Source organism: Oreochromis niloticus, linkage group LG16 (assembly GCF_001858045.2).
Source record: "Oreochromis niloticus isolate F11D_XX linkage group LG16, O_niloticus_UMD_NMBU, whole genome shotgun sequence".
In the NCBI taxonomy this organism is placed as follows: Eukaryota; Metazoa; Chordata; class Actinopteri; order Cichliformes; family Cichlidae; genus Oreochromis; species Oreochromis niloticus.
The window spans coordinates 18,167,662-18,224,204 of NC_031987.2; the positions used below are offsets into that span (position 1 = coordinate 18,167,662).

Genomic DNA, 56,543 nt, shown 5'->3' on the forward strand with positions numbered 1-56,543 from the left:
TAACACTTCCAGATCAGGCCCATCACTTAAACTAGTATCAACTTTTATTCCATGACACTAAATGTACATTCTCTTAATAATTTCTAACTAATGGCTTGATTACAGAGTGAAAACATCCCAACTTAAAGCAGTGTTATTATCCATTATCTCCCGCTTATCCGTTTCAGGACCTGGAGTGTATCCTGGCGGTAATCAGGCAGAGGCTTACATTCATGCCTACCGCCAATTTAGAATCACCAGTTAATCTAGCGTCCATGTCTTTGGACAGATGGAGGAAGTTAGAGTACCCAGAGAGCATCCGCCATAACAAACATGCAAACTCCACACAGAAATGCTCCAGCCAGGGTTCAAACCTGGGCTCTTCCTGCTGTGAAACAACAGTGCTAACCACTGCACCATGTTGCATTTAAATTACTTATTAACTGTAGAGCAGTTTTAAATAAAAGAAGGAGCACCATATAAAGCTTTTATTGAGTGTGATTTATTAGAAGGCATTCACAAAGCATGTTATCAAGAATAGATGAGGTAAATTTGGAATAATAAAACATACCTGTCCTATCATTTCATTTAGTGACAACAGAAATACATTTGCAGTGACAGCTTTATGTGGGACTTATTGCTTTTTATAGATTACTATTAACAGAGTAATAGGATAGGCTGTGTAATGCTTTATATGCCAGATATGACGGTGAGTGAAGAACAAATGAGATTAAATGAAGAAAAAACAATAAAATGAACTCAACATAAAGATTTCATCTGCATCTTTACATCCTTTATAAAATAAATCAGTTGTAGTTTGTTTGAATACATTATTAGTGTGCATATTGATTTGAAAGCATCTTTAGCTCGAGCAGGCTGCAGGAAAACATTTAGGAATAGATCATTTTCCACCGCTTTCTTGAGTTACTTGCGGGTTGTTCCAGTTCTTCCTGGTTTGAATAAAAGAAGAGGCTGAATCTATGGGTGATTGGTTTAAACACAGAGGTCATCCAAATGGACTAAACCATCTGCTGCAACAGCATGGGGGAGAATTATGTTTTTGTTGCTGTTTTTATTTGATATAACCATTGTCCCCACTTTGCCTTTAAAATGTTTTCTCCACTAGGATACAAAAATATTTGGTTAGGACAGCATTATTTTTGAGTAGGTTTGTTTAGTTGAACCATTTATTTCTTAAATAAGTACAGAAATAAATAACTATTTTCATGGTTATGTATGCTGATATTATTATTAATCTTTTTGGGGTATAATGCAACCCACATTTTGAAAGTCATACTTGTGCCTGGATCTTAATTGTCCTTAGAATGGACATTTTTAACATTACTACCAAGAAAGCTCTGATTCCCTTTAATAATGTGTTTATCTGAAATATAGCAGTAAAGTGTGAGCTATAATGTAACCAATCACATTAAAGCATCTGCTAAAAAACATAGAAAATGTTAGTGCTTAAAAAAGAAAAAGACACAACCGATTTAGAAAAAGTGTGGGAAGTGTGGACATGAACTCAAGCATAAAGACATGCTGGGCAGTCGTCAGATTTGAGGTCCACTTTGAAAGAAAATTCCAAGGTAAATGCAGATGTGGCCTAGCTGTGACAGAGTAAACCTTTCTGGTAGTTTTACAGCAAGACACACATGATGAGAATGAGACGAGATGTGACACTGGTTCAGTCAGAAAGACACTGATGCTTGATAATGGCAAACGATGTTACTGTGGGCTGTCAGCAATCTTTTGCCTCTTTGCAGTTCAGCTTACACTCTAAAAAAATGTATTTCTTCAACATTAAGCAGTATTTAAATTTAAAATTCCCAACTGGGGCAAGAAACATCATAGACAAACCTCTCCGGAACAGTGTGCTGCTCACTCCAATACAACCAGATTGATTCTGAATGTGACAAGCAAGTCATCTTTAATGCATTCTTCCATTTGACAGGCTGCATGCTAATCATTTTAATATTTGTGCAAGCGCATCGAGTCTTGTATTCTGCCAGTGAGCTTTTAACTGTATACCTTTACACACACTACTAAATGGCACATGTCATAATGACACTATCTCTGCCACAGAAGTTTTCTCACTGAGAGAATACTGAGAATACTCAGTAGAGCACTCATCAGTTTTCTCCATAAATATCTTTTTTTGTCTTCTTTTTTTTTTAAGGCAGTGAAAAGGAAAACTTGATTGAAACCAGTTAAGCAACTGAAATTGCATTCAGTCTTCAATTTATTCTTGCATCACTTTGACAGCAGCACAACCAGTGTGACAACTCTCGGCGAGACAAGCCTACAAGCCAGAAATAGATAAATTATGAGTTTGTGTCAACATGGAGCAGACATTGGCCAGGAAAAACGTACGTGTGCATGAGCTGTTTGATGCTCGGGTGACTGCACAGAAACTGGAACTCAGGGGAGTTCCCGACATGTAGATCTAAGTAAAACACGATGGATGCACTGTTGCTTAAAAAGTAATTGCTTAAGAAACTGAGCAGAGCATTCGATAAGATGTGTACATCCTGTAGAAACATTGTGGCATTTTATTGTTTCTTTTAATCTCTTTAAATGTGTAGACATGGAGTGACTGTGGAGGATGGATGAGGGTCTAGACTGGGGATCAGTGGGTTTTCAGTGCTCAGTGATGGAGAAAGGCTCTGTGGCTGTCAGTGTGCTCCTACTGATGAAGGAACGCTGTGATTGACAGATGAGTCTTAGTGAAGACCACCACTGCTCTCTTCACTCAGCTTGAGGGATAACACACCCTATAAGGAGGTGCATACTTATGAGAATTTAGGCTTTTTATTGGCTTGTGATTCATATGAATCCATAGCTGTAATACCTAGAGAAGAGTAAACATTGTTTCATGTGACCGAGTTGCAGACAAACTGTTTGTACTGTATAATCTAAATGAGTTTATCATTCTCTTGTGTGCAATGTAGGAGCCTCAAAATAGCTTCATTTCGCTATGAGAGAGAGCTTATGATAATTGTGTTGGGTGTTTTGGCACTAGAGAATTCTCAAATCCTTGCTTGTCTTCAAGAATCCCCTCATTAAATCCTTTGCATTCTTCCTCCGGCATGTTGTCTCTCCAAAATAGCTCCAGCCACAAGTTACCTCTCCGTATCCCCTGCTAGGCCCCGAGATCAGCTCCATGAGTTGAATTATAGAGCAGAAAAGTCATTAAGTGGGATAAAGATACAAAGAATCGATGAGGCAATGGATACTCCGAAGCTCCCAATTGTCTTCAGTCCAGTGCACATGAGCATCAGGGTGGTGTAAAGCCTGCTTGTTGTTTCCAGGTGAGCTCTCCAGTCAGTCTACAACTCCTCAGTTACTGAGGAGGATCAATGATGACCACCTACCCAGACTACACAGAACCTCAGCCATGTTCTTCCTAAATAAATAGTTGTATGGACAATAGTAAATGTAAACAACGCATTAGGTTTGGCTGCAATTCTATAGGAGAGAGAATATAAATTTGAAGCCCCTTCATTTAATTTCATAGTTATAAATTGTGCAGCAAATCCTTATGGACATCACAATAAAGCTGATGATGTAAAACCTCTAATTCCCCAAAGAATAACAGGCAGCAGCAACCAGTCTTTGTTGTTGTGGGTGGGAAGCTTTAAAATAGCGCCTGTCCTGAGCCTGTAATTTTAATAGCTATGTGAAAACTGCTGGATAAATGAGACCGACAGGCATTTCTTGTCTAAAGGATTGTCCTGTTTTATTCACAGAGAGAGGCCCACATCTCTCTCTCTCTGTCTCACACACACTCTCTCGCCTCAGTGACAAGCAGATCTGACTTGTTCTCCTTTAATTATGTGACCCACCTGGGCTGAAGTCTTTCCTTATGGAAACTAATGGCCAATTGAAGCTCTGGTTTGGTGTCGTTACACAGACATGCCAAGTGCAGCTGTCTCAAAGATGGGAAATAAAGGGCTTGAGTGCAAAGAGGATTTTGGCTCTTACCAGAGAGAAATGTATTCATTAGAGAAAATACCCGGTTTTATAGGTGTTATTTTTGCCTTGAACCAGACACGCTCACAAGTGGAGTTATCCACATAAATGGTTGACACAAGACAAGGCAAACTTTGTTTTTTTGTTTTTTTACTTGAAAGTATTTATGAAAACACAGTACATGTGCCAGTTGTTCAATAATTCATGCAATCATTCAGTATTTATAATACTTTAGAACAAGCCATACACAAGACCTCTGTTGATACATCAACGTTAAATCTTCAGACTATGGCAAGCCATGCCTTCCTGAGCATAAGATACAAAGTGACACTTTTATGACAGCATTAAAGGGGTTGGGGGGTGGGATGAGGGGGTGACGGCTTGACCTCAAGCTGAGAAGGGCCAAGATGATCTGTTAACTGGTTAGTAGCCAAGTGTCGGGCTAAAGTGCAATAAGCGTGTGATGTGCTGGCAGTAATCCTACAACAGGAGTCCTGCACTTGGCTTGAAGTGAATGAAATATTTTCTTTTCTCACTAAGTTTAGCTGCTTCCTCCTCACCACATGCCTGTGCGTTCATGTGGAATGAGTCATTCATGCCTGTGGTCCATAAAGCCTCACAGCCCACTCAAATCCTCAAACTGCCAGGTCCCTATCCAATCTCTGCATCACCACCAGCAGCTTATATACATATATATTGAACAATTATCACCCAAATCTGTGTGGCGGCCTTCTAAACCTCAGTTCCTCCACCCTCAGGCTACAGCCACCCTGTAGTAGCCTTTATTTCCTGCTGTCTCCGTCTGTGTTTGTCAGTCAGCGCTCTTCGGTCTCGCTCTGGGAGGCCAACCTTTCAGCATTTCCAATGATGTGCCTTGGAAATCTGTTTCCAGGGCAACCGGGGTACCAAATACTCTCCCAGCAGCATCTCGCTGGTGCGTCCTCCTTTGTTTACACTCTTGATATCTGTGAGGATGTAGGTTGCTCTAAACACATTTTGGGTGGGAACAAAAAAAAAAGCACTGCAAATATATAGACAGGAACGGAGTGAGAGTCACACAGTCAGTTTTATGTTATACACCCACAATATGTAATATGATAATGACTGCCCTGAAGAATAGATCTGCTTTGTAATAAATCACATCCTAAGTAGATGTCGATTTAACTAGAAGCCCACACCACCGTTCAGCTTAAACGCCGTGCATCATCTCTAGAAAACACAAGAAATGTTCTAAAACCAGTTGATCCTTACGCGCAGCTGCGCGCTCCCAGAGTTCCCCCATTAAGCCGATCTCGTGAGGTAAATGCTATCATTTAAAAGCGTCGTCATTTAAAGACAATGGAGACAATGTCTGAGTGTCTTTCAAGTGATTACCTTCCTCGTTTATTTGACTTATTGAAAACCAACTCACGTCCGCCACTTTTAAGCCTTGCGCTTGCGCGTAACTCAACCGGGAGCTGTCCAAGTGCTGAAATGAGAAAAAGGCGTTCCTCTCTCATTCCTTGACGTTCCCCCCACCTGAGAAAGATCTCACTTCATGAGTAACAACGCAAGCCAACGGGCTGTTCTCCTCAAAGCCCGCTCTTACATCTCAGCCAACGCCACCGAAGCGGAGTTTCCAGCTGATGCGTCTTGGAGTTTCACCTTCTCGACGTCTGGCCGCTGGACTGATGTTTCTTCACACCTACGCGTCGACAAATCTGTTTTCGGGAGTTTCATGAAACTGCGTTGAGGAATGTCTCCTGTATATTTCTGTGACAAAAGAAGACCCAAACGCCCACGACTTAGTCCGGAAAAAAGCGGGGTCCCTCTCTGGATTATGTGTTTGACTAATGTAAACATATGGAAGAAATAGAAAAGTGAGCACATGGGGAAACCACCAGGAATGAATCGCTCCCTTATTAAGGTTTTAGCAGCTTTATTCACATATCTGATGGAGACATACAACTTCAGGTAGGCGAATCTAATTATCAAACACATTTGATTCAATATCCGTGAAACACTTTGTCTCTTCCAAGTAAAGTTTGAAATTTAGATGTTAGAAGTTTTCGATGTGTTAGTTAATGAAACGTCATGAAAGCAGCGACAGTGAAGAAATTTCTGAACAAAGTTGGCAATTGAATATGATGTGCTTTTATTTTCAAAACTCTTTCTTGATTAAGATTTTAATCATCGATTGTTTTGATGATTCTCTAATCAAAATATTACTAATACAAATAATATTCGTATTGGGAAATTTGGTTTGTACTTAAATGGTGACAGAGACGTTTACGCGTGTGATGGTATTTTCCCTTCCCCTCTGGCAACTAAACATTGCGTTAAAACATGGCTACAGCGTGGTGTGGTATCTGTGCGTGAATCTTTATCAACAGAATAATCCTTTCCTAGAGGAGAAGCCCACGACGTCGAAATCCCATCCGATACGTTTGTGCGCATTAACGCATTTTTTCTGGTTTCGCTCTGCGTGCCCACCACTGCGAGGCAGCTGCTAGGGGAAAGATAAGGTTTAACTCCCGATTCTGAGCTCTGACTTGTGTGATCCAGTGATTTTTCTCACCATGTGTGCGTTCCAGAGTTGTGGACGCCAAGGAGCACGATTCCAGATCATCCTCCAACCTGTCTCCATCAGACTTTCTGGACTCACTCATGGGTCGCACGTCTGGGTATGATGCGCGAATAAGACCGAATTTTAAAGGTTTGTTTGTCACGATCTTTATGTTTTAACATAATCTCCACACGCCCCACAAATTCCTAGAAACACAGCAAAGTTGGGCATCTTTACTTATATGATTCACTAAAATGAATCAGAACACACAATCACTTCAGTCATCAGTAACATGATTGTTCCGGCTTGAATGAAACCACAAATTAATGCCTCATTATAACATCGCGTGCATGTTTTCATTTCCTGAAAATGTGTCAAGCAGAATCCCCATCAGGATAACATCATTTAAAACTGGGGGGAAAATGGAGTCTTGTAAATATCTCCGTCACAAAGAAACAGATTGGTTCTTGCAGTAGACAAGGATGCCACCATGACAGGCCAAATGATGGATGGTGCCCCCGTGGCAAGGCTGCAGGCTACTGACTTCCTCTGTTGTTGTTGCTGCTGTGATGCTGAGGACAGACACAGCATCACAGTACTGGAACAGAGCTGAGTGAGAAGAGGCTAGCCCAGCGGGGTTCAGGCCCACTCCAGGCTGGGTCAGGTGGACTGGGACTTGTTGGGTAGCTGAAGCAGTCAGACAGTACAGCACAGGAGCTAATCAGACTCAGAGACACATGGCCCAGATCTTTCCTTCCCATTTGAGGGAAAGGGAAAAAATGTTTATTGCTGAGATGGACTCAAGATAAGAGGAAGATAGCCTGCTTAATACCAGCTGGCATCTTTTTCTTTTTTTTGCAGAAGGATGATGCATCACTTCTAGCCTTCCAAAAGAAAAAAAAAAGCCTGATTTTATGTTTCTGGTTATTCTTTATTCTGATGGCACACACACACACACACACACACACACACACACACACACACACACACACAGTTCTGAATGCACACGCATACATTTTCTGGCAAGAACCCCCCCCCCCCCCCCCCCCCCAACATTTGCATGAGCTCACTTCATCGTAAATAGATGATTTTGCTTCTGAACCTGCTAGTCACACTTTGAAGAGTGTTGAACTCATTTTCTGAAGGTTGCCCTAGATTTCCTTTGCGTGAGTTTTGTCGTCAGCAGCAGGTACTGCCGTATTTTTCTGCTTCCACTGTTAAATGTAGCAAGCTAACGACAAACTGAGGCAAATATTAATACCAAGCTCCATGCAATATTGATGAAGAAAACACAGGGGAAGGGCACTAGGAAGGGCTTACAGCTCCACTTATCAGAGAGAAAGAGAGAGAGAGAGAGCGAAAAAAGATTTGCTTTGACTTTAAATGGCACATAACCTGCCAAGCCTCGCAAAGAGATTTCAGCTCAGCCTCTTCTATACAGAAAAAGATGACACTATTCATCAAAGCATGCTGGGCACTTCTTACTCACAGTGTTGGAGAGAAACTGCTCAGATTTGATACAAAGAAGAAGAGATTATTGTAGAACTGCAACCAGAGAGTGTTTTCACTTTAAAAATACTCTAGATGACTTTCCCAGTTGATTAGAAATTAATTGTTTAGTAAAAAGAAAGGGAATGTCAGTGACTATCCCAGCTTTATCATCCAAATCAAAATTTGTTGTATAATCACATTTCTAAAGCCAAAACCAGTTATTATGCGATTTTGTTTATACTGAAACAACTCTTAGTTATTAGAGTACTTAACATTACATTTTGTGGGGATTTCTAATTGATTATTCAGCCAAAGGTGTTTTTTTGTTTGTGTGCATGCTCCTATCTGCATGTGCATGTCTCCTCTTGTGATGTGTAAACACAAGAAAAGTGTGTTTACAGCACGCCAACCTTGAAAGATCGCCTACATTACCCTACAAGACATCACTGCATCATTATAACATTGAGCTGACACAGTGGTGCCTTTACTAATTAATAGATTTTTCCTGCCCCGAAGCTCCCTCAAAAACAAAAGTTCAAAACACCGCTTGTTTTGTGAATGCATATTTTACGTTATGTTATCATCCCCACCTGAAACCCAGTCATCCTTGATGATACGTATGGTTTAAGGCTTTTTCCTGTCATGTCATTGTCATTCCATTTCACAGGTCCCCCTGTAAACGTTACATGCAATATTTTTATCAACAGTTTCGGCTCTGTCACAGAGACAACTATGGTGAGTTCCTCTGGTATTTGGTTGATTTTTGTCCTGTTCAATGTGTCAATATGTTATCTATTCCTCAACCTGCAGGTCCACCAGTTAATGTTACCTGCAACATATTTATCAACAGCTTTGGTTCTATAGCAGAAACTACAATGGTGAGTTGAGTGTTGTATTTGGACATGTTTTAAAGCCCTGACCTCTCCTATGGAGTTACGACTGAATCATCCTGTTTTTACTTAGCCTTGCTGACCTTTTTTAAAACATCCTTCCATGCCATGTCTTCCTATTCATTAAAGAAGATTTAGTTCTTTGCCATCAAGAAGTTTATTGGCGGGCTATACAGTCAAATATTGGTTTCTGCTCCCATGAGTCTGGTTTTACTATTTCATACAACAAATCCCGACAAGTCACTTAAGCAGAGCCAATAATTGACAGTGGGGGGCTGGGGCTTTCAAACAAACTGATGTGCAATACATGAGGTGTGAAGGCATCCAGCTCCTGAAGGGTAAAAATATAAAACCTGCGGGGCTGCACTGAAACTAATCAGGATCAAAGAATTCGTAATGAGTGATAATAACTACTTAGATCATAAATGGAAAATGTTAATTTGCGCAGGAGGTGGAACATGTAAGATTGCCAGGGAATTACACAGTATTAAGACAGGCATGCAGATATTTGGAACCGCCAATATGCTGATAAAATGTCAAGCAACATAAGGGCTTCTCATCATCATGACATATCAATTACATTGAGCTTTGTGACACTCAGTCTACTGCTAACTGTGCTGTCAGATGCCTCCTCTTCAGGCTCTGCATCTGATAAACACCTCATTTAGCTTCTCTTGCATAATTTTGAAAAAGAAACGTTATGGTGAGGTCGCTTGTGAATGCAGCTTGCAACAATACGTAGTCATGAAAGTTGTCATGAGTACACATGTATGATAAATTAAGATTAATTTTGATGGTATTGCTGAATGATATAATTTTTGCAAAATGTGCATTGGAACAAATTTGTCACTCATTTTCCTTTTATTACTTTTCACGGATTATTACTGATGTTACAGGATTGGTTTCGATCCTTCTGCTTTGCAATAAAAGTTTTTAAAAAAGATCATCAAAACACACTGAAAGCACCAAAAACATTCATTACTGTCTGGTCTAAAGATGCATTTCATTTATTATTTGTGTTTTAGAAAAGTAAATACAAAATTTCCTGTATTTACCTTGTCAAAAAGAAGATTATGTAATATTAAAAACTGATACCAGTGATTGACATTCCTCCATCAGCATGCATTCTCATAACCCGAATCGCTGCGCTGCAAAATATGCAAAGCCGCTTGTCGTCTCCGCAGGATTACAGAGTGAACATCTTCCTGCGGCAGAAGTGGAATGACCCTCGGCTGGCGTACAGTAAATACCCAGATTCCTCCCTTGACCTGGACCCATCTATGCTGGACTCCATATGGAAGCCTGACCTCTTCTTCGCCAACGAGAAAGGAGCCAACTTCCATGACGTCACCACAGACAACAAGCTGCTGAGGATCTTCAAAGATGGGACTGTCCTCTACAGCATCAGGTGTAGTACTTCACAGGTTTTTAAAGACAATTTTAAAAGACTGAAGAACTGCGCTAGAGCATCATTATTTGAAAATGTTTTAATAATTATTATTTCTGTGATATTGGGACAAAACAAGGTGTTTTAGTTTCTGGACATTTTTTCACCACCAATGTTCTCTAAAGGGACAAAACGAGAAAAATAACTGGTAGATCAGGAAACGGCAATAATAACTTGCCTTTTACACAGTTTGATATTAATGTAGCTGAAGCAGAAATCTCTGCTGAATGCACAGATTACCGCAGGACATGTTCACTTACTGCCTTTCTTACACTTTCTCTTAAACATCAAAGACTGTCAATCTGCAGCATGCAATTTGAAACAGATTTTTATCTCATTGTGATCATTTCTTTGAAACTGTATAATTTTCTGAACTGCAGCACATTCCCATGTGCAATACGACTGCAAGAGGACAAGTAAATCTCAGGGGCGCTGGTTAGAATCTAAAGTAAACTTAGAGCTGAGAAGGAAAGGGGTATTTTTCTCCATGCTGGTCTTCTATTAAATATGAAAAGATGTTTTAAAACTTTGCATACCACCACAAGTACAGGCAAATAAAACAACAACAAAAAAACATGTAAAATGTGCTGTATTTTATTACGATACAAAAGCCACATGCAACATCCAATTTTCTCTGCAGCGATGCGATATAAAGCAGATCAATTCTGAGTCCATTTAGAAGGCGGCTCAACTCTGAGTGGTGCTCAGGTGTAAAGGTATCGCGGGCCAAGAAGAAAAATGAAAGGTGGTTAGCTGCAGTCTCCATTCATGAGAGAAATGACAGAGTGAGCAGACTGTGGACCACAATGCATCACAGAAACAATAAGTTGCAGTAATGAAAGTGTAATAGGAACCTGCTGAAGGGTATCCTACATGATATGTTGGAGGTTATGACACAGGAGAAAGAGCAGCCAATACCTGATACAACTAAAAAAAAAAGTACCAACTGTAATCTAATTTTTCAATATTTTTTTTAATACGCATGTCGAGCTGCTAGTTTGAGTGTTAATAAGTTTTCTTTTGACATCAAATAACATTGTTGTTTGTTGCATTTTGCATTGTGACCTTGTGTCATGTTACAGGTTGACTCTCATTCTATCGTGCCCGATGGATCTGAAAAACTTTCCAATGGATGTCCAAACTTGTACGATGCAACTGGAAAGTTGTAAGTGCCGATCTTTTTATTTTCCAGATTTTTGCTAAAATGAGAATCTACGTACTAAATTCACCCGTTCTTTTCTGGCTCTAGTTGGATACACCATGAATGACTTGGTGTTTGAGTGGCTGGAGAACGGTGCAGTACAGGTGTCGGAGGGACTCACCCTGCCTCAGTTTATCATGAGGGATGAGAAAGAGTTGGGCTACTGTACCAAACACTACAACACTGGTCAGCATTTATGTCTATGTTTCAAACAGCTAACATTTCTCCCAGGTGGATAGCTGAATTGCATTTTTAAATATGTTTTCTTGTTGATGAACAGGGAAATTTACCTGTATTGAAGTTAAATTCCACCTGGAGCGCCAAATGGGCTACTACCTGATCCAGATGTACATTCCTTCTCTCCTCATTGTCATCCTCTCGTGGGTGTCTTTTTGGATTAATATGGATGCTGCTCCAGCCAGAGTGGCGCTGGGAATCACCACTGTGCTTACCATGACCACCCAAAGCTCTGGGTCCAGGGCTTCTCTTCCAAAGGTAAAACCTTTGTTTGTTTTCTTTCAGCACTATGATAAGCACAAGCCTCATATGTGGCAAGAACATATGAAGGTTTTGTTAGATATTTCTCATACGTGTCTCACGTTGAACCATGTTCCCACAGATGTCTTTGCTGTTTATAGTAATTTGTACATCTCACCTGATCTGGTCTAAAAAGACTTGTGATTAGCCAAAGTGTTTCATGTCATATCACAGGGTAAATTTTCTAAAGCAAGAACAGAGAGCACACAGGAAGTAACCTAAAAGATTAATATTTCTTTTAAAAGTGAAAGTTTGTTATGGATGTGCAAGTTAAATATATGTCTGCTGGCAAGATTGTCTCCAGGTGCTCCGACTTCTTCCCACAGTCCAAAGACATGCTTGTTAAGTTAATTGGATGTATGTCTCTCTGGGTGAGCCATGTGATAGACACAGATCTGTCCAGGTTTACCCTCCCTCTGACTCTATGACAGCCTGGACAGGCTTCAGCCGCTCAGCTAGGAGAGTGGAGGATGGACAATGCAGTCAGTATGAAGTCAAATAACAGTTTAAATATTAAATATCAAATGTTGTTAGTTAAGACTCATCGCTGGTACATAAATCCACCTCTGAGTTTTTACATTTTTTGTAAGTTTACATCCATTATGTAATTATATTGCTTGAATGGTTGTCATAAATATTTATCATTTGAATTAATGCAATCAAGGAAAAAAGAGATTTTATAACCATAACTGTAATTGGCATTTGAATAAATTCTGTCTGACACTGCTAGAAAGCATTCATAGTTTATTAAAAAGATAGTAGGTCCCTGCAGTTTTAATGTAGCTGTAGGCACCTAGAATCCCAGCTGTACCTTGAAACAAAAGCAACCAGTGGATCAAACAGATTTTACTATTTCTTCTTTAGGCAGTCAGTGCAATGAGCTGAAAATGGGTGCTGCTCCTTTAGTGCGAGACTCAGGCATCAACATTTCACACAGAGGATGGATTTATAACTCAAAAATAAACACTGAACCAATTGAGAGAACAAACAAAGCAAATCAAAGCGTTCTTCACAGTGGACTGTTTAAACTACAGCTCAGAGCTGATGTGAAAGCCACTGTAATACATCAGAGGATAAGATACTCTATTTTTGTGTTTTTGTAGAAGCACAGCTGGGCCTGATTTCTACAGTTCACAATATTTAACATTTTTGTCATAAACTGTGGTCATTTCAAGGAGTAAAAAAAAAAATTGTATCAAGTGTTAAAGGTACTGCAGAAACAGCATGAGTCAGATGATGATCAATCACACATCGGTCTGCACATGAGCACTAAAGGCCTCAGCCTCGTCAGAGATTCTCATATGAAAGACACGTATGCTGATAAATATTTAAAGGCAAGCCTTTGACAGCCTCAGCACACGGACAACAATTCAATATGCCTTAAGTGCCCTCTAGAACCAGAGATGTTTCTCCACATGCTAATCAGCTGTCATGAAAGGATGGAGTCACACTGATGAGCAGAAAAAGGTTTCAGCCTCATCTTCACTTTCTCAAAAGAACCAGATCAAAGTCAGGGAACTACAGGTACAAAGTAATGCCACAGTTCTCTTTCTTTTAGCGGTTGAGACAGTAATTATTTCCTACTGTTAAAGCCACGCAATCACTGACACTGCTGGCAGCTCTGACACACTTGTTAGCAAACATTATCTGTAATTACAGCTATTTAGAGGTCACAATTAACTGAAGGAGCAAAATAAAAGGAAAAACACAGAAAGTGGCTGTGGAATAATTGATAGATAAAACAACACATAGGACTCAAGTTTAATATTAATAAAAGAGAAATACAAAAATTAAACAGCGTTCTCAGCTAAAGGCTACATTCATACTTTATTTTAACTGTTAGCCAATTCTGTCAGCTTGAAGGATCTAACAAAAAAAAACATCTGTTTTCTCTCCCAGGTCTCCTATGTGAAAGCCATTGATATCTGGATGGCTGTGTGTCTGCTCTTTGTATTTGCTGCATTGCTCGAATATGCTGGGGTTAATTTTGTCTCCAGGCAACAGAAAGAGTTCCTTCGCCTGAGGCGAAGACAAAGGAGGAATCACAAGGTAGGCTTTCGAAGTCTTCACATGGTTGCTCTATGCACTTCAAACTTTTTAGCCACATTAGCAGCGTGTCTCTGGGAACCCAGTGACAGGTGGGGCCCACAAGCCATTGAACTCCTAGTGCCATTCCCAAGCTGGGATAAATAGGAAGGGTTGTGTTAGGAAAGGCATCTGAAGTAAAACCTTTGCCAAATCAAACATGCTGATTACCATAGCTAAGATGGTTTGGACGTGGGCAGAGGAGGGATAGTGGATATATTGGGCAAAGGGTGTTGAATATGGGGCTGTCAGGCAGGAGGAAAAAATGATGACTACAGGGAAGGCTGATGGATGTAGTGAAAGGGGACATGCAGAGGGCTGGTGTGAGAGGTGCCAGTGATATGTTTAGATTAAGGTGGATGATCTGCTGTGGCAACCCCTAAAAGAAGAAACCAGAACAAGAACAAGAAGATGAAGAAGAAGTAGTATGTCTCTGAGGATGAGCATCAATAATACCTCTTTGGTCTGAAATGAAATTTCTCATTAACTATTAGATGGATTGCCTTAAATTTTGTAAAACATTTGTATGGCTCAGAGCATGAATCACAGTAGATCAGGTATGTAGAGTCTCACACCCTTTTTTTTGTTTAAGATGCCAAAAGTCAAAATGTTCACTCATATTTCAAAATTAGAATTTGGTGTAAAGCTCATGAGTCCAGAAAGATGCAGCCTAACTATAATGTGCTCGAACCAAGGGCAGACTCCAAAGCAGGAATCAGACAGAGCTCTGGATAAAAGTCTATAAATCTTGTTTTAATGGGCGGAGCATGGGTCATACACAGGCATGAGAAAGGGGGCAGGCAGTAGGCTCAGTCGGAAAAATAGTCCCCCCAAAAAATCAGTCAAACTCAAGGGATTTAACACTCATGGGGATCGGCAGGCAGGAGGCATGAGGTCATACAAAGTCAGTCAATAAAATACTGGTTTTATTTGGACTGTATGACAAAAAGGGAAAAAACTTCAAAAGGAAAGGGGAAATGATTTTTCAGAGTCTATGTAGGTCATCACACTGTTGACTTTGGCGACCGTGATACTGGCCTTTGTGATATTCAGATGTGATGGATGGATTTCTACCAAATTTCATCCAAAGATCTGGATGAATTGTCAGTGTGAGTCAGTTTTAGTTTAAAATCACAAAAAGCACATATTCTAACTACAAGTATGTGGCAATTACCATCTTTCAGCTGTTGATTTGGATGACAGTCTTTTAAATGGAGAAAAAGGAAGTCTCATGTGCAACCCAGGAGGAACTGCCATAGTTCCTCCAGAATAAAAGAATACAACATAATAATGGTCTTGTTTTGTTATCTCAGTACCTGCAAAACTGCTGACTTCCCATTAGCTCTAACTCTATTTGCTGTCATAGCCATAGAAACTTGTCAGGGGCGCTGAACACATGCACCTTTATTACTGTTTGTCTGAATTAAGATTCACCCCCCTGTGACCCTGTATTGAATAAGCAGAAGAAAATAAATGGATGGATGATTTAAGATTCATCTCCCGAAGCAATCTCTGTAAATGGTTTTTCGCCACTGTGCATCAGGTTATCTTGGGAGTTTATTTTAAATTAATTTGAAAGTGCAATATCTCATGATTAATGTTCATATTCATGTGAGTTTGTTGAAAAACCTTCAGTCATTACAAAGTAAAGCCTAACATCTGAGCTGCAGGCTTTTAAAAAGGTCTAGCAAACTCATCCACATGTGCATGTGACTTTTCAGGATGATGATCTGCGTGAAGGCCGCTTTAATTTTGCCGGCTACAACATGAGCCAATGTCTGCCAACAAAGGATGGCTCAGCTGTTAAAAATGCTGTTCCAGCTCCCAACCCTCAACAACCAGCCTCAAAGGACATAGACACCATGAGGAAAAAGTTTGTGGACAGAGCCAAGAGGATCGACACGATCTCACGGGCCGCCTTTCCTCTGGCTTTCCTCATCTTCAATGTCTTCTACTGGGTTACCTACAAGATCATCCGGCATGAGGACATCCATAAAAAGTAAAGACTTTGCCGTCGGCTGAGAACATATTTTACATTTCTCAGATTGAGAAATGCTTAGAAAGCACAGGGAGATGAGAGGGTAAACTGTGCATTGAGAGGCACCATTGTGGTAATGGTGGTGTTCTTTCAGGGATAACGTACAATATTTATGAATCGTACAGTAATGTTCATGATTTGATAATGTGAACAGTTGTTCAGACACAGATGCTTTATTTGTTCTTGTACTGCTGCAAAATATTTTCTGAAGATTATAGAGAAAAGGTCTTAGCTCAAGACTCACTAACATGCTGGAGAAGATGGACCAAAATGATTTTGAATTGATTCAGCCTTGAGGTCTACAACCAAGAAACAGAGGAACATTCCATGAATCCGTAACTCTAAGGTAGCTCTGTCAAGCCCTCAAGAAGTTTTGCAAATTTTCTTACCGAGGTAGCATAGGACTGTTTTATAATGTACTTCTGTCATAGAACTTCCACCCTATTTATACAAAACATAGCTCTCACATAGCATTACATAACTTTTGGGGCCAGGGACCTCTAAAAAACATGTTTCAAGAAACCCTTAACAATTGTAACACCAAATTAGCTGATGTGGGTCTTAGAATCGCTGGATGACGTTGAATAACTCAGTTTCTTAATGCTTGTCTGCTACTTAGATGGCTAACAAGCCAAGCTAAACAGCACCCCGTCCAGACTTTTTTTTCCTTTTTTTGCACAGTTGTCACACTTACATGTTTCAGATCAATTTTATTATTAGACAAAGACAATATGAATAAATACACAATGTATTTTTCAAATGGTGATTTCATTTATTAAGGAAAAATAGTTACTCAAAACTTTGCGATTATAGCCAAAACCTGATGACTTGTTGTTCCAGCCTTGGCAGTAAGAACTGCAGTCAAGAGTTTGAGATAATTATTTGAGCCGTTCAGATTTTAGACATGCTGGTGTGTTTCAAATCATTGTTCTGCTGCATAACCTGCTGAAAATGATGGCTGGACATTCTCCTTTAGGAATTTCTGGTACAGTGCAAATTTCATGGTTCCATTAATTACAATGACTCGTCCAGATCCTAAAACAGCAAAGGAGCCTCAGACCATGATACTACCACCACCATGCTTGACTGTTGGGATAATGTTCTTTTTATGAAATGCTGTGTTAGTTTTATGTCAATATGTAACACAACAAAAAAACCCTTCAATGAGTCAATAACTTGGTTTCTCATCTGTTTCTTTACATTGTGGCATGAATGTCACAATGTAAAGAACTTCACCTGGTCAGGCGAAGTTGACTGGTTTATGGGATTTATTGATTCTGCAGGTCTCACAGTAATCAGGCCTGAGTGTAGCCAACTAAACTGAACTTAAGTCATTACATCTCTTATATTAGTCCATGTTTTATCCTTTGAATCCCCTCTTGCATTTACCATTAAATTGGGAAAGGAGACACAACAGTGTCAGAATGAGGCTCTCTGTGTTGTTTAACAAGGGGGACAATTACTTTTTCACACGGGGACAAGTACGTTTGGTGAGCTTTTTTTCCCTTAACAAATGAAACAATTATTTAAAAATAAAATTTTGTATTTGCTCAGGTTATTTTTTTCTAATACTAACATTTATTTGATGATCTGAAATATTCAAGCGTGACAAATATGCAAATAAAGAAATAAATAAGGAGTAAGAAATCAGAAAGGGGACTTTTTCACCGCACTGTAAGTGGTTTCACATAAGATTGATATCATCTGTCATAATCATGCCAGAGTTTCTACTGACCCAAATATAACACGGGGTGCACCCAATTTAGTGCTGCAAATGATTCCAATCCCTTTTAAATGATAGAAAACAATCTATCTGTCTTTAGCTCATAATTTCGCCCTTGTGGATCCCCTGGCTTTACTTTGAGAACCACTGTTTCGAACTATACGAGCAGAGCACTAAACTAAGCAGCAGTAAATGTCTCAGGCATGGGTATGAATAAGTCAGATGAAAATCTGGAATCAGGAATTGGGTTCTGCATTTTTACTAAATCCTGAGGCCTTAGATGTCAACGATTTGGTCGGATAAAGTGCTACGCTTCTCTGTTTTCCCCTTTTGGGTTGGTCTATCACAGCTGAACGCAGCCTTTGAGCTTTTCTACCGGTGGCCAGACATCCAAAGGTACTTAAAAATGTTTCCTTTTTCTCTAAGTGAATTATAAATATTCGGAAATGATGTCACCTTTTTGTTGATGTCTTTAACTTTGCTTTTCATTCTTGTGCAGTTTATTTAGCAAAATATCATATATCTCACATGAAAAAGGTATAATGGCTTATTTTGAGGGGGTGTATAGGTAAGCCCACAAACTGTGAACATGCACTATGTTGCTTAATGTTATCACACGGCCGTATTCACGTGAATTATTTTAAATTCCAGGGTTAATACCCCCAGGTATGTAAGGTATAGTTCTAGAATTTGAGCTATGTTTTTGTAGATTTAGTCAAATAAAATATTTATTGTAATGGGAAAAGGTTATGTTTGTTATAAAATAATATCTTTCTGTATTCTTCCGCTGTGGACTGTTTCCCTTCACTTGTTTGTTGCTGGCTGATGATATTTGTTTGTAGATGGACTGAAAAGTGAAGGACAGATCTGCATAACAGTAATGGTACAAAGCAGCTAATGACCCTTGCACTCCTTATATACTGTGGTGACAAACTCTTTTCTTGAATGCTATTCATGAAAAAAGGTTATTTATTGGTCTGTACATCAATAAAATTGACTGTGCACCATATTTACTTTATTTCTGCGTCTCCTGTCATTTATAAAGAAGTGACCAGTCCTCTGAATTGACATTTTCATCCATTTGTTGATGAGATTATAGTCTACATTGCTTTCTTCTACAATAATAAAAGATGGATGCCTTTAAAAACAAAACAAAACAAAAACCCGGCACAAACACATGAAAATACTTTTTTGTGCTCGGTTGCAGATCAAAGAAAATGAAAAACACTGCCACTTCTCTTTGCCAAGCTGATAACTCAGGGTGGTGACACATGGCATGGATCACTGGGTGGCCTAAGGTGACATAGATATGATCTGACAGTAGGTTTCCATTAATGCATGATAATGGACTTCACACTGTAGTACAGAGATTCCATCAGCTGGTGCGTGCCTACTAGCTGAAGGGAAAATATTGGCATGGCTCCAGAGGCATAAAACGGCAATTATATACCTAAATGTATTTATTGTTTACAAACAAATATGTCCGTTAGATGGTTTACACCTGTTGTTACAGCATTTGTGCTCAAACAAATGCAACCGCTACCCTAGTCCTATATGTACAGATGGATATACAGTCGTGAAGGTTTTGTGTATCAGGACAAAAAACATGAAAAAAAACCCCCCAACTATCTTGTATTTCCCAGGTTTAAAATGATTAAAACACCACCTCAGATGAACACTGTGATTATTTATTTTAAAAAACTGAGAGAAAATGGAGAAGCACTGGGGTTCAGTGGGTTATAGAACCCTTTTCAGCAGCAACTCAAAGTATTAATTTGGGGAAATTTTGGTTTACTCTACAAAATTGCTTCAATTCATTGAGGTTTGTGGCCACTAAATTATGCACTACTCTCCTAATGTGCTGCCACAGCATTTCAATAAGGCTGAGGTCTGGGCTTAGACTGAGCCATTGTGACACATTGATTCTTTTTCGTTTAGGCATTCTTTTGTTGGTTTGCCGACATGCTCAGGATTATTCTCCTGTTGTATGACCCAGCTTCAGCCAAGCTGTACCTGTCAGACAGATGGCCTCATTTTGACTCTGGAATACTTTGCTACACAGAGGAATTCATACTGGACACACTGATCCAGATCCTGTGGCTGCAAACCAGCCGAAATTATCACTTTTCCACCACTGTGCTTTACAGCTGGTACGAGGTGTTTCTGCTGATATGCTGTGTTTGGTTTTCACCAAACTTGGCACTGTGCATTATTGTCTGAGATGTAGCTCTTGTGTTTGTTGCAATCTCTCTCAGCATTGTATGATCTGACCTTGCAGTTTGCTGGGATGTTCACTCCTGCGATGATTGGCAACTTTCCACTTTCGCACAATAGAATAACAGACTTTAAATTGTTTAGAAAATGCCTTATAAGCCTCCTCTGATTGATGGGCAGCAACAATTCTTTCTCTAGGTTCATTGCTCATGTTCCTCTTCATTGGCATTGGTATCTTTCCTCCTTGTTAACACACATCTCAATGCTCCAGACCAGCAAACTGCCAAAACATCTGCTTTTATAGATGCTCCCACTTACTGATGATCAGTCAAGTGCATTTGATTAGCAACACCTGGCTGCTACTTACCCTCTTTAATCCTATGGGAACAGTAAGTATGTACTTAATTTTTCACACACAATTTCTGGATTTTGGTTTAAATTTTATTAAATAAAAAAGGACACAGTATAATATGACATGTTGTTATTTATCTGATGTTGTGTTTTCTTGATTTTTAAAAAATTATGCTCTGTTCTATAAAACCTTACAACTAAAAATGTGTGCACACTCTTTTTCACAAGAGTATACTAATATTTTAGGTGCCTAATAATGTTAGTCATTGCCATTCTGTTGATAGCTCTACATCCATTCAACCCTGTTTTTTATTTAGTGCGGCCTACATGGGCTGTGGTGGTTTGATTGAGATGGTCACATGAATCATCCAACTGCTTTTTAGTGCTTAAAACATAGGGATTATAAACTAATCAGCGATACTAATCCGCACTTGGAAACACCATCCATTACACTGCCAGAGCTCTACACCACTGCCCAGTGTTACTGCTGTTTGAATATGCAAGGATGAAACAGCCCTCGTGCGATCAAGTTCAGTAGAACGATTTACGAAAGGAAAATTATTTGCAGCTTATAATTTATAAGAGGAAACAACTTTCCATCATCCGCAAGGTTTACTGGGGCTGGTTTGTGAGGTCTGAGAGAGGCAAGAAATGAAGGTTGCCATAGTAACTGCACTGGTGTTGATAGGGCCACTTAGAGGAAAGCAGGAAATTAATGAACTTAAGAACACTTGTGCCTGGTTTCACCAATGGTGCCTCTTAAGCCTGGATATAAATACTGCATTAAATCAAAAACACAATTTCTACTATATTCTGGTAAGGCGGAATAGTCTAAGGGATTCTTCAGAGGATTGTGCTTACATGATGCTCAGATTACACTTAAACTACAAACAGGGACGGTTTTTGTGAAGACTTTGTTACATATGTGGTGCCCACTATTTTAAATGCGAAATTGGATCAATGGGAGATGTGACAAACTGCTATTGATCTGTAGCCTTTTCTCTCCGGTGTGTATGAACTCACACTGCAAACTGTTTCTAAAAAAAATGACATGACATCAACTATATTCCTTTCAACTGCTTATCTTAGGGAAACATAGTATTGAACAAAAAGCTAACAACAAGTGGCCAAATGATGTTCCTATGATGTAAATTCAGTATTATTCCAATCTTTAGCATCATTTAATGTTTTTAAGCAGAAAGAGATATAAGAAAGAGAACAAAAGGAAAATCTACAGCATTGTGACTATGTTTATTTGATCAGTTTTATTACTGTAATCTGGCCATGATAGTCACCCCTGACAGACCATTCTGAAGCATGAAAAACCGTATAAAGACTGTAATATTAGGCCTAAGGGCTTAACAACAATGGGCCTGCTGTGTCAGCAATTTGTATGCAAAAGGTGCAACCTCAACAAATACTGTTAACTGCAACTGGTTTTAGAAATCTCTAATTATGTACATTATATGTGGTGAGATGTTCCAAAAAAGACTGTTTCTAGGTTAAATATTTTAAATATGGAAACAATAAATGCAAATGTTGCTTACTCAGGAGGATTCTCCCTCTTTGAAATTGAGTGTGATCTCACATGGGAGCTCACTGGATACAGAATGATATAGCCTGTGTGTGTGTATTGTGTGTGCACGATGCATTATGTTGTAGATAATCAATTCCCTTCCATACTGTTTGGCTGATCAAGTGAGTTCCAGAATCTACCAGAGAAAAAGCCCTGTGACCCCGGATCAATAAGTCGACTGGAAACAAAATCAGTGCCTTCGTCTCAGAGCACCAGTACAAGCATGGTTAAAAGCATCATTCATCATGGGGATCACGTCAGCTGTAATTCAGATGTAAACAAATGGGATATCCTTATTTGCTATATATAGTTGTGGCAGATATAAACTCACCTGAGCTTAATAATGCTTTCCAGTGCAACTGTATCTTTATATTATTGCTTATTATTGTCCACAAAAATACTTTCAAAATTAAGATTTAAAAAAAATGTGCTGACTTTCAGCACAGAGTGTAAAACATTTAAATAGGATTACAAAGATTAGATATGGAATCAAGCATGAAAATTATTCTAATTAGATAGCAAAATTATGGCATTTCAATTCCAAGTAACGTTCAAAAAAAAGAAAGAAAGAAAAAGCAGAATTTTCTTAATTTATTTTGGTAGAAATTGGCTTCCACGCTAAAATCGCTGTAGGTGGGAGGCGTCGGCACAGGTGTCAGATAATGTAGGAATCTGTTCATTATCAGTTTGTCTGCAAATCGCCTCAAGATGGGTCGCATACATTTTGTTTTCCTCTTGCCTGATAAGTTTGATAACGGCAGAAAATTTTCTGATTAATGTGAGGAGGAGGAGGAGGCCAGAAACCCTGCAGAGGTCCTGTACCACTCACAGTAAATGGAATTTAACAGGAAATAATGGGACGACAAACCATGTTTTTTATTTGTGTGGCAGCACTCAGGGCTCTAAGGGAATACCAATACAATTGAATTTTCCTTTCCACATGTGGATCCGTTTCCCTCCAGCCATTTACTGGTGTTATTTACTGTAGAGGATTCAAAGTTTTTCTTCGGGGCTAGAAGTGACAGAGGTGTTTATATCACAGACCAAAGGGGATGGGCTTTCTTCTGTATGTGAGAGACTACGTGCTGGTGTGTATGATCAGCCTGCATAGCAGCTGAAGTTGAAGGATTATTTTGTATCATAAAATAACAAAATAAAGGATTTCCTGCGTCTGTAACATTTCATTAGCTCACAGCAGTCTTACCATCAAATGGTAGGACATAAGGAATTACTCATAATCTGAATCTTTTAAATGTGATACATTATGCTTGTCCTTATTTTCTGTATACTGTGCTTACAGTGGTTAAACCTTTTTAAAAAGCTAAACGCTCAGACTCTTTTTTTTTCTCTCTCTCCCTGTATGATGTTAAAGACAGAGGGAAGTTCTTAATATTATAATTTAAGGCACAAGCTCACATAATGGCTTGAAGGGGAGAGTTGCCTTATAAAGAAATGTCCAGTATAAGACAAACAAGCATTATTGTGAACTGCGAATCCTGCCAATCTCGTCTGGTTACGAAAATGTTCCCAATAGGTCCACTTTAAGTAATTATGTTCCCATTCTGTGACAATGAATCCTGCGGTGGCATTTAACACAATGAAGCAGAGAAAATAAAGGTGTGGAAAAAAAGTACTACATACAGATGGAGTAGCTCCCAGAACAAACTAAATTAAATTCCACTGGGAGGAAATAACCTCTTGCCCTCCCTTTTAGCCAACGCTACTATTCAAGCTGTCACAAACCTTAAGTATTGAGCAAAGCAGAGGCCGTTTTAAGTACGATTTGATGTTTACTTGGATGAATGGCATCGTAACTACAGCACTGACAGGCCGTGCAGCATCGCAGCAGAAACATCTTCCAAGGACTTCTTTTTCTTTACATCCTTACGCATCAAAAATAACCGAACCATGAGGGGAAAGTACCACTAAAAGCTTTCAGTCAACTATGTGAGGAGAACCAGTGAGGAGAACCAGTGAGGAGAAGCATAAAGCGTCGCAAAACCATCATGTGGTGTCTTTATTCATAACACAAACAGTTTCTGACTCCTGGATGAAAGTGATCTCTGTCTAGCATGTGGCTGCAGGCAGCAACAGACATAAAAGGGCATTTTTGAACACATTAGTCTAAAAGGACATGAACAGAAGAATAAATTAAACAGAGGGCAGCATCATAAAGGTGTCATTTTAAGAATCCCACATGGTCCAATTGAAATGGGCTGAGGCTTTTATCAATAGACACTGGAAAAGTATAAATACAAAGAGGTTGTGCAGAGGGGCTAGGTTCTCATTTGTGGTGAAATGTATCTTTTTAGTCATTACACCAGACACAATAAAGAAATAAAGAGCAACTTAGAGGTGGGATTTTTAACCATGAAAACCACTGGAGCACATTAGTGGAGAAAACTGAATGTCTAAGAGTGCTGCCAAATCCCCATTAAGTTGGACTTTAGACATGCTTTGGATCAGCCTACGATACTGCCCCACATCCACCAGGGGGCTCAACTTCATATTGCTCCTCTCCAAGTCCTTCTGGCACATCTCTCTACACTTCTGGAGCCCCTCTACAGAACCTGCATCAGGGGTTTCTTTATTTCCAAAGCACTTCTCCTTTAGCCTCTCTTCATCTTCTTCGCAGAGTAGTAATGAGGCACACTCTCTGAGAGACACCAGCTCTTTTTCCAGCGCTAAGGCAAACATTTTAGATGCACCCTGACCTCCAGCGCTTTTGAGAGGCTGGATGGAACAAGACTCGGGGAGGTACGCCAACAGAGACTCCAAGAACTGGAACATCTGTAACTGGCTGCATGTGAACAAAAAAAAAAAGTGGCATTTTGCAAGTTATTACATAATTCATGTCACAATACATTTAAAGAAGTTAAGTTTGTTGAAATCTTTTTTTTGTCATTTGTCAGCTGATTCACAACCAGCTGCCAGTTCAGAGTTTATTTTGAGGATTTGTAAGTGCTCTGCTCTCCAGAGAATCTTAATCTCTTTGATATTCAGTGGTATATCATGCTGACATACATCTTAGTCAACTTCAAAGCTATTTCAGCTTTGAATCTGTTAATATAAATTGAGCAGTGGAGGCTTCTACTCGTAGAACTATGCTTTCTTTTTCTTTAAATAAAATTTAATACATCACGACAATCCCCAGTAGAAGTGGCTCAGTGCACTGAGCAGTGATATTACAGGTTGTAATATCTAGCTTTGGATAACTAGAAAAGAAAATATAAGGAATAGCAGAATAGAAAGACTAAATGTAATAGCATAGGACAGATCCTTGTGGGTAACAGAGATGTTTTTCGGTTAGATCCCCATGTAATTTCTTCTTGTTTGTTTTATTTGGTCCATGCGGTACCCTTAAATTCTAAGATTTACAAGAAATACTCCTTTCAATCTCCAAACTGATAATTCAATTATAACTATACATCTCAGAAGTCAGAAATACAGCCTTACTGGTATCAGCCATCAGAAATTTATTTACCTGGAATGGACATGCAGCTCTCCCTGGAAAGGGGTTATCTGATGCCAGTTCAGCAGCATGAGAGCAGATGGTCCTGAAGAATTTAATAGTAGATACTGAGGGCTCACTTCTATCTTCTTACAACCCACTCTTTTTTGAATCCAACCATTTATGTCACCTAAGCTATATTCAGGAGAGTCTATATGGAAGACCCAGTGATCCAGCACAGCTAAAAGACTCAGGAAGTCCTCTCTAACCTCATCTGGACAAAATAAGAAAAGAATTGTTAAAATCTACATGTCAGGAGTAAAATCACAAGTCGTACACTTTTGTGCTTTTACCTGTTATGAGTTGGGGGGTTTTAAGCAGCTCGGTGTGCAAATCGTTCTGAATGTCTAAAGCAACTTGGCCACAGTGCAACACAACTGGTCTTTGGTTGCTCATGAGGGAAAAAGCATCTGGTGTCTGGATGTAATGGAGCATGACATGGCACTTGACACGGCCAGAGTTCAACAGAGGTGTCAGCTTGGTCACCGCAGTCACAGCCACTCTGCATGCGTTGAGATCATTGGTGCTGTTGGCGTTGTGCTGCTTGCTTTTTTTGGCTGGGGGCTCTGGGAATGTGGAGGCAGAGAAGGAAGAGGAGGAGGATGATGATGGCGAGTAGCAGGGCGCAGGGAGCCAGAACATTTGGCTCTGGGTCTGGACAACTGCGGGCCTTGAGCACTGGCCCGTGTCTGTCAGGATGGATAAGCTCACATTGGTCACTGGTCTGGAACAAAAATAGCACATCACTAACAATCAGATATCACACAGATAGTGGCTATTCAGAGTGGAAATTGATATAACAGTAAAGACGATGTGTGCATGCGTGCGTGTGTGTGTGAATTGAATGTGCGACTGCTTGTGAATTGATTATTTCCAGGCAGTGAAATTACATCAGCTGTACAAGTACACCAATCAAAACAGCAATGTGTGGGGCTTAAATGGCACCTGAGACAGTCATGAAAGTAGTTTTCCTTCACATGTTCTCAAATGAAAAATCGGTAACAGGTGGATGGAGGAATCTGATAGCTTTTTGTTCCCACATAAGGAGGTTGGAAAGATATTAAAAACTTGTTGCCATGGTGACCACCTAGTCACCCTGCATCTGCCTTGTAGTGAGGGGCAATCAAAGAGGCAAAAAAAAAGATCTCTATCCAGTTAGTGCTGATAGAAATTATGTTTCGAGTTTCTTACTGATTTAATCGTGCGCAAAGTAATGTGATTTATTCCACATTATTTCACAGCAAACAGCAACTGTTTAAGTTCAGATAAATCTAATCAGACAGCAATGATACCCTCTGACAGCTGGACTGTGGTTCTTATCACTTGATTAAAGCACTGAATGCCATGTTGTTTGTTATTGCCTCTGTCTTCACCCTACACTCATGGATCCACTCAACCACACGAACACAATATGAGTGACAAGGTATCAAGCAGATTGAAATTTCAGAGGTGTCACTACTAAATGTTTAGATAATGTGTGTTTCAAAACCTTGGACCTTTGTCCATAAAATAATTTTTAAAAATGTAACAAAGAAATCATGTTTACGCTGATCTGTCAGTAGTTAGTATCACTCCCACAACCATTCGGCCCTCAGTGGTGCGATGCCACAGCTTGTCAATTCGAGGTTTTGAAGACGCCGCTGGAATGTCGTGAATCTTGTCATCCAAGGCCTCATTCTTTGACTCATCATCAGAGTCCCACAGAGCAATAAGCCCTTCCTAGACAGAAAGTGCAAAGACTATAATCAGCAATGACAAGTGTGTGACAGCATTGACAGCAATAGCACTTTATGTCAGACGTTTCAATTTGAACAACAGGCATTTAGGCACAGACACAGTGGACTTTATGAATGTTATTGAAAAAGCAGACTTCAGATGCAATGATGCAGGTAAAAGAAAAAAAAAAGGATGTAAAGTATTTGAAAATTTTCTTTTAAAAAACATTTGTTTTGGGGAATACACTGCATTTGTTGTGGGTGTTTGTTCGATTTGAGAGGCCAACAGTTTGCTCACTTCAGCTTCCTGGAGCTCATATTAAAATGCAAGTCTCACATTTCACTGCTAAACAGGTAACATCCAGATAGAGACAAACGGAAAATGTATTATACTAGTTATACAGGCTCCTGTTCTTAAGTTAGCTAAAGCTGGGCATACACTGTCTGATTTTTGGCCCATTTTGAGACGATTTTTCAGTCATGAGACCGTTTTGGGGATCGGCCCGAGTTTCGCCTTAATCGTGTGTCGTGCATCGTGTAGTATACATGGGGTAACGAGAAGCGATTAACACCTCACGACCAGCTCCCGATCATCAATCGTATGGTCACAATAAAAACAAACCTGTTTGAAATCACGTCGCCCCTCGTGAGGGTATGCAGCGTGTGATCTGGACACAAGCGATGGAGGCCCAACTTGTAGAACTTTGGCAAGCTCATCCGAGCCTTTTCGATGTGGCCTCACAAAATTATCACAACCACAATAACCGTGAAAAGAGTTGGATGGACACTGCTGCTCAATTGCAGCTGCCTGGTCAATGTTTTTCATTAGCAATTTAGCAAAGTTGAGAGTGGTGGTGTGTGTGGGTCTGTGTGAGTGAAAGACAGAGAGGGAGAGCGAGAGACAGATTTTGTGTTATAAGCTTCATGTTATGGACGCACAGTGTGAGCACTTAGGTCGTGTCAGAGCATCGGGCCGTATAGTGTGAGACCATGCATCGTGACCTACGAACTTCTAACCCCTGCGATTCAATCGTACAGTTTGCGTAGGAGCTGAATAATGCGACTGAAAAAAATCGCACAGTGTATGCCCAGCTTAAGTTTAACAATTTACATATTGTTACATGGTTATGGATCAGCTCTCAACACACTTCAACAAAGCATGCATGATGTGTTGCTACTGTAGTACCTGCTCATGCTGTGTGAGAACAGGCTCTCTTTCTGAGACCACATCAGTAAGGGCTTTGACCGACTGCCGTAGAACGCTTTCCTTCACTGTCACTTCTCTCCGAAGCTCTTGAAGCACGGTCAATCCACTCTAAATTACAAATGATATCTGACTGACAGTGCACATTATAAATTTAACACACAGTGAGTAACTTAAATTAGGTTCACGAGGGGTCAACATCTCATACAAATACCATCATCAGGTCTTTAATTATGCAGCAAATGTGACTGCCAGTATGGATTAAATCAAATTAGCATCACAATAAACTGTGTGTAAAAAATATTTTTCTAATTTTGATATACAAAGGACGACAAATTAAAGGAAAACCCTGACCCCCTGACCCCTACAGTGACGAGATCTCGCTGCTCTGTTTTGCTATAAGGGTATTTTGCTGACACAGCTTGAGTCCAATAGTCCCTTTGGAGGGAAAGACTGCTGAAAATCAATACAATCAGTACAAAGTGGGAGTGGTCACCTCCAGGGTGACGAGACCTCCATCCACAGGGCCTGAGGGTTCACTGAACAGTTCATTAATAATGAAAAATGATCTGAATCATATGACATGGCTCTTGCAAACACAGTGGGATTAGCATGTGAAACAGCACCCTGAACCGCCATTATGAAACTCACCAATACATTTTTAAAGAATGGTGCCATATGCCTTCAATAAAGTTTCAGAGAATTGAAGAATCAATGCATTGATGCAATGCAGCTGTTCTGATGGCAGATGTAACCTAACCCCTTATTAGAGGCTTTATGTTGATTTTTTCCTTTAATTTGTCACTGCTACTTTGCTAGATAACAAATGCATATAGAAATACTTCCAGGTGTTACAAACCATTAGACAACATTGACTTATAACACAACACATCAGCAGTAACTCAGATGAAAAAAAATAAATAAAAAAAATAATGTTGTAACCATCATTCTCATATGGTTAAACTAAAACATAAAGTCTTCCATTTATCAATTTGCTCATTTTCTTAAACAGTTATCCAATTCAGAGTTATGTATTGCTATCCCAACTGTCACTGGGTGTGAAGATAGATAGATCAGCAGTCCATTACAGGGCTAACATGATAGAGACAGACAACCATTCTCACTAGCATTCACACAAACATCTAATTTAGAATCACCAATTAACCTACAATGCATGTCACTGGCTTTGAGAGGACCCATGCAGGCACAGTGAGAACATGCAGACTCTATATAGAAAGGCAGGAGCCAGCCACTGGTTTCAAAACCAGGACTTCCTTGCTGTGAAGCACCATTGTTAGTCACTGCACAACGGTGTGACACCTAAAGACAATCTATTACATACATACACCATATGGAAAAAAGTACTGGGCCATCTACACATTACACCTACTGGAGCTGCTCGGTCTTGGAAACCCATCCCACGAAGCTCTTGGTGCACAGAGGTGTAGAGCTCTGAAGTTTTTGAGTCAGCAAATTTTAGCAATAGGCAACCCCACTAAATGTTTCCATTTTGCAATATATTTTGCAATACAATTAGCTCTTATAGCTTATTGTAGAATATCTACCAGGGAAGAGATTTCACAAATTGACCTATTGCAAAGGTGGCATCCTATAACAGTACCCTGCTCACATTGTATGAGGTCTTTAGAACCACCCCTTCTTCACCCACATGTTTGTAAAGGGAGATTGCATGGCCGAGTTCTTGAATTCATACACCTGTGAAATCAGTGGGACTGAAAAAACCTGAATTCAAAAATTAAGAGGCCAATATGACCTAATACTTTGGACCATATAATGTATGACCATTAGCACAAAAAATATTACTGCAGTGCTTCTACACCTACTCTATTAGTGTGTTATAAAGACTCACCTGCAGTCTTGATTCCAAAGCTTTAAGTGTAAGGAGATAGTTCTCTGATGGAGGAGGGGATGTCTTTGGTGCTTCAGTGTCCTGGCCATGCTGAAACATGTATTTTCAATTAGACATACTTAAAAAAAAACAATCCTAAAACTCCTAAACTAAAAACTCCTGTAAACTAAAACATTAAGTCTTCCATTCATTCATTACATTTTTTTAACGCTTATCCAATTAAGAGTTGTGTATTGCTGGTGCCTATCCATCACAGATAGATCGGCTTGTCACATTTGCACCCCACGCCCCCGAAAAGGACATTTGTGAACAATAGGAAAAAGCACATTACTCATAAGAAGAAAAATATACTTACAGAAAATGAAATACCACAAAGGTCAGTGATGAGGAATTCTTCCAATGCTATAACTCGATCCTTAAAAACCAGCAGCATCTGGTCTGTTCCGCACCCCAGGAAGTCATCCACATGGATGGAGCTGACACTTGACCAGAAGGCGGCTATCTGGAGAAGATAGTTTAACAATGTAGACTGTATTAAAACTTTTAAACCACAATGAGGGGTAGACAAGAGACTTGGACTGTAAAAAGATCATGAAACCTACCTGAAAAGTTTCCTTCCATATGGTGCAAACATGCCCCTCACGAAAGGATACAGCAAACAGACAGCCATATTTTCCTGTGTTAACTAACTGAATATTTTCAGGTTGCTCAAAGGGTAACTGACAAACATCTTTTACTACTCCATTCTCAAAATAAACAAGTTGCCGATTAGATGTTGCTGCAACTACATCACATTTAAGCACACCATCCACTCTGTCAGCCGCAACCACCAAGATGCACTGTGTGATGCTAATGTATAGATGAGGTAAAATCACACTGCCATCAAACACTTGTCCATCTTCAACAAAATAGCCAAGGGTTTGGCTAGTGGACTCTTCTGGAAGCTTTTGCAGTCCGAGAACAAACACCTGTCCTTTATGGAGAGGGAGTTCACCTACAACACAGTGGGAGAAATGAATGGGAACCTGTCTCACTCCTTCTGCCTGCGGGGATGTATAAAGGACACCACCTTCATGCCTCCACAACACAGTTGGACCCTGGAGAATATACACATCCCCCTTCATTTGATAAGGGAGTTTAAACTCCACACAGGGCTCCAGTCGGTTTGAGGAGCTCAGTGTGAGAAGACTATACTGAAAACTGCTTCTTTTCTCACTCTTCTTTATCACTAAAACACATGGCGCGGTGGCTCTCTTCTGAGCGTCCGTGACGCTTTTACATTTCACAATATCCACATGAGCTAATCTTTTCCTGCTGATGACAGCCGCTCCGTCAGCTGCCTTCAGAAATGTGTTCCCTTCCCGTTCAAATGAAAGACTGCAGAATATTAACTCGCTTCCTTCGTTGTCATTTGTGCCCGGAGCCCGTTTGCAGTTAAATGAGATAGTCTTTCCACAGTGGGAGAGCCGATGGGGATTTCGATACAAATCTTCCGAGAGCACACTTTCCATCATGCAGCAGAGAAGGGTCCGTTTCCGCCTTGTTGAGACCTTTAGTCTACGTTAATGTAAACTTCGGAAATGTCACTTTCATTACGGTGGTGCTACAGGTTTAAATACACGCTCATTTTACTTGTGTCAACTTTTGTTTACACCGAGATCACACTCGAAGTAGCGCGCCAACGGTCTCTGAATGCTTCCTGTCAGACGAAATGCATTGTGGGTGAAAGTTGTAAGCAAAACAGCCATGTACCGACACGGAAGTTGAAATGTGTCGCTACCTGGAACACTTATCTAAACAGACTTGTCTGTATGAGTAGTTAGGCTTTCAACGGGTCTTAGACACAATTCAACACTCCCTCGGTTACGAACAAACAGCCACGCGAAGAGGTGTGGCTAAACCGGTAGAGCCAACATGGCAACGACAGGGCGTCAGTTTCACAGTTAGTTCGCACTGATTCATACAAACAACAGTCAGCTAACTCGCTTTCAGTACACGGAACTGCCAAAGACCAGTAGACAGCTGAACATGGCTGAAGTTGAGCCACACGAAGGAGAGCAGGTATCGCTGATAACCGTTATTTTTTTATTAATTTATTTTTTATCACTTATTGTCATAAATGACTATACGATTAAAGCCAAAGACGACTCTAACCTGAACCAACTCTTTTTTGACAGGACCTTGAAAAGAAAATCGAGGAGACGAGGCAGAGATTCAACAATGAGTTGCTCCAAGGTAGCACAGTTATTGCGGGCAAGCTGACAATAACATCTCTTGCTTTTGAATGCATTTTGGTTTCTGTCATCTAGCTTGCATACATTCAAATATAGTACATTAAATGTCCACTAGTTAACTGTTACTTTACGCCACGTTGCTTAAACGTTGACCCGAATACCCAGAGCCCAGATAAGCGTTAGCGCTTTACTGCCCCGAGTAGCAGTTTAGTTTTTAGACTAATTTTAGGCTAAGCTGTCACACCATGGCCTCCTGGGGGCTTTATTTGAGTTTGCGGCACAACATGGACATTGTGGGTCTATGAGAATTTTAAATGGGAAACTTTAAGTCTTTGAAATTGAAACCGATTTTGAAGTTGTCATGTGATTCAGTCTGCGTGTAAATGTTTGCAGATTCAACAGAGAAGTATGACCCCAGGGACGTGGAAAGGCTTCAAACAGATGACAGTCTGGTGGAGGGCTACCTGACATGGAGGCTCTATAATGTTGATGATGCCTTGAAAATGATTGATGAAAGTCTTCATTGGAGAAAAGAGTATGGCGTAAATGGTAAGGTGCTAATATGATATGCATTATGTCACAGTATAACAATGTAACCTCACTGTTGTTAATGCTTACAATTTATAGTTTCAATTCTAGGAAAATGTTAGATTCCCAGTGCTACATGCATATTCATTTGAGCCCCAAAAATCATAAGCCCTTCCTAAAAGTGAAAATATTGACATTACCATTTTGAGATATCTATAAGCCTGCAGTACAAACCACTGGTTGTCTTTGTGCTTCCCTGGCATTAATTCAGACAGAACATCATTGTTTGGGAAACGCCCGTTTCTCCACACACCCAAGAACAATCCCCACTGTTTCTTGTGAGGAACTTTTCAGAGTAACTGTCTGTTTTTTAAATAGCAAATTCTATTTGTCAACAGTTGTTTTTAGAAAATTTCCTTCAGTAAAGTCTACAAGGTATTCAAGGACTTCGCCCTTTTTTTTTTTTTTTAAAGGAGGGGGGGAGGTGTTGAATTTATATCCATTAACAGAAAATTTGCTATTTTCCATCAATTTTGGGAGTTTTAGAAAGACCTACTTGTGGGAATCTAGGTCCCTTAATAGCAAGACTTTATAATACTCTTAAAGTGTGGCAAATTAGTGACCTTCTCTAAAAGACCATGCAGTGCTTCAGAAATTTAGCACAGTATATTTCATACACTTTATGCTGTTTTATTTGTAAATATCTAGGGTAACACAAAATAATCAAATTAAAGATTTTCTGCGCCTTGAAGCAAAGAAATTAAAGGCAGCAGTAGTCTAAAAGATACAAGACAGATTCTTCCCTTTGCCTAAAATGTCATGTTGCATATTGTTATTCTTTGAATGAGAGCACTGGATAATAATGTAATGAGTGTCCTCATGTGTGTTTCAGACATTAATGAGAGCACTATTCCCAGATGGATGTTCGAGACTGGGGCTGTCTACCTCCATGGCTACGACAAAGAGGGCAACAAACTCTGTATGCACTTGCTCTATTAAAAGAGATGCTTCAGCTCAGCCTTTATTTGTTAGAAACGTTATCTTTCCCACTAAAAATGTTTGATCCCAATTTGAGAAAAACAAATACATATGAATTATGATAACTTAAAATTTGTTTCCTGTGTTTTAGTCTGGTTTAAGGTAAAGCTGCATGTCAAGGATGCAAAGACAGTCATAGACAAGAAAAAGTATATTGCCTTTTGGCTGGAGAGGTATGCAAAGAAGGAACCTGGGATGCCTCTCACTGTTGTGTTTGACATGACGGACTCTGGCCTCAGCAATGTAGTAAGTCCATAAAGTTATTTTTAAGAGGAAGTCTTTTGTGTTTAAATAATTTACAGTTCGTGCTCTAGTCTAATCCAGGTCTTCAAAACTCACATTATGTTTTCAGTCTTTTCCTCTAATGTATAAGTCTGTTGCTTTCCTGTTACTGTCACTGCAATGCTGTTTACCTTCCTCATACTTCTTGCTTCTTGAGCTGTGGACTTGCAGGGGCTGATACTCCTCAATGGTTTTACACGTTAGAGATTAAAGTAACCTTTAAATCCTGATGGTCAACTCGAGTGGGCCGTCTAATCCTTAGGCTCGCTGTGTCACAGACATTGGCTCCTTGATGGAGGGCTCTATCAGTGAGTTTATTTCATTGGCTTGGCTCTCTCCTAGAAAAATTGCTCAATTAAAGACGAATAAACCAACACAAACAAGGGAAAAAGAATAAATAGCTATGCAGCTCCTGTATAAAATGAGTAGATTAGATGATCAGTTTGGAAAGCAGCTTTATTGAGGCCGTTGAACCACAGTATGAGCCTGAGCAAAGCTAGCCAGTATGATCCCATTAAGGGTTGGGAGTGAATTTCCTGAATAGCAATGAGGCTTCTAGCCAATTGTAAAGCCGAGCCACGATCTAAGGGTTATTACTGTTGACATATTGGCTGTTTGTCTGATAATTTAAATTATCATAAAACAGTGAGGTTAAAATTTTTCATATTTATCTAAAATTGTTTAAAGCGTGACTGAACATTTGACTTGGAGATTAAAATTTGTGCCTGTCTAAGGGGCTTTAATCAGAAGCCCTTTTATTATTTATGTTGAGAAAATGCACTGTAATCTGAGCCATTTGGGAGCTCTTTTTACGTAACTTGTTTTTAGCAGGATTGTGTAATTAAGGCATTGTGTAATGATAAAAGTTGAGGGTTAAATCTGTGTGTTACCATTAAGTAATGGCAAGATGGCATAAAAAAGCAAGATGGAAAAGATTCAATTTTTGTGAAAAAATAAAAATAAAAGTATTGCCGTTCAGAAATGTAGCAAAAGCATCCTTAAGACTTTCTCTGACAATGGTTGACAGAGGCTGAGCAGGGGATCACTCAGAGGGGGAGCATGCAATGAATTTCCATATAATATTAAGTGGGTCACTTCAGACGTAGAGGCTGTTAAGAGAGAAAAAAAAAATTTCCCCAGCGAATGGCGTTTGTTGATGCATATTTTATTTTTTAAGCCTTTTGTGTGGCATTAATCACAAATTTCTCTCTTCCACTTTGTGTTTCAGGACATGGAGTTTGTGAAGTACATCATTAATTGCTTCAAAGTATTTTATCCAAAGTTTTTATGTAAGTTACAAAAGTCATGTAAATCATCTGGATCTTTTGAAACATTATTCTTACTAACTCGTTCCTTTTTTTTAATCATTTCAGCCAAAATGATAATAGTGGATATGCCTTGGATTCTGAATGGTAAGACTGTGGCTTACAAATTTCAGTAGTCCTTACTAGTTTTTACGCCTCTGACATCTCAACAATAAAACATTTGTCTCTGCTACAGCTGCGTGGAAGATTGTGAAGTCGTGGTTGGGTCCAGAGGCAATCAGCAAACTTAGGTTTGCATCCAAATCTGAGGTCCAGACATACATAGGCCCCGAGTACCTGCCACCTCACATGGGTGGAACGGTATGTTATGGCTTTTTAAAAAGGTTTTAAATTATGCGTTAATTAATTTAACAAAAGATGCATTAGCAACTGGAATGGTCAATACTCCAGTGGGATTATAGTGAAGGTGTGATAAATATTAAAACTGGGGTAGGCCACATGGTTTGGGTGTGATTTAGCAAAAGAAAATCCATAATAATCTTTCAGCAGGTTGTATTTCAAGTCGTCTGAGAGGGAATTAGACTCTTCTACCCCCTCTGGGCTCTTTTTTTTTAGGCTTTAGAAAATCTAACATGTGATGGGAAACTTTATGAGTCACAAGTCCTTTTCAGAGCAGATCAGGTGAATGCTAAGATTTTATATAGAATCTAAAAAGACCTCTTAGAAAGTAACAGTGGAATATGTTAAGTAGACGATGATGTAGAAGATTAGGATTCAAATGCAGTGTGAAGCGTTAAGGTCAACGCTGGGTTAAATGTTTTTTTTCCCTTCTGTATCTGCAGTAGTTTTCTTGCCAGTGATGAAGAAATCTAACTTTTTAAAATATTAAACACAAATTTAGTTACTTTGCTTCTTTCTTTACATAACCAAAATAATATTTACTTATTAATCTGTTAGAAAAACACAGATATGTCCTAATTTAAAGTGTTTCACTTTAATAACCATGCATGTGGTGACCTAACCTATTTGGCTATGTTCTAGGATCCCTTCAAGTACAGTTACCCACCTCTTCCTGACGATGACTTCCAAACACCCATTTGTGACAACGGGCCCATTCTTAGTGATGATGAGAGGGAGAGCAAAGAAGGTGACTTGGATGTTAAAGATGCCCTTGAGTCCAGCTTCACCTCAGATGTTGTAGTAAAGCCCAAAAAGGTACATTTTCTTTCCATTTTAGTTATGAATATACTTTTTTTAAGGCAGCACGGTGGCACGGTGGTTAGCACTGTTGCCGCACAGCAAGAAGGTCCTGAGTTCAATTCCACCATCAGGCCGGGGTCTTTCTGTGTGGAGTTTGCATGTTCTCCCCGTGTTTGCGTGGGTTCCCTCCGGGTACTCCGGCTTCCTCCCACCGTCCAAAGACATGCAGCTTGTGGGGATAGGTTAATTGGATAATCCAAATTGTCACTAGGTGTGAATGTGAGTGTGAATGGTTGTCTGTCCCTGTGTGTTAGCCCTGCGACAGACTGGCGACCTGTCCAGGGTGTACCCCGCCTCTCGCCCTATGACAGCTGGGATAGGCTCCAGCGCGCCCCGCGACCCTGAAAAAGGATAAGCGAATGGATGGATGGATGGATATACTTTTTTTAACAAAGAAAAAAATAGTGGATAAAAATAATTTCAACTTTGTACACAATTTAATTACACAACAGTATAAAGCAAAACTGCTCCCTGGGTGTTGTGCAAGTCTGTACTTTGGCACTCAACACTTAGTGTATGTGTAGTTAGTTTGATCGCATCTGATTGCCTATAAATAAATGTGATCTTTAATGCTGATGCTCATATAATTGGCAGGATTAGTGCTTCTGTTGTTATTAGAGTAGCTGCTCTCAAGTTCAATTCAATTTTATTTACAGCACCAAATCCTAACAACAGTCGCCTCAAGGTGCTTTATATTGTAAGGTAGCACCTACAATAATACATATGCGATGAGCAACTGAGTTCTGAACATTTTTTAGATTTGGGTAGTGAAACATTCTGCTTCTAGGGAGATTAGGTGAGGTTTGGTCACTGATTATTTCATCCTGTGGCTTCTTTCACTCTGTTTCTTTAAACTGCACACAAGGTAACAATATGTAATCGGGTTCCTTTGCAGCAGGTAATGGTTCTGATTTTTGTAAACATTAAGCTGCTACCTATTGCCTCTGTGAAGGTGACTGATAATGTAATTGGCAGCAGGCATATCCGAAGCTCTTGCATCACAGATGGACCACTGAAGCTCAAACTCAGGAGTCTTTGTCAACCACACAAGGAACTAAACGATTGTTGAGTTTGTTGCTAAAGTCACTCCATGCTGGAGCTGGATTCCTTCTCCCTGGCAGGATGGAGTACCATCGCTGAGATGCCCCAAAGACTGAATGTGTTGGAGGACTCATCACCTCCCTCTCACTCTTGTACAGCACCTTTTGCAAATGAGTGTTAAGTCCACCCTTCCAAGTCTACCTTGCTTATTTTCAAGTGAGCAGCATGCAAAAAGTGCCTGCATGGAAGAAGATGGGATGTTATCAAAGGAATCACTTTAGCATATGCTCATTATCTGAAAGCGCCTGTTAAAGAAAGTTGTACTTACATTGTATTAGTGTGTTTTGTTTTCCAGTTAAGGTTATTCTCTTTGGGGGTTTTTATGCGGCGTTGTAGCTGTTATTTTAAAGCCTTGGAGTAATCGACTTGAGGTTAACCTGCATTAATGTTAACCTGAGGTTAACCCAAAGCTAGTCCCACAAGCCTGCTAAATTTCACAAAACACACAGTGCTACCATTGTTAATAAATACCACACTGGTTTAGATTTCCAAAGCAGGGATATGCACATAAGACAGTCATTGGCCTCAACTGTCATTTCCAGTCACAAGTTTGATGCTTTTTAATGTCCTTAGTGTAACAAGTGAAATCACCTCAAGCTCTCAGCCATTGTTTTGGTTAAAGATGCCTAAACTTGCCCCACATAACATCATCAAAATGTGCACAGATCCCATGAATTTCGTAATGTTATTTCCCAAACGTTGGTATTGTACTGCAGGCCTCTGAGGTGGCCCGTTTCATATCAAAACATTTGTGTCAGCTCTGTGGAAAAGTTGAAGATATTTTTGAGGCTTGCCTGACAAAGTAAAGTTACACAATCACTCTGAGATGACACTTTACACACACAAAGGAAATATCTAAATATGGCCTCTTAGGTGTTGTGAATATTCAGGGTAAGAGAGTAGTGGTTCTACTTTGACAGGTAATTTGTAGTAATGGTAATTAAAAATTCATGTAAGCTGTTATTAAGCATAATTTTGACACTCGCCTAAGGTTGCATACCCATTAGAAATTAAGTCTGCAAACGTTATTCACCATCGCTCCCTTTTGAGCCTCGGGCGTCTTTATTCAAGGTTTGCATATTATCCACAGCACCTGCATAATAACCACTTAGCACTTATTTTTGTATTACTTTATTATCCTGTTGGAAAAAGACCAAATTGGGTAGATAAAAGAAGCACAACAGAACAAAAAGCAAAGCACTTGAATGGGATCAGAAGTGGACAATGTTAAGATGACAGCTTGTGCATCAGCAGGTTGCTCAGCAGAGTTCATCATGTTTTCAATTCTGCTACACTTGATTTCTGGTAGTCCGTACTGTGAGTGAATCACTGTGTTTTAACAGTAGGAAACTCTTGGAATTTCAAGCCCGTCTGAGCGCATTCTTCAGTGCTTGTGCAGACTTTTCTGCTCCTCAACCATCTTGTCTCACTATACAAGACTGTTCCTCCATCAGCACTGTGCAGCTCAACCTGCATTCTTCTGGATACCAGTAATCACTAGCACAACTTTTTGGCCTCAGAAAGCTAATTGACTTTCTCTCTGTTTTGAAACAAGGGCTGGATGTGGTAAGGAAGTGTAGGATTTCGCCTACACAAGGAGCTCAATGTCCGGAAGATTTCTGCAGGCTGGAAAGGCAGGTGTACTCACGTGGGTCGAATTATTGTGAGTGCACCTCCCTCACAGTCTCCTGATGTCATCACCACCCCTGGACATGTTCATCCCTTGACCTGTCCTGGACCTTACATTTCGATTTGACCCTCCGTTTGAAAGCACAACATTTCTGACCTTGTTATCAAGGCATGTCAGCTTAATAATGAGAAGCTTATCATTTGCACTATGTCCTGTAAACGCTGAACCAAGTGGGACACTCATTTCACAGTTTAATTAGCTGCGGGAGAAAGCATAGCACACTCACTGCTGCCCATTAGCAGTTTCACATTATTTGTATCTTCTCAGATTAAAAAACTGCTAAGGTAATTACTGTTATATTACAGTAGACCAACTTATTAACCCATAGCACTAAATCTTTAATCCCGCCTGCCTTTGAGGCAGCGTTTCACAAAAGCCGTCTGTGTCTTGTCCTCTAACACTATCTCTTTTCAAGTCTGTTATTTAAGATTGCTAATCACACAGAGAATCATATTTTGTGCCTTGATATGAACTGTTTCACCAAAAAACACTCCGATCAGCTCTTACTTTATTATATTTGTCAGTCCCTTCTGTGCCTTACAAAATGTGTAGAAATCACATATTTCTGTAATTTTAGATGTCTTTTAATTCCTTGTACCCTACTATGGCAGTGTAATCCTTTTAAATGTAATTTTAAAATGAATTACTTTCTGTTTCTTTTTAACAAGTAATGACATTTTGTATGAGGAGTATGGATCTAGTAGAAATAATGCCAATGGTATTATCACTAAAATAACTGTTAAACACTATCTGTATGAGACAGTAAACCATTTCACTTTTTAATTCAAACTTGATTATGTTTTACTATTTCTATTCACATTTCATTTTGTTAAGCTTGCTCTTTAAATGGATAAATAAATTGAGACATTTCATCAGCAGTTGATGTCTTCATTCTGGCAGTTGCATGATGGTCAGCCATTAAATTAAGCTCCCTTCCTCTCTGAGTCACAGAAAATACTCTCACGTGTAGAGTCTGCTCTTTTTGCCCCTGCCCACCTTCCTTTCCCCCCTCAATTCCTCACCTGCTGTGCTTGCTGCATAAACTGTTTTACACACCATGAAGCACCCATTTCCCGAACTGACCTACTTTAAAATAACTACCATTTATGCAACCATTTTGAAACTTCTATCCTGTCAGCTGGTGTGTGGTCTTGAGATTTGTGTGAATAATTTGGGTCGAAGTTTAAGCAATTTGCTGACGTTATGGGCTGTATATGAGTCATCTTGTGACTGCTCAGTTACTTTCGTTTGTTTTGTTTTGTCAGAAGTCACAAGTCACAAGTTTGTGGATCACTTTTGGTTCCTCATCTTTATGGACATGCTAATTGTGGTTGTGTGTTCCCTCTGGAGGCCAAGTGGAACAACGGTCAGGGATCATCATGGGAATTTCCCATGCAAAATTATATTAAGTTGTGTTATCTGAGAAAGATTTTGATCATCCAGCATTTCAAAAAAACTATTCATCAATGCCAGTACATGAATCCAATGACGGCTTTCTCTGCATGAATGCCAAGGGTCACACATTTCATTTTTAGGGGAAAATCCAGAGAATGGTCACATGACAAAATTGTGTGTCTTTCTAATCAAATGCTTTTTGTTCTTTCAGGTAAATTTTCTGGAACAAAGTTTGAGGTCAGAGGACAATGATAAAGGAGATGCAAGCGCCAGGACCAAAGGTGCCAGGAAGCCGCTGACCACCTTCAAAGGTTTTCTGTTAGATGTTAGGTAGGTTATAGCGCATCATAATTGCATTAGTTTGGACACGTAAATTTAAGAGTTCCCAAAACTTTGTCACAGGCAGGCGACATCTGCTGTGTTTTCCCTTTGTATTCTAATACTACACTGTTCAAGACCCTACAACAAGTGAGATAAAACCCCAACAATCAGACGACCCCTTATGAGCAGCCACTTGGCTTTTGTGCTTATACTACACGTCCGTCTCTCTTTGCAAAGAACCAACAGAAGTCACCCATCATGCTTGTATTCAGTTTTCCATGATATCGTTTGTCCAAAACGTTTTCACACGCTCAGAGCCAAATTTGGTGGAAAAAAAGTCGAGATGAACATGTAGATAGTGCATCTTCAGTGGCAATATAGCACCTGCTTTCAGATTAGGAATCACCAAATAAAATTAGTTAAAATACAGGTAACAGAATCCCAGTAGCAAAGTGCTTGTTGAGCAGTGTAATAGTAATGACAGAACAGTTGCAGCCATTTAGTTGAAGTTCATTTCATGTTCAAACTAGCTTTTTGCAAACACACCTTAAGGGAGTAACCATGAAGTCATGCAGACTGACAAGTAACTGATGGGTTGGACAGCTTTTTGAATGTCACTCTGCATCATCAGTGTTGTGGACTACATGGCGAGATCATATTCGGGGAACAGCCATCGGGTCATGCAGCACTGTAATGCTTTTTATGTGTTTACATTTACTGAATGTATCACACAAAGCTCATGGGAAAAACCTAACACAGTACTAAATGATGAAGATTTAGAGTTTTCACGTTGTTCTATCCTTAGATAGAATAAATTTGTTATAATATTTTTATTAAAAAATGATGTGCCTTAGCAGCTCCTCCTTTCTTTTGTGCCCTAATGAAGATCACCTGTCAGACAGGCCTTTAGAGCCCTGCAGCGCTTCCTTTTTTCTCTTCTTTTGATGAATAATACCATAATTATTGGTATTATGTCTTGGAGGGGGTTGCTACTATGGGAATTCCACTGTCAGCTACTTTTAAATGGACTTAATGAACTACTAAATTTCACTGAGTAGGATACTGTCAAGTAATGGAGCATCCCCACATTCATGTGCTAATAGGCATTCCTGTTTCCATGGTTAACATTTCTGCATAAATACAGTCCCGATCAAAAGTTTAAGACCACTTGAAAAATGGCAAGAAATCATGTTTTGCACGGTTGGATCTTAACAAGGTTCCGAGTAGAGCTTCAACATGCAACAACAGTGTTGTCCTGTTGAAAATCCCAGTCGTTACTACACACATGAGGGCCCTCAGTCATGAGGGATGCTCTCTGCAAAATCTGTGCATAGCCAGCGGCCGTTTGATGCCCCTGCACCTCCTGAAGCTCTGTTGAGCTCCACTGAAGGAAAGACACCCCTGACCATTAAGCCGCCCCCTCCACTGTGGCACACAGAAAACATCTCAGGTGGGATCTGCTGATCAGTAACTGCTGATCAGTAATGTTGGAAGCCATCAGGACTATCAAGGTAAATTACTGTCTCATCAGAGAATAAAACTTTCTTCCACCTTTCAGTGTCCCGTGTTTGGTTAGTTCTGTGGTGTTCAAAGAGACGAGGCTTTTGAAGACGTTTTTTGTTTTTGAAGCCCTTCAGTCTCGGATGCCGTCTGATGGTTATGGGGCTCCAGTCGGCACCAGTGACAACCTTAATTTGGGTCAAGGATCATCCAGTGTCTTGATGGACAGCCAATTGGATCCTCCGGCTCATTCCTAGTGAAATTTTTTGGGGTCTTCCACTTGACTTTTTTGTTCCATAACCCTCAAGATCATTAAAGAAATTCCAAATGACTGTCTTACTGCAACCCACCTCAGCAGCGATGGCGCACTGCGAGAGACCCTGCTTATGCAGTTCAACAATCCGACCATGTTCAAAAAGGGAACGTTTTTTTGCCTTTGCCATCAGAACGTCATGACAGTGTGACTAGAAAATGACAACGAAGCCATATTTTTGCACAGATTTGGCCTTTTAAAGGCATGTGGTCCTAAATTTAAGTGCAGTTTTCAATAAATTGCATGCTCAAAAAAATGTTTTGTCTCACTCCTATTTCTTCTGGTTGCATGTTGAAGCTCTACTTGGAACCTTGTTCAGATCCAGATCCTGCTTCTCTGCAGGTGCACCCAGCCTAGTTGTTTAAACTGCTTCAGAATTTGCTTGTCCTCTTTCCCTGCAGCCTGAAAAAAAACTGCACTAACCGGGCAAACATGCCAGAATCAGTTTTAACTGCAAACAGCAAAGGTTGACTGTGAGTGCATCAGTCTAGCTGATGTGGACCTGGGCTGAATACACAGACCAGCAAGCTTCTTTGTTCTGCAATTACAACTCCATTGTGTTTGGGAGACCTAAAGCCAGAAAAGGTATCTGGTCACCAAAGGGTAACTGGTTTGATGTCCAACACAGTTTCCATTGGTTCATCTATGAGTCTGTCCCATGTTTCCAGTATTTCTGCCAATTCCCTTTGGGTAAGACATGCCAAAGCTTGTTCAGGACCCTTACATCCATCCCTGTTTAAATAAGTGTACCAGCTTATTAGTTACATCCAACTAGGACAGGAAAATCTGAACATCAAGGAGGATTTGCTGTAATATACGTGTAACTAGGTATAACTCACAAGTCTGTGTATTATGTATTGAAGAGCCATATGCAAAAAGATTAACTGCATCTGAAGTCATTATTGATGTTTTGTGCCTTTATAGCTCAATTGATCTGTTCAAACAGAGGCAGGAATTAAGGATGCTGACAGTCAATTGCTCATTGACTAGAGATGAATTGGTGTTATGCTAATTAGTTCGAAACACTGGCAAATGATCAATTATCTTCAAGAAAGGTGTGCTAGTCCCCCTCCTACACATTGTCAAACACAACATATATTTTAATTGAACCTTCATTAAATTGCAAATGGATTGCTGAGTTTAGAAGAGGTGCATTTCAGTAAGGAGTACAACAGTCACATAATGATCTGGTTGTTTTGTGGGTAAATAGTTTGCGTATATAACATGTGCCCTTCATGTACACTTCATTTTCATGAATAATGTCTGTTGATTTCTGTGTTTACAGAGCTAAAGCTTTGATGTGAGGATTTTGACAGCTCTGGGCTGTGAATTCTACTGATAAACAGATTAAAATGAGCCTTAAATGCAATTATGTTTGGGAGTTGTGTTAGCCTTCATTCGAGACTGGGGGCTTTAGGAGAGAGTAGGGGTCTTTGATCTTGTGTTTGCCAGAGGTTTGCAGAGCCCAAAGACTCACTTTGAGATCAAGCATGCTTTACTCTTTTTTTTTTCTTTCTTTTTTCCTTTTTCCCTACCATAAGGGACATGGAAAAGTAAAAAAAAGAAAAAAAAATCTTTGTTCTTAGCGGTCTTGGTTCATAAAACAGCCAAGCTGCATCATTGAGAAGCTTTATACATGCATAGCAGATAATATGATCCCCCTGTAATAAGTATGCAATGTGCACCAAGGCCAAATTCATCAAATCGCATGCTGCATGTATATATATCACCAAGTTAGACTGTGTGAGCTAACGACAAGCAAAGCATACGTGACCCCTTACAGGTTTCCTTTGGCTCGTTCCTTCCTTTGCAACATTATACAAATCTCTGTAAATCAAATTCATTTTATTTCATATTTTTTAATCCAAGTCGTAATATCAGGAGGTCTCCCTCTAGTAAGGTGGACAGCTTGATTCTGGATACTCAGTTAGATTGCTTTATTTTAAATATATTTTCTTGTAGCAGTAACATCAGTGTTCTAATGGGCAGCTTGATATTCTGCTACACAACAGACTTTGAAAAACAACCCATGCTGAAGTCTCCTCCTTATAACTTACAAAACAGCTGGGTTTTGCCCTGCAGCTAAGCTTGTTGAACAAGTCATAAAACTTTCAAAGGGGCTGTAGCAGAGCGCCGGTAACATAACTTGTTTAGGTTGGCTAAAGAGGACAGTAAACAAGTAAAAGTTGATTTAGATGTGCCATGCTTGTTCAGTAGCCCAGTGTTCTGTTATTATGTTTCCTCTTTTAATTTAATGATAAATTTGTTAGCGATTAATTACGGTGAATTAAAGAAGCAGATTCTTCATTCAGTTAAATAAAATCCTGGAAAAAGTAATTTGTTAGAGGTCTCATTGTCAAACCGTTTGGCTACATTTTTAATAAAAAAGAATAAAATAGTGTCTCTGGTTTCCACCTATGTAGCAGTCTAATGTAGTTCCTGCTACACACTGAGGTTTTTTTGCTTTTTATCTCCCCGTTCAGCCCTGCAGAGGAGCTCAGCTTTGGTTCTGGAGAGACTGAAAAGAAAAGCTTAATTATCCTGAACAATGTGGTCAAAAATCAGGTGGCCTTTAAGGTGAGTCTGAAAGCGTTCACGTTCAAGTGTGTGGCACTTGCTACAGTTAATTCGTGCACCAGTTCCCTTTGATCTCACAGTTCACAGACTAACTATTGCATTTATGTATTAAATAAATTGAGGAGACAGGGAAAAAAAAGCATTGTTAAATGTTCCTCTAACGTCTTCACAGGTGCGGACCACGGCGCCCGACAAGTATAGAGTGAAGCCGAGCAGCAGCTGCTGTGAGCCGGGAGCTTCAGTGGACATAGTGGTGTCACTACATGGAGGTATTGCACTTAAGCTCTGCACTCTTCTCACAGCAGATGTTTCTAAATGCTGAACCTCAGAATAATCAAGCGGTTCAGTGTATTACCTTCCTAAAGTGCAGGCAGCCACTTTCTCCTGCCTGACATGCATATTTCAAGACTGATAAAAGAATCATCTCTACAAAACAAACCATCAGACAACTGACAGTGCTGCGTGAGTTGAAACAGCTTGTGCCCTTCAAGCTCTGAAATGTCAGCTGTAGGTTATGATGTGCTGAACATAGCTCGCTCAGAGGAACCATTGCAGCTTATTTTGGGTTACTTTTTTCCTAGCTTTTATGCTGTGGTGGGGTTTTTTTTTCTTCTCCCCAAAACTGTCACATCTAACACTGACTTCTGTGAACATAGCCCTTCTGTTTCTCTGTCTGAACCAAATCAGGCAGCTGCACTAGTTTTGTTGTTGATTTTAAGAGCAATTTAAATTATTCTTTTGCATTTTCTGAAACAAAGATCGAATTATTCAGTTTTCAACAGCTGTCTCGGTAAGTTGTGCTTACGTTAATGTCTTTTTTTTTTCTCTCTGGCTGACTTTGTGCAGGTTCTCAGGCCTCTCCACAGGACAGGTTTCTGATTATGGCTGCGGAGATGGAAAATGCTGGATCACAAGATCTTTCACAGTTCTGGAAAGAAGTACCGAAAACCAAAATCATGGAACACAGGTCTGCAGTGAAGTGTTAGCCACACGTAATGCCAAGCTTTTACTTTGGCATGCCTCCCAAGTATATTTGGCAGCTTATTTTAGATTCTGTGCTTGTTTAATTCACCTGAGAGAACGAAGAAATCCTTGTCTGACTTCTTTTTTTCTAGTTAATTCACAACTAACCTGCTAGTCCCAGCCCTTCCTGTCTCATTTTCCCTACCAGCTGTTTCACTGGCCAGTTTGCTAATGTAACAGCCTCAGTATCATTCAGCTGCTTCCCTAAAGTGGATCCTATCCCAAAGGTGGAGGAAGTCGAATTCCACCTACTTAGACTGCAGCTGGAAATCAGCTTTGAGCTGTAGGGCCAGTTAAGTTGAAAACTAGTTTGTGTGCCACTGTGCCGAGCTCAAAAAGGCTGTAGCACAGAACAAGGATTACAGCTGCTAACTGAAGTCCAAAGTGATGGAAATAAATGAAGATGGACTATGTTTCTGCTACACAGTACTCCTGTGGACCAATGATTGCATCCTCCTGATATCCTACGCTAATTAGATTATGTCTTTCTTACAGATTGCGCTGTCATGTTCTGGAGAGTGCTAAACCAGCAATTAAAACTTTTAAGGACAACCCAATGGAGACAATGCCGAGCGAGCAGCAGGAGTTAAATATAGCGGTGAGTTTTGGTGTAAAAAATAAATAAATACAGAAATCTTGGTCAGTTTTTAGACTTTTCAGACTCTGGTTCCATTGGTAACCATCTAATGAATATACATCCCTGTCACATGGCAATCAACAGTATCTTTCAAGTTTAACGTGGGAACAGTTAACTGTTAGTTTGCTAACAGTGCCTGTATTTTGTTGGCATTTATTGGTCTCTGGTCGCCACATGTCTACCTGTGTGTACACCACTTAAGCAACGGACACATACATACATACATACATACATACATACATCCATCCATCCATTTATTCAGTTCAGCTCACAGACTGGAGTAGGGCAAAAAGTTGGGTAAATCCAGTACAGGTCTCCAGTTCATCACACAAATGACTAACACAGAGAGACAGACAACTATTCATGCTACATTCATACCTACAGCATATTTAGAATCACTCCTTAACTAACATGCATGTTCTTGGACTATGGGAGGAAGTTGGAATCCCCACGCAGACACATGGAGAACATGCTGACTTCATTTTCTAAAATTTTCTGTCAGCAAAGAGAGGTTCTTACCATAATAGTTAACTGTTCCTGTTTTCCATGACCTGTTTGAAAAACACTTTAGATGCATAAACGAGGTCATTCAACCAGTTTTTGTCTCACCAGCTAATGCGAGTCACAGCCTGCACCTCACGGCTGGAGCAGAAGCTGAACAACACCCTGTGGTTGCAGAAGGTTCTCATTGTGTTGGTGGTAGTCCTCGTGATGCTAAACCTGCTGTGTCTCCACCTGCTGGGAACAGCTCAGCGGCCATCTTGATGTGCAACAGTACCCTCTCAGCTGTTTCTGTAAATTCCGGATACACAGTTCCAGCGGGGCCGCGTTTGACCTTCCTGATTGGCGGTCATCTGATGTTTTCCCGCCCTTCCCACAAGCTGCTATCATGGAGAGTCAGCAGGGCTGACTTTAGGACATGTGAGTTGTTGTGGAGTAAAACTAAATGAAGAGAGATTCTCTTTTTCTGACACAGTCAGATTCAATGATGTGACATCAGTTCCTTGGTGTTTTTTTGTTTTGTTTTGTTTTGTTTTTTAATATTGCTCATGGAAAAATATAATTTACTAAAATTAATTGCAACAGTCACAATATGTAGAAAATATTAGTTATTTTTGCAAACATATTGTATAATTTTTTACATGATATAAATATAAACAAAATAAACACCTTTGGTCACCTTATCTAATTTCATTTGACATCAAAAGGCTTTTGTCTTTGTGATCAGTTTAGGCAAAAATAAGAGGAAAAAAGTGAACTTGTGGAGTTGAATATGCCAGCATTTGACCAAATATAGATGTTTCAGCCACTTAGCAGCCTTGTTTTGCATAAATATTCAAGCTCCTTAATAAACCCTCATTAGTACAGAGGTGCCTAATTGAAAACATCGCAACATATGACCTCACTAAACTTCTCCACACTCCGAGCAAGGAGCCACAAGAGATCTCTGTCTACACTATCTCCTCAATTTGTTTTAATTACCCCAACACTGAACTAAACTAAAATTACCAAAGCAATTACTGGCGAGTGCAAGGACACGGCACAACCCACTTGTAGCTTAGTGGGAAGCGCTGATATCTATAACAAGATCCAGCTCGGAGCAATCAGGATGTGAGCCGCGGCGCGAGGAGTGATCGCGGTTTGGTTATTAGATGTGTGCACATAAGGGCTGCTTGGCTTTAACAACTTGCAGTTTGTGCACAGTCAGTGGTAGCTGCTTACATTTTAGGGGTGATTAGAATTCTTCATGCATTAATGAGTAAACTAATCCTGCTTTCATTATGAACACTGGGCAGCTTTCACATGCCACAAAATATTTATTTATTTATTTAGTTTCCCTGCACATGGCATCGTGTTTTGCCATCTCTAGCTTTTAATATTTTAGAGGTAACTCTAAATATGCTGTCTTTCTTTACGTGAAAGCTTCGTGTATGCGCGTTCTAGAAGGTATAGGATAACTTTAAGCAAATGTGCATTGGATGTAAAACTTGCATCCCTGCTAGGAAATGCATTCTGCACTATTTGGGTAAAAAGTGCCAATGCACTTAAGAAAAATGGATAGAGGTTAATGGAGTGCGTGCCTCTAGAGGGGAAAAAAGTAAAAGCTTTGGTATCACACATAGCTTGGTTGATTTTTGGAGTGCATCTGAGTGCCATGCAGCACATGACTGAACTCGGGAAATATTTCAGAAGAACAGCAAATAGTCCAAAAAAAGCCAGGATGACTGGAGTGGGAAATTATTCAAGTGGTCATATGACGGTGATTCCCAGACAGACTTGCCTCACCTGATTTTCAAGATATCAGTAATTGCAAGCTTTGGATATTGTATGTCTTTTTTTCCAGCAGCTGCAGAAGACAGAAACTCCTCCGTAGCATTGATTTCACATTAAAGATCAGTTAAATCGAAACTGGGTGTGCATGCGTGCGTGTGTGTGTGTTCCTGGCCCCGGGCGCTAATGCAGTGTTTGAGGGGATGACGATTTAGTTCGGGCGCCGTATTGGGACAGAGGGATCAATGGGGAGTTAATGAGTGCTGCATTCAACAAGAAGGCTGTGGGTGAATTGAATAAAATCATGTTGATGTCCAGAGGTGAAGGAGCAGCACATTCTGCTCCTTCATCATCTCTAAATGACCTGTTGAAATCAATGCTTATGATACAGTGGCATTACTCATTTCCAATAAAAATGATAGATGCATAAAATGCATCCATATCCCAGTCATATTGTCTGCTTTAGTCATTTCTTGCTTTTTACATCTAGTATAAACCTCTTTTCTGCTTTTCCTCCCTCTGGCTTCTGTTCTGTTGTATGTATTGATTAAAATATGGGTCAAGGGTCAGTGAGTGCTTACCTGGTAGGTTGCTGACAAGCTCACAGGCTGCTAGGAGCGAGCATTACAAAGTAATGCCTTGCTCAAAGTTTCTGGTTATAGGACGTTCTTGAATAAAACTATTGATGTTTCTGCATTGGAACAAATGTTTACTGTGAAACCAGCCAGCATATTGTCAATACTGGATTTGGGGAATGGAGATAAGTTCATCTTCTTTTTTCCCTTCTTTCAATTCCTCCCTTTAGGGGTCACCACAGCAGGTCTCCATCTCACCCTATCTTCCCCCGTTACACCAACTCTGCATGTCTTCTCTCACCACATCTATGAATCTTCTTTATGGTGTTTTTTTTTTTTTTCCTCCTGCCTTCCAGCTCCATCTTCAGCACCCTTTGTCCAGTATATCTATTTCCCCTTCTGTCTAATTCCAAACTGAGCTGTCCCTTTGATATAATAATTTCTAACCTTGTCCCTCCGGGTCACTCCCAATCAAAATCTTCAGCTCTGCTACCTCCTGTCTTTTTGTCAGCACCACCATCTCCAAACCATACATCATAGCAGGTCTCACTACCATCTTGTAAATGTTCACTTTCACTCTTGCTGCTACCTTTCTGTCACAAATCACCCCTGACACTTGTCTCCACCCACTCCACCCTGCCTACAGTCTCTTTTTCACCACTCTTGGGCACTGTCAGTTATTTTGAAAGGTTGACCCCAGGTATTTAAACTCGTCTACCTCCACTGCCTCTACTCATTGCATCTTGAGGGAATAGCCATAAGTGGTGACCTTTAAGAAAAAGTCATTGCATCGTGTACACTGTTGTTCTGTCTTGATGCTCTTGTTCCCTCATAGAGTAACGCAAGAAAAACAGAATCTTGCATCTTCACTATAGCATCTATAAAAAGCCCAGTTTTTTAGTCAGGTACACAGAAGAGTATTGATTGTGTTTATTTAAAAATAGGTTTTACTGAAATGATGACATAAGATTAATTCACATGATAAACACAGGAAGTTCACTTTTTTCTGGGCTCAGGTATTTTACTTTTATCCATTGTGCTTCTAATTATGTTGTTTTTCTGTTCAAATATACTCTTTAAAACTTGAGTAATAAAAAAGGTATGAACAGGAATCATTGCATTCAGTAGTGCGTTTTTATTTGCCTTACTATTAAGAGCAACACATTTTTAAGCGAAACATAAAATATCTATGAACAAAACCTTAAAGGAGTAAAAAGGTTTTTTTAGTAGCCTAACGTCTGGTAGCTTGTGCGCATTTAAAGCTTAAAGGTTACGGCCACATCATCCACCTGTATTAAACATCAAGACTAATTGATGTCTTTCCCATCCAGCCTCCCTTCCTGAGGGAAGCAACAAAGATATAGGATATCTTTCACTGAAAGTAATTCCGACATTGTGGTTCATCATCAACCAGGGGCACGGACGTTGTTGCCACCATGTGAGATTATACAAGTCTGCCCCCTATTGACCAAAAACTTTTAAGACTCAAAATCTGAGGTTGCAGGGTTGAGGAATTTCAGCGCATTAAGAGCTCCCCTTGGGTCTGATTGGTAGAGCAGATACTCTATCAGTTCTGTGGGTAACTGAAGGTCACAAATCGCACCCAGCCTCTTGTTGCCCACAGCTTTCCTGATGTGTAGTCGGCACAGCTGCATTAGAGGAGACACTCCTGGGGACACTCAGGGGAGAAGCATGAGCCATTATAGATGGTTAGCTTCTTCCTGCGCCACCAGCCCAGTGCAAAGTCTTGAGTGCAAAGTCTCGACTACCTCCTGCTTGTTTTAGAAGTCTCTCCGTCAGGCTGTTGGGCGGAGCGAGGTCCAGTGGCTGGCTGCCCTCTGAGTTCCTGAGGAAGAGATCCGCCCCATGTTCAAGCAGAACGGATGTCAACTCAGGGCTGGACTGACGGGCAGCGATGTGCAGAGGCGAGTCCCCAGACACACTGCTGTTCACATTTGCACCTGAAGAAAAGAAAAGGCCAAATATGATGCCCCCACATTACATGAGATAAAGCTTTTGTTGTAGTTCAGGTGAAGGTTTTCTTTGTTAGAACAGCTGAACAACCCAAGTCATGAAAAAACTGCTGTATTTTAATTTACAAGAATAAGGACAAGAAGTCCTGCAAAACATGAAAAAGCACAAACTTGAAACCTCAAGAGGACTGTGGTTTCTTGGCGCAATGTACATGCAAGGTAGCTTGAGAAAGTACGTGCAAATATACAGAGTAGATCTACTGTCTTAAAAGCCATGTTGGTACATAAAATATTGACATGATTTGGGTTTGTTTACCGCACACTTTGAAGTACTGATGATATTTTTGCAAGACATCTTCACTTTAGTGCCTGAAACCTTTGCACAGCACCATAACATGGGACATATTTCCATGTTATATACCTTTCTTGTTATTAAAATCCAGCCTCTACATTACCTTTACTGCTATTGTGTGTTATGTTTATGATATTACAAGAGTTTCTAAAGTAGGTCCTGCAGCTAACCTCCACCAAACAGGTCTAATAAGATAATTCTCTGCTCTATAAACCCAATCTTCAACCCCAACTAATGCTGGCTCATGTGATGTTATGTGTAGGGGTTTATCTAATTTTCCACAGCTCTGTCTGCAGCCACAAAGGGTTTTATACGCAAGCTTTGTGTACGCTTCCCTCAATGAAATATTGAACGCTGGACTTACAATCTGAATATTGCACACTGCATCACTCTCTTTTTGCCATTGAAAAGGTCTCAAAGTCTTCCACCAATGTATAAGATATTGGAAGAATGGATATTCTATGAGCAATAAAAGTTCAAATGAGAAGCTTTCTTACCCAGCTGCAATAGTTTTCTCACGGTGCTCAGATGCTGATTGGAGCAGGCAATCTGGAGAGGGGTTCCTAACTTGTCAACATGCTGATCCACATCTGCTCCGTACTGAACAAGAGGTTCAATGCACTCAGGGTGACCTAGGGAGATGAAACAGAAATCACCACAATGATAAGAAATGTTCTTGAAAGGTTCTGCTGTAAAAATCTGCTTTTGCCTGCCATCCAAGAGATTTTGGCACTTCTGCCAGGATAGATTTTTCACATATCTGAGTCTGACCTCGAACCTTTTGTTGCAGCTATATGGATTGGAGAACTGGACTGGCTGGTCCCCAGGGAAGCAGCTCCATGTTGAAGAAGCAGTGATACGCAGGTCACGTGCCCCTGAGCACATGCTTCTGTCAGGGCAGTTTTTCCATCCAGAGTTGAGCTGTTTACCTGATGCATGGCGATATAGCAATAAGGTTAACAATGAATCAGAAAATCTCTAAAAATATTTACACATGTTTTGGTTTGTTTAGTTAATTATTCTTACTGTCTTAGAAGGACTGTGACTGCATAATTTCTTCAGGAATTATTAAAGATTTCTGACTCTGATTCTCATTCTGATAATGTTGGTTGGACAAATTTGGTTTTATATCAGCTGATGTTTGTTTGTTAATGAGTTATTGTTAATGAGTTATACACGCGGCTGTGTATTCGGTTAATTTCTTACTGCAGTCTCCCATCAACAAGTTAATATTGGCAATAATTGACATGGTTGTTATGGGAACAAACTGTGAGTCTCTTTCAAGCAAAAACTGACAACATACCATCTTAAATTTGAGATTCTCATGAATTCAGTCAAAAACTACAAATAAACCAACACCACATGATGATGCTTTACTGACATTTGCACCGTTTTCCATCAGAAGCTTGGCACAAGCCGTGTGACCTTGTGTACACGCCCCATGAAGGGGTGAGACCATATCCAGAGTGTTCAGATTTACACATGCACCCTGTGAACATAACACAGCACATTTAGTGTCACTGAGGTAGATGCACATGGGAACTTTTGGATAGCAAGCTGCCATATGAGGACACAGTTGCCTTATTAAAGGTTTCACATCATAGTGAGAAACACATGGTTATTTAACATCCAATATTATGAGAAGGCAATTTTCTTTTCTTTTAGCACAACTTACAATATTCAGTTAAACTGTACCTGATCAATGAGCTTTTGCAGGGTGAGGAGACGTCCGTTAAAGGCTGCTTCGTGAATTGGAGACCAGTCTGATTCAATATCTTTGTGCAGACAAATAAAATGGTTACTTAACTTAGAAACCTACCTGCATAGGTACATGAATACATTAGAAGACCAGATGAAAGACTCTGCATAAAGCAGGAAATAGAGCCCAGCTGCAGTGTGAGCTTGCACTGCCAGCAACTACTCACCACTCATCAAAGGGTTTGAGAAAAAAACAGTTCCACTTTGACATGCAGGGTCTCGCGGAGTGTTTTTCTGTCCAGCAGACATAACTCACAGTGTGGGTTCAAAAGCTCCTCTGTGGCCCCGTTGTCTTTCGTCACAGCCTTTGGAACCTAGACTGAACTGTGTCTAACTAGGAGTTAAATATATTTTGTCCTCATTTGTTTTGTTTTGATTTTTTCAGTAGATGTGTAACTGACCTTGGTTCTGTCAGTGTTATTTCCTGTCACACAAAGTATTTGCTATTCAGGAAGCAGTTTAGTTTCAAGTAGCAGTTTTAGTCTCAGCCAATGGAGGTGCAGAAAACGAGAGAAAGACGCCTGTTGAGCAGGTCTGTAATTTGTGTGTAATATGACACTGTACCTCCACACCCATCCTCTCCAGCAGGAAACATGGGCGGTATTGAAGGGGGGGATGGGGTGGAGATCTAGCGTTCTAGATCTCCACCCCATCCCCCCCTTCAACTTTAATAAAGGGAAATTAATAATCATTGTTTATTATAAAGTTGTGCCCCCCTCAGAAAAATATTATGCATCATTGGTTTAAAAACTTGGAGGCAAGAGTGACTTTCTACATTTAAAGAATTTGATTTTTATGCAGTAGATTGTTTCCAGTTATCAGATATGATAAGCCCTCTAAAATTATTCCCAGATTTTATGACTTTGGTTACATTTTCTTGAAAATTGTTACTTGACTTAAAACACTCACTTTGTTGCAACTGGTTTGTTAAAAGTGGCTCTAATCATTTTGAAAGTTGCTTCAGCAATAACGCTTCATGTTATGGTATATTATTGGATTTTCTGAGGTGACTGAGGTCCTTTGATATTTGTGGGATGATGCTCTGGATGCTTTATGAGTCTGCGGTGACCAGTGCCAACCGCTACACTGTGGTATGCTGGGGCAGCAGACTGAGAGTAACAGGCACCAAACAGACTCAACAAACTGATCCACAAAGCCCAGTAATGTTGTGGGTGTGGAGCTTGACTTTTTGATGGTGGTGTTAGAAAGGGGGATGTTGTCCTGGTTATTTACCTGTGGCCATCGGTCTTTATAACTTCACCCTGTGACACAGTTTTTTTATTCTATATAGTATTTTTACGAAATAATTACAGTCATTGCACATGTGACATGTAACGTGACACAGAGAGCAAAGGAAAGCAGCAAAATGGTACCAAAGGCTTTCATACACTCTGCAATCTCATGTTTATTTCTGGGGATGGCCAACAGTTTCAGAGGAAGGAAGTCACATGGAGAGAAGCTCAAAATATAATACACACACAGACTTTCCTGCTAAGGATTTCATTCCTCTGCTGTGTCTTTACACAGCTGACTGTTGGTTGTTGATGTTTTAATGGTTCAGACCTCGTGTATTTGAACCTTTGACTTGGCAAAAGTGAACTTTGTTTGACATGAGTTGGTGTACTGCTGACCTTTCCTTTAATTTAGCACACCCACGGGTCCATTTTCCATTATAGAGGTGTCTCTACTATTCATGTATAAATAGCTTAACACCTTTTCTTACCCAAAAGCAACTTTCTTTTTTAAATTTCTTACCTAATATTATGTACATTACAGCTGAAAAGTAAATACATTTGGACCTGGACACAGTAAATGTGTTGCTTAATTATTACTGGTCTGTGTCCTGTGTGAATTACAGAAAATAAAATCTGTAATCAATCATGGTAGCAGCTAATTCATTTAAAATATTTATTAAAATGTATTTTGCATAATGTATGAATTACATATTACATCATCTGTTTCTTTAGAGCTACAGTAAGAATATATGCAGACCAGCAGAGGGCAGTCACAGAGAGCAGATGTTCAAAGCAAATCAATACTGTAATTGTATTCCTATGGGAGCTGTTAATCTCTGGCAACAGGCTACACACTCGCTATACAA

General features: G+C 39.9%; 4 protein-coding genes across 7 annotated transcripts; 2 read left to right on the top strand and 2 right to left on the bottom strand.

The window, feature by feature from the left end:
* The first annotated feature begins 4,137 nt into the window (after positions 1–4,137).
* glra2 (glycine receptor, alpha 2) lies at positions 4,138–18,926 on the top strand. 3 transcript variants are annotated; one of them, XM_003455465.5, is made up of 9 exons: positions 4,138–5,904; positions 6,525–6,646; positions 8,655–8,722; positions 10,062–10,285; positions 11,407–11,489; positions 11,574–11,711; positions 11,806–12,020; positions 13,962–14,111; positions 15,869–18,926. In XM_003455465.5, exons 1-9 carry the CDS (start codon positions 5,819–5,821, stop codon positions 16,148–16,150), a joined length of 1,368 nt encoding a protein of 455 aa, XP_003455513.2. In that variant the 5' UTR covers positions 4,138–5,818; the 3' UTR covers positions 16,151–18,926. The 3 variants fall into 3 exon arrangements, with proteins under 3 accessions (XP_003455513.2, XP_003455514.2, XP_025759758.1); XM_003455466.5 differs by lacking the exon at positions 8,655–8,722 and adding an exon at positions 8,798–8,865 and having other exon boundaries at positions 4,140–5,904; XM_025903973.1 differs by lacking the exons at positions 4,138–5,904; positions 6,525–6,646 and having other exon boundaries at positions 7,524–9,906.
* Positions 18,927–24,035: 5,109 nt separating this feature from the next.
* fancb (FA complementation group B) lies at positions 24,036–31,893 on the bottom strand. The gene is made up of 8 exons (XM_005460027.4): positions 30,952–31,893; positions 30,705–30,851; positions 30,350–30,439; positions 28,462–28,590; positions 27,107–27,279; positions 25,854–26,284; positions 25,534–25,774; positions 24,036–24,849 (listed from the first exon to the last, which is right to left on the bottom strand). Exons 1-8 carry the CDS (start codon positions 31,861–31,863, stop codon positions 24,414–24,416), a joined length of 2,559 nt encoding a protein of 852 aa, XP_005460084.1. The 5' UTR covers positions 31,864–31,893; the 3' UTR covers positions 24,036–24,413.
* Positions 31,894–32,267: 374 nt separating this feature from the next.
* On the top strand, positions 32,268–48,697 carry mospd2 (motile sperm domain containing 2). Its single transcript, XM_003455439.5, has 15 exons — positions 32,268–32,410; positions 32,527–32,584; positions 32,977–33,132; positions 34,004–34,090; positions 34,241–34,395; positions 35,660–35,720; positions 35,805–35,843; positions 35,932–36,056; positions 36,738–36,911; positions 41,354–41,472; positions 45,760–45,853; positions 46,026–46,122; positions 46,700–46,820; positions 47,372–47,474; positions 48,126–48,697. The coding sequence occupies exons 1-15, from the start codon at positions 32,378–32,380 to the stop codon at positions 48,276–48,278; spliced, it is 1,575 nt and encodes a 524-aa protein (XP_003455487.1). The 5' UTR covers positions 32,268–32,377; the 3' UTR covers positions 48,279–48,697.
* A 900-nt stretch (positions 48,698–49,597) lies between these two features.
* On the bottom strand, positions 49,598–54,988 carry LOC100709637 (ankyrin repeat and SOCS box protein 9). Of its 2 annotated transcripts, XM_005460025.4 has the most exons (7): positions 54,610–54,987; positions 54,380–54,459; positions 54,066–54,173; positions 53,463–53,613; positions 53,182–53,316; positions 52,129–52,320; positions 49,598–52,028 (listed from the first exon to the last, which is right to left on the bottom strand). In XM_005460025.4, the coding sequence occupies exons 1-7, from the start codon at positions 54,689–54,691 to the stop codon at positions 51,838–51,840; spliced, it is 939 nt and encodes a 312-aa protein (XP_005460082.1). In that variant the 5' UTR covers positions 54,692–54,987; the 3' UTR covers positions 49,598–51,837. The 2 variants fall into 2 exon arrangements, with proteins under 2 accessions (XP_005460082.1, XP_005460083.1); XM_005460026.4 differs by lacking the exon at positions 54,066–54,173 and having other exon boundaries at positions 54,610–54,988.
* Between the last annotated feature and the right edge of the window lie 1,555 nt (positions 54,989–56,543).

Excerpts from the sequence above, each read along its gene's own strand:
- glra2 (XM_003455465.5), top strand. The coding sequence starts at position 5,819 with ATGGGGAAACCACCAGGAATGAATCGCTCCCTTATTAAGGTTTTAGCA. Across the intron at positions 5,905-6,524 it reads ATGGAGACATACAACTTCAG|AGTTGTGGACGCCAAGGAGC; the intron begins GTAGGCGAATCT and ends TGTGCGTTCCAG. Across the intron at positions 11,490-11,573 it reads TACGATGCAACTGGAAAGTT|TTGGATACACCATGAATGAC; the intron begins GTAAGTGCCGAT and ends TTCTGGCTCTAG.
- fancb (XM_005460027.4), bottom strand. The coding sequence starts at position 31,863 with ATGATGGAAAGTGTGCTCTCGGAAGATTTGTATCGAAATCCCCATCGG. Across the intron at positions 30,440-30,704 it reads TTTGTGGTATTTCATTTTCT|CATGGCCAGGACACTGAAGC; the intron begins GTAAGTATATTT and ends TACATGTTTCAG. Across the intron at positions 26,285-27,106 it reads CTAACTACTGACAGATCAGC|ACCAGTGACCAATGTGAGCT; the intron begins GTAAACATGATT and ends TTTTTGTTCCAG.
- mospd2 (XM_003455439.5), top strand. The coding sequence starts at position 32,378 with ATGGCTGAAGTTGAGCCACACGAAGGAGAGCAG. Across the intron at positions 36,057-36,737 it reads CACCTCACATGGGTGGAACG|GATCCCTTCAAGTACAGTTA; the intron begins GTATGTTATGGC and ends GCTATGTTCTAG. Across the intron at positions 47,475-48,125 it reads AGCAGGAGTTAAATATAGCG|CTAATGCGAGTCACAGCCTG; the intron begins GTGAGTTTTGGT and ends TTGTCTCACCAG.
- LOC100709637 (XM_005460025.4), bottom strand. The coding sequence starts at position 54,691 with ATGTCTGCTGGACAGAAAAACACTCCGCGAGACCCTGCATGTCAAAGT. Across the intron at positions 53,614-54,065 it reads TGATGGAAAACGGTGCAAAT|GTAAACAGCTCAACTCTGGA; the intron begins GTCAGTAAAGCA and ends GCCATGCATCAG. Across the intron at positions 52,029-52,128 it reads ACTTCTAAAACAAGCAGGAG|GAGTGTCTCCTCTAATGCAG; the intron begins GTAGTCGAGACT and ends GAGTGTCCCCAG.